The sequence below is a fragment of the Haliotis rubra genome, unplaced genomic scaffold, assembly GCF_003918875.1.
Source record: "Haliotis rubra isolate DU_JTF1 unplaced genomic scaffold, ASM391887v1 Scf1421, whole genome shotgun sequence".
NCBI classification, from domain to species: Eukaryota; Metazoa; Mollusca; class Gastropoda; order Lepetellida; family Haliotidae; genus Haliotis; species Haliotis rubra.
This window is the reverse complement of record NW_025765361.1, coordinates 34,453-105,000: the sequence shown is the minus strand read 5'-3', so window position 1 is coordinate 105,000 and position 70,548 is coordinate 34,453. Positions and strand designations below refer to the sequence as shown.

Sequence of the window (70,548 nt, the reverse complement as noted above, 5' to 3'; positions counted from 1 at the left end):
TAAATTGGATGGTTTCAATATTATTGATGCTGGTACGTGTGTGCATGTGTGGCCACGTGGCTGTCATGTCTGTATACGTGTTGTAGTGTCCGGTCCGCTGACCCCGGTCCTGGTGATGTTGAAGAAGGTGTGGGTCAACATAGACCCTGGACACGACACTGTGGCAGATGTGTCTTTTCACTTCCCGCAGGTATGTGTCCTTTCACTTCCCGCAGGCATGCATCCTTCCACTTCCCGCAGGTATGTATCCTTCCACTTCCCGCAGGTATTTGGCCCTCCACTTCCCGCAGGTATTTGCCCTTCCAACCCCCGCAGGTATGTGTCCTCTGTAAGAAATATCGTCAATATTCGTAGTACCATTTAAATCCACTCCCTGATCAAAGACTCAGTACCCAGTGAAACAAACCTCTTGCTGTTGCAGGAGCTTCCAAACTTCATCCGTGGGTACCACCAGACAGCCGATGCCGTCACGGCCCGACTGGCCTCTCTCGTGTACAGGGCCAAATACGGCAATGAAGCCAAACCGCTCAAAGAAAACTTCAGGTACGAAGGGACCATCTCTAGTACATTTACTGTAATATTCTTTCTGAAGTTCACGTTGCTGAAATGTCGATACAGATGTTGCTTTTTCAGTTGATGACTTAGCTAGCTTTCTATTAAGTTCTACTTAACATCATGATGATGTCACTATTTCAGTGACGTCAGCAAGAGTATTGCACCAAAGAAGCTGTTGCAGACGCAGTCCCCAGAATACTGGTCTAAGGTAAGCTATGGTCACAGGTAAGGTGCAGAGACAGATTACACTGCTACATCTTGATACTCACAGTCTTGGCGTCGTTCTCACTGCCTCCATATCTCTGTGACCAACATATCAACGTGACCGTTACTCGAACATGGCTGTCATAACGTTATTTGTGCACTGTCGCTGTAGCAAGTCACGCAAGAGATCTGCGCCCACCTTCCTTTACATCATAGTGTGATACAAACGTAATGTGACCGCCCTTTAGCCATCCGTAATATTAATTTCCGTGTTTCCATGGAAGTGCGGGGAGTGCTTGGCTGTGCAGAAGCTTTCATTGATTCAAATCATATATACTGAGAGAAACAAATAAAGGAACACAGGAAAATTCAAGTGCTCCTTGAATATATGTCCAGTTTTCATCACCAGTTTTAAATAGCGCCGTGGTAATGAAAACTGGAAAATAATAAAGGAACGCTTGAATTTTCCTGCGATCCTTTATTTTTTTCTCTCAGTATATTTACCCTGATTATATTTCAAACCTTGTTTTCACGATACTCATACTTGTGGATTACCCAAAACGGCAAGGGACATGAGTGAGTTAGTGAGTTAACATTTAAAGTCACATCGGCATTGTTTCAGCCATATCGTGATTACCCTCCAGCATGAAGCTCTCACGTCGTGACATAACGCAGATACTGACAGTGTCTATATCAGTGTTTTAACTCACTCACCCACTCTCTTACTGAAATGGTCTGGGTCCTCTTCGCAGACAATTACCGAGTACTACGGGGAGGGCAAGGATCTGAGCCAGGATCAGGCCAAGGTTTCCTTTCTCAAGGTCATCAGCCAGCACACGACGTACGGATCCATATTCTTTGAGGTCAAGGTAAGGATGGAATAGCGATCAATGGAACTGGCTGACACTATCCAGAGATATTGCGTAAATCTACCGCCTCTTTACTAAACTAAACTTGTAATATTATGTCTATCGTGAGGAATATAGTTTCAACAACCAGCACACAAGAAAACTTCTTCATGAACCTTTATACATTATGAATGCTGAAAACGGTAAAAGTAGTTTCGTGATCAAGGTAATTGTTTACAAAACTGTTTTGTTAGAAGGAAGATAATTCCGGGAACCATTGAGGCATTATTCATACCAGCAGTGTCTGATTCCTGAATATGATGTAACCGTGTTGAACACATTGTTCCTATTCCAGCAACGGACACAGAAAGACCTTCCCAAGAACCTGCTGGTGGCCATCAACATGACAGGCCTGCATCTCATTGACTCTAGTTCCAGGGTGAGTGTTTGAACAACTTTTTATTCCTGTCGTCTCGATACTGGATGGGGTATGATTGCATGCTGTTTTACGGTGTTCCAAAGTGATCACAGCTGCCTGTTTCTAACTGAATCCTGGCTAGACACTCCTCATTACGGTGCTCAAGACACACCCTGAGTCCTCCCCTGTGGAGGCACCTAGGTTCGGGTCCGAGGTGGGCACATTTGCGTAGTAACCCTGGACAAGATACTTAGATCCACATTGTCTCAGTTCACCCAGCTGTGAAATGGGTACCCGTGAGGATGTGCTGGCAATGTGAGTGTTTAGTTCATTGCCAGGCAGCATAGCTGTATGATCCCCAGGGAGTTGAAAAAAGTATCGGAAAGTACGATAGTGTCCTATGATCGGGGATAGTAATGTACGAAGCGCCGTGAGAGCAGGCAATGTGCCTGGACATGAGCGCCATATAAGCGGACTATTACAACTATTACCCTGCTGCGGATCTATGGGTCTAGCGTGTAGCAAAGCTACATTTTACTTCATGTTTGTGAGTAATTCAGTAGTGCTATGGGTAAGTGTGCATGATTCTACGCCACTTTTAGCAATATCCCAGCACTATCAGAGCGAGAGACACCAGAAATGGGCTTCACACACTGTGGCTATGTCTTCAGCGTGACTAGCAGACGCTTTAACCATCAGACTACCCCCATCGCCTCTGTAGCGCTTAGGTGGGATAACAGGGTGAACGTTTAAGGTGGGGGTCCAATAAAAATGTATTGAATGAATTGTTCTTATTTGATTCCTTAGTGACGGGTATCCCAGGCAGGGTAGCAACACGTACCATGTTAAACGGGTATCCGCTCTGGGTTGAACCACTCAAATCCCGTCTTCGGGCAGACGCTCTGTTCATATAGTCTAGCACAGCATGTTTCATATAGATCACAAGATATGGTCTCGTTTGTTACTGACGGGAGTTAAAAAATAGACCACTAGACTGAATTCTAACTTGAATATGAGCATCATGATTGCCCTGTGTGTATTGGGAATCCTTTCCATTTCAGAAACTGTTGAGGACACTGGAGTTTTCACAGATCCCCAACTGGGCGTTCGATGAAGACTCAATCACATTGATGTTGATTGATGGCACGAAGACAACCAAGATGCTGCTGGAAACAAGCGTGGTATATATTGTGACGTGTTACATATGTACTCTCCCCGGGGAGCTGATAATTAATTTTGTTTTGTTTTTAAATTGGGGAAAAATGACGCAGATCGTTCACGTGGGGAATGGATTTATATACGAACTTAATATTCCACATACTGAAAAGGAGTTTTTTCGGACCTCGTGAAACCGGACCCTCGTTTACTCGGAAAATACTGTGACCGGTGACTGACATGTATGCAAGAGGACATGTTCCTGCTCGATAATGAGGACATGTTTTTGTTTTTTTACGCGAAGGTCACAACCACGGTTATAAGGAGTGAGTGAGTTTAGTTTTACGCCGCACTCAGCAATATTCCAGCTATATTGCGGCCGGTTTTTAGGAACTCAGAGGGACAATAAGGTTTACCTCGTTATTATTGTAGTTCGTAATACGCACTAAAACATTCAGAAAGTTTCCAAGACAAAATAAAACCGTTATATCCTTCTGTTCCATATAAACGTAGTTTACCGAATGGTTTTATTGATTTATTTAAACTGTTGACATCGAGTCAGACGTGGTTATTGTGGACGTCCATGTTTCAGGGTCACAACATGGACGACATCCTCATGGCCTACATCAGCTGGGTGATGAACACACAGATGAGGAAGAGACATGGCTTTGCTGGCTCCCCAACTGGAGAAAGCAGCTGTTAAAGTCGTCCACAGCTTCATGTAGCCGTTAATGTCGTCCACAGCTTCCAAGGACCTACAGCTGAAGGGATCACATGATCCGACAAGCTGTACAGACTGACGTTGAAAGTGCTTCCAGACATACCAGAGTGTATTGCCGACTTAATGGCTTGCCAACACACTACAAGCGCGATGTCCACGCATGTGAGCAGGATTCCAAGCGTGGATACAATACTTACATCGTCCGATTGAAAGTTTTGTTACGTTGTGAAGCAAATACTCATTCATCCATAGGCTGAAGGTTTCATATGCAAAAAAACACGTCACATGCGCTGGTATAAAGCACACACATGCATGTCTGACTTGACCCCCATATCCAACTGGACTAACACATTCGTCTACACTCGCCCCTTTCCATAACCTCGAAGATGAGGACACGAGTTGGTCACGAGTGACAAACGCTATCAGTTCCAGCACAGACATGCGCAATAGACAGTGCACGCTTGTTATGCATGTATCCATTCCTAACATGTAATTTGCGTTGTGTAAGTATAATTATCAGTTTATTGCTATAGTCACACGTTGTATCCTGTATATATTTATATTAATTATAAGAAAATACACAGTGTGTTCGACATCGGCCGGTAACGAAACATCGGTTATGCCGACCCACCGTTTAACCTGCGAGTGTGGTAGTCAAGTTATTGTTTTATGAAACACATTACTTCGACTATGCTGAACAAAATATAACGATCATTTTGAATAAACGCTATAGGTGTTAACATGTCTATTTATGTGGCCAGTATGCTAAGTTATATAATCTACTATTTTATGGTAGGATACAGCAACAGGTTGCTATGCTAATTTTATACACTATACACATATGCTTGTATTTGATATGATCAAATGATTCGGTTGTTTGAGACGCAACCATGCCGAATGTCAGTACTGCTACACGATATACCAACAGTACATCACAATAGGGGCTGGTCATATGTAATGATGGGGTCTTCAGGAGGAGGATACTGTAACACGTGTTCAGGAAGTGTCATGAAAAAAGACATTTTATGATGAAATAGTGCTTTTTTTACAATTTTCATGGATCATGGAGAGTCATGAAAAAGATTACAAGGACATCGTCTAAAGATATGAAAATATTACTGGAGAGTCTCTAATTTCAGGACGTTAGTGCATCGGACTCCGCTCCACCCCACCCTACCCCACATCACCCCACCCTACCCCATCCTAACCCACCCTTCCCACCTTGTACGTTAGGTATGACCTGGATTATAGGTGAAGTTATCTGACTAACGACTATGTTGCTCCCTGACTTGAACACTGCATTTATTTATCATAATGTTTATCATTATAGGTTGACCTATATTCTTGGTACAGCTGGGGCCTAGGACATAATTACGATCTGAAACGTATGACCCATCTTAGAGCTTGGGCCTAGGATATACGTCAGACGTAGGGTATAGTTAGGACGAGAGACATCAGACCTTGGATATATATGCACCCTTGGATATACTTAAATCCTAGGATATTGGTAGGATCAGAGTTACAGGACCAAGGAGATATGTAGGCCTTAGGGTGTACCAAGGTTGTAGAACAGAATCTCGGACATAACTAGCAACTAGGATGTAGCCCGGGTCTTGTATATACTTAAGAACTAAGGCATAGCACAGACGTAGGACATAGCTAGGACAGCAACATTCAGACACAAACATAGAATACCCGCTTGCTTAGTTTTATATGAAACCCTACATCTAACCCCGTGTACTGTCAGATCTGCCAGCTGGCCATGTATAGCAATCATCGTCATGTACTTAATATATGTTGTGTAATCCTGTATTCTCACTGGACTAAGACACCTTATCCCCCGTCAACGTTGGACACGTCTGTTATGTCATGTTTGATAACATCGAACTGCTACAGTATTTATTCAGAAATGTATTATTGAATGTATATTTAGTTGTATTACCTCAATTTAGTGCCCAGCGATGTGGTTAAGCAGCGCCTTTACTTTGACTGTAACGTCTAACCCCGTTGTCGTTAAAGTCATTCAAGGTGGACATAAAAGAAATCAAATGATTAAAGAAAGAACACGAAAGGGCCAAACTTGTACGTCGATACAACCGTAATTTAGATGTTACAGACGCAAATATTCACCTTATTGGCTAAGTGCTTTTGTCGCCATTTTGTATTGTGTCCTCGTGTAATCAACCAATGGTACACTTTCTATGTACAGCTCTCGAGATTACAAACATTCGGTGTATACTAAATAAAGGAGCTGAATTTCTTAAGCTCTTTTCTTTTAGGAAGGAATTAGTAGGTCAAAGGTTACCAGTGATGGGTGAACATTGTATGCCTGAAGTAGGTACGTCTGGCGAAAGTGTTTCAGGAATTTAAAGATGTTGGTACTCCGTCGTTTACAAACTTTGCATCGTCCATGTTTTCTTGGTACATGTATACATCTACCTGTCTCAGTACTTAACTCATGTAAGCTACAGCGGAACTGTGCAATAGCGTACCTGAATTTCTTAGTGTCATAAAATGAATTCATTACTGAGTAATGAAGCATTTAAAACTAACGCATTTATCCATGTCGATACGGAAGTCATCTGGTCTTGCCACGTCGATCTTCGGGCAAACGGTAAAAACATTTCAGTTAGCCTTAAATATTTGCAGTTACCCGATTGTGTAAATGTAACTGCTCTAGTAATACATTCTGTCCAAATATCAAGGGAGTACTAGCCTTACTATGAAATAATTCAAATACAGAAAATACAACTTTTTATAAGGTGCAATGACTTGTTTTATGTATGAAAACACCGTAGAAGTATTACATTGGTATATAAAAACATATAACATTATTTTCTAATTTGAATGAATTTATTAGATTTATAAAACAAAATGTTTACCGTTTTTACCATGCAAATGACTTCAGTCCACACAAAACTAGATATACTGGTCGTGAATCGTAGTTGAAACAGACGCAACATCGTTGGATGTATGCGTCAGTATACGGAAGTAGTAGTAGGTAATATTGTTAACACAAACTAGAGTTTATACAAATCCTTAAACCACAATTATCTTCATGTCAAAGTCTAGGTATAATCCTATATTGAATATTAATATGTAAGCCAAGTACACTTTATTGCGTGAAACTATTTGTACAATATCCCCAAATTCTACAGCACAATAAGATAGAATAGATGTTTACTGTTTTTCACCCGACCTTCAACTTCAAGCAAATAAGTGCAGCAATGTTTGCGTATGACATCACTACCAGTGACCCACCTTCCCGTAGTAGCGTGTTTCCTGACAGAAGAAAGCATGATATTTCAATAAACTTTTGTTGATTCAAGGGTCGTATATCTGCGCAAGTGTGTCGTGTAAGTAATCCGAGATAGTGTGACAACCAGTGTATTACTATTTGTGTTTGTGTTTTAGATTGTACACAAGGGAAATATTCAGAAATACAAATGCATGTTGTCCATTTTGTGCGTAATCGTGTGTGTTAAGGCATCGCACAGAACTGATTTACCAAACCACTGGACCGTGTCAGTTCAATTATTCCTGCGATAATCGCCCTCTAAATAGTTTCAGCAATGTAGTCAAAGAAATCTCTGAAGATTGTAAACAAATGCTACACAGCGTAATATGTGAGTTTTACCCCCCGTGTATATGGCCTTATCTGGGCCATATTGGCGACATGTCATTTCCGGTAATGGCGGAACGTGAATTTGCAGACATTACTCATAAAGGGAAGGGGTAGTTGGTTTCAAATCAGACAAAAAGCATGGTGAATAGCCATCTAGTAGATGTCAAAAGAATTTCTGATGTCGGATGAGGCAAGGTTCAATACTTTTGATTTGCCTTACTGACTGCGACTTGTGAGAAAAGGACAGCTTCATGGACAGTTGAAAACATTGACGTTTGTTCGTGTCGTTTGAAGAAGCCTCCAGGGGATCACACAAAACTATGTCGAGGCAGCTATCGAAAGGTTATTTCATAAATAGCATGGGTGTAATTCGGAACATAACTTTACAATAAAATGCCAACTGCAATCACTAAGTTGGTTATTTAGCGAGATTGGTTTAAAACAGATTCTGTGTTACTATCGTGTGGAGAAAGACATTCCAGTTGTAGTGTATGTAGGCTTCGTGTTACCCGCGGTCCAGTCTGCCAGTCTTTTAGCATGGGTCGATGACTATCTTTAACTGTGTCGTGTCACCCTTGCAGACATTAACTGCATGTCTTTCATAAAATCAAATGTGTAGTTATATCAGTTTGTTTTGCGGTAACTACATGTGACTTCCAGCGTTCGGTATCTTACTGCCAGTAAATGTCAGAACAGATTCCACGTGTGAGATTACGCAAACTTTCTACCGGTGTCGTTATGCTTAAATCAAACAGTGAAGAGTTGACAACGGATCCGTTCCAGACCAGAATATGTACTGTGGTTTCCCCTTGTGGTTTGAATTATTATAACTCATTATTACTAAATACATGCCAGATATCACTGTATTGCACTCTGGCAAGAACTGTAATCCATTACCAACTTATCAACGGTCACCAGGGAAGTGCCTACTCGAGAGTGTGAGACGATTGTAGGTACAAGTATTGAAAGCGAACGAGTATATGTCGATAAAATCTGTAAAATAATCTTTCACTTGATATTTTAATCCATATATCACATCCATCCTTAACAATAATGGACACGTGAATAGACGACGTCGTTGATCGTCCTTCATTAATTGAAGAGCAACTTGAACAGAAGACGAGTGGATGATGTAAGTTCAATGGCTGTAGGCGGAGCTGTTCTGTAAGGAATGTCTTCCTGGTGTTCCATACATCGATACCTATACCTTTATTGGTCACCCTACATGTTTACTGAATACTCCATCCACTGTACATGTTTAACGAATAAATAACTTCACCTACAATATTGTATTTCAAGATCACTTTATTCTGATGATTGCAAGAAATTAACAAGGATTTCTACAACATGTCATACTGGTTTTAACAATTATGCAACGATTTAATACAATGTATATGAACAATATTTTTGGCCATGAAACATTATGAAACACTGTGGTTGTTTGTTCTTTATTATGCGTATTATCACAAAGTACACTACAACAACTCTGAATTCACACACACTATACAGATCCACTGAAGCGGCTGGGCAGCTGTCCTGTGTAATCACCAACACTTTCCCTGGAGAGGCTAGTGGGAACCTTTGAATAGACTCTGGATCATTCAGGACCAGACAATGTGACATTCTTGTGTGGAGCTGAGACTTTGCAAAGAGACGAACTGCGTTTATGTCGCTTTAAATAACGCAACTACTCACTATGTCCGGAAATAATAACTGTTTCAAACAGTTCTCATGCTATATCAAACAGTCAGTCATTTAATGCGAATTGTTTCACCTCTGACTATTACCATATACACGATGTGAAACACACATACTCCTGAATACATTCTGTGCTGTATTAAAGGCGACTGTCTAGTTGGTAATGGTGGAGCAAGGGTCAGAGTATATGTCGTCACGTTTGATAATGTTCTAACAATTAGGGTATCAATAAGTACATTTAAATCGCTAATACTAAAGACAAAACAAGCGGTTCCTTCTCTGATGACCACGAGTGGTACAATATAATCCCGAGTAAGTCCTTTCAGTAATAACAGATGCTCAGTGAAGCCAAGTCTTGAAGGTGCCTGGGATGGCCTATGTATAGAGCAACATAAACGTGTTCTGATACATTAACCCGAGCTCTATTTTATCAAGCAGACACTTTATACTAACATCTTGATTTACGTTAAAATACATTACCGGTTTTTGTGGACATGGAATGGCTATGCTCTGGATGCTGCGGATATGTATATCGTCCACGATCTGTTGTTACATATACAGGATGTTCCTTTACAGAGCCGTAATCATGACAGTGCAATTGTCCTTTATCGTTTATATATTGAGGTATAACAAAATGTGTATGTGCGGATAATGTACGTCCTATGGGCCTGTGTCCTATGACTTGAATGAATAAACAAAAAACAAAAAATCATGACAGTTTGCAATCAAGAACTATCACAGTCTAATCCTTGATATGCCATGATGTCGGGTGTTGTACAAAGGCTGGGTTACAATTGTATTTGGTTGTATTTGGAGGCGAGGGAAGACACTACATGCTTGGTTCCCTGCTGCGGATGACGTATGTAGATCGGATGGACAATATGGCGGACAAACATACAGTGTATAGACATTATAACAATGGCATCCCATGACTGGGTTAACTGGATTTTGCCAAGACACATTGGTCTCACAGCACCAAGAAGGGCAGACACGTCCCGGTGAATCACTACCGGCATAGAGACAGTTAACAGTGAGCTGCACAGAGGAAGATGATGTCCCTGACTAATAACCTACTGGCATAAATAAACTCAGCGTGTACTGTATACAGCCACGTGGCATTTATCATACTGTGTAAAATGATGGATTGTGATACACAAAGTGTTCTCGAGGGGATTTCAATGGAAGCCTCACTATGTGTTAGATGTCAATGCGCGATGCCTTCAAGAAAGTATTGGAATGTAGCGTGTTATGTTTAGGATTACAACAACAGATTCGAGTATGTGTGCGTCCAAATCCTATGAAATTGAACACCAAAACGTTCTAGAATTTGCACTTTACTAAAAAGCATAATTCTAAATATAGCACTTTATCTTTGTTTGGAAGTAGATTATTGGCAAACAATGGATACCCGTCAAAATCAAAGTCTTGTGGGTGGGTTAAATTATATATAGTCAAACAGGCCCAGGTTATATATTATGCTATACACATGTACGCACCAGGCAGATGGCCTACAGTACCTGTTATCGATACGACTAACATGGGGACCCAGGGGATACACAGTCTCAACCGAAAGGACGGAAACTCTATACTTAATGGGTTCTTTGGTTTTGAAGAAGAATTGGAAATGTCTTCAATATTCCCATATTTGTAATAATGAGAGTTATTCCTACTCGTACTTCGGATACATATTTCCGATGCATATTGTCTCCCCTATAATATAAACAGAACATCACACAAACAAACCAGGTAAATCCACCATCAGGCTCTACGGAAGTGGAACATACCGACTACAGCCAGTCAACCTCAGAGCTTGGACGGTACTAGTACATCGACATAGCAGTGGGGCTGTACAGCTGTACAGTTAAACACGGAATAAACACTTAGGATTTACAATGAACAAACACAGAGCGACGCATTCAGCAGAGACAGGTTAAATCCCGACACAGAGGTACCTGCCAGATTGCTCTGACAGGGGACAATACCACGTTAATAGTAACACTGACAGAACTAAATTGTTCCACATGCATCTACAGACTTTGGTCATTCATGGCCTCGGTACAGCTCAGCAGCTCAATGGAATTAAAGCAATCAAACTGTGAATATAACAAGTTTACATTGATGATTGGTGAACATCACATGAACATTGCACTTGGTTATTGAATTTGATGGTTATAATGGCAACAGTTATAGTACAGACGACGACGCAGGGACGATGTTGGATTTTCAGCTGTTTAGCAGAACGAAAGAACTGACGCCATGTCTTTTTGTTTATCCAAACACTGTACAACGTTTAAGCTTAGAGATAACAAAATCACAAAATCGAATACAGCAAAATTATGATATCGTGCCATGTAACTCAAGCTGAAATTGACGCTTCGAATCAGCTTCCGTTAGAGTATTTCTGTTTCACGAGCTGTAGAGTTTAGAGCAAAGCGTACTTCATGTCGAGAATATTTTCAACTTACTTCATGTTCAGATATATAAGATTCATTTGCGTATAATTTGGCATGTGTACCAGACACGAACTACCTGTTCACGTGATACTGATGACATCGGTCTTGGAAACGTCAATACGTGTAAATCATGGACAATTTGGCAGAAAGCCAAGTCTGAAGCTGAAATCATATGTCCTCCCGCCACTCAAGATCGTCGTGATTTTCCAAATCTCTGCCTCGCTGTTGTAAAAAGTCTCGGAAGGAATCATGTGACTCAAATATGTTGACCTCGAATGGACTTCCAGGTACATGGACACCAGACCAGCGGACGCTGATGATGTATTGACCTTGTTCTGTTGGGTCATACCGACACAGAATGTTACGGTCATTTTGACCTTCCCGCCTCATGTCGACCTTGAAACCACCTGCAACGATGGAGTGAATAATCGCTATATGTACCACCATCTTGCTTGTAATATGTTTTGTAATGAGAAGTAACTCGAAAAGCAATTATCTCGCATGAGCACATACATTAACAGAGCAACCACTGTTCGAGCGAGTGAAAACTGTTTGCATATATCCAAGCTGACAGATTTGACCCCCTACACACCAAATACATACAGGGAATCGAACACATGTTCCCGCATTAATAGCCAACGCTCCAACTGTACCACCTACGACTACTTTAACGCTCCGCTCCGTAAATGATCCAATTACCCATGCTGTTTGTTATGTGCATCAGTTACTCGCATACACCTTAAGATTCTTTTTAAGATACGACACAGTTCTAAAAGTTTACCTCTTGGGCCTTTGATCTTGACGGCCAGCTGACCGGCGCCAGCCCCGTGAGTGTCCACCAGGAATTTGCTCTCGTAGGTCTGAATCAGCCCGTCGTCCAACCCTGGTCCGAAAACCTTCACCTTGTCTGGGTCGGGGGGCTCACCAATACGGAGCACAAACGGACTACCTGAAGATGTTGAAGAATCGTAAATGGTTCTGCTCGGGTATTTAGTAACGGGTATTTAGTAACCATAGAACAATTCTACTTTTCCTCAACTCACAGGTATTGCATTTCCAGCCCTGTCTTAAGTCAGTCACACGTGTCTAGTACTGTCTTTCCGTCAGAGCGAATTTAAACCTCCGTCATCCCTACCTGGAACTGTCTCTCCATCGTAGCGGATCTGAAGCAGATGTTTCTCGGCCTCAACAGGCGTCAGCCTCAGTGTAGACAGTCCAACCGTCATCCATAACATCACAGTTCAAACTCTGACGTATCCCTGTACAAGTGGCAGTTATCTCCCCTGTTGATATTAAACATCATTAACTGTTACACAATCTCAGGTATACAGGAATACACGAGGGAAACATGACATTGTTTCAGCTATCTCAACAGATGTTCAATTAATCGTTCACGATGTTCCTCTCAAGTAAGCCTGAGTAAGTGAAATTAGTCCGAGCACTTGGACATACTGGAATACTACTATCTGAAAGTCGTTGTACTCTGTAAGTTTATGTATATGGGGTAGCTAGCGAAAGGTCGTTGTAGAACCAGCTGAATACAACAGCTCCCAGTCGTCACTTACCGGGGCCGGCTTCCTTTGTGTTGACCAGAAACGTCAGTACTTGTCCTGCTATTCCTCCCCGCAAGCCCTCGCCGGTAACCTTGACCTTGCTGACGTCACCTTTCGGGGTCACTGTGATCTTGAAAGGACATCCGGGCACCAGGTCATCTGACCAATAAACGTACAGCAGGAAGCCGCCTGGAAGAATAATGCGGGCTGAAGTATTGTAAGATTATCAACAACTGGTGGAGGGAACGTATTACACTGACGTGTTGCTCCTCAGTGCATGTAGTTCAACTTGTTGAAATTTAATATATACATGTATTTTACATATATTATAAATGACACTATGTAGCTATTTGTTAATCCTGCGTACCTCACAAAACAAGTATTTCTTTAAACAAAGAACGTACATCTATTTTGTCTGAGATGACACTTTACCTGGGATTGGCGATGTGTAAGTACACCTGTAGCGGTCATACTTGATGGGCGTCATGTCCACCGATAGATTGTCACGGACACCCTGCATTCGCACCCTGCACACACCTGTAACAAGACATGTGACATGTACCACACACCTGTAACATGTGTCATGTACAATACACCTGTAACATGACATGTGTCATGTACCATACACCTGTAACATGACATGTGTCATGTACCACACACCTGTAACATGTGACATGTACCACACACCTGTAACATGTGACATGTACCACACACCTGTAACAAGACATGTGAGATGTACCACACACCTGTAACATGTGTCATGTACAATACACCTGTAACAAGACATGTATCCCACACACCTGTAACATGTGACATGTACCACACACCTGTAACATGTGTCATGTACAATACTGTGAAGACATGTACCACACACCTGTAACATGTGTCATGTACCATACACCTGTAACATGACATGTGTCATGTACAATACACCTGTAACATGTGACATGTACCACACACCTGTAACATGTGTCATGTACAATACACCTGTAACAAGACATGTGACATATACCACACACCTGTAACATGTGTCATGTACAATACACCTGTAACAAGACATGTGTCATGTACCACACACCTGTAACATGTGACATATACCACACACCTGTTTCACGTGTCATGTACAATACACCTGTAGCAAGACATGTCACATATACCACACACCTGTAACAAATACACCTGTAACAAGACATGTGTCATGTACCACACACCTGTAACACGTGTCATGTACAATACACCTGTAACAAGACATGTGACATATACCACACACCTGTAACACGTGTCATGTACAATACACCTGTAACAAGACATGTGACATATACCACACACCTGTAACACGTGTCATGTACAATACACCTGTAACACATGTACCTGTAACAAGACATGTGTCATGTACCACACACCTGTAACACATGTACAACACACCTGTCATGTATACACCTGTAACAAGACATGTGACATATACCACACACACCATGTACATATGTACACCTGTAGCAAGACATGTGACATGTATCATGTACAATACACCTGTAACAAGACATGTGTCATGTACCACACACCTGGAACATGTGACATTTACCACACACCTGTTTCATGTGTCATGTAGAATACACCTGTAGCAAGACATGTCACATATACCACACACCTGTAACACGTGTCATGTACAATACACCTGTAACAAGACATGTGTCATGTACCACACACCTGTAACACGTGTCATGTACAATACACCTGTAACAAGACATGTGACATATACCACACACCTGTGACACGTGTCATGTACAATACACCTGTAACAAGACATGGGGCATATACCACACACCTGTAACACGTGTCATGTACAATACACCTGTAACAAGACATGTGACATGTACCACACACCTGTAACAAGACATGTGACATGTACCACACACCTGTAACAAGACATGTGACATGTACCACACCTGTAACAAGACATGTGACATGTACCACACACCTGTAACACGATATATATCATGTACCCAACACCTTCAGCAAAACATATCAGTCAACACAATATCAGGTCCGGCACACCTCGTGGCTGCACAAATAATGCGCCATGACCCTGTAGATACAGGTTTAAACGGCAAGGACAACCATCTAACATATCATGACACCCCATCCAGAAAACAGAACAACAGTAACACGGTGTAAGATACATGAATGAAGTGTGGTAACAAGCACTGAAGTGTACAACTGACCAGGTCCGGCCTCTGTTAACATCTGCAAGAAAACTAACTCACTTTGGGGGTCGGGTTACAAAGTAAACATATCTAACTATCATGGCTGGCCGGACCAACATCCTCACCAGTGGTCTGGAATCTTGCCTCACGTTTTCATCTGTCAACTCTTAATTAACAAGCACATTGGGTGACATGAAGCTATAGTGGAGTCCTTGTGCACAGTTTCTGGTTTGAAGAGACAAATCAAGCAAAATCTTGGGGAAAGGTTACTCCTGAATGTTATGTTGTAAAAAGTATTGTTTCATTGTCTAACTTGGGTCCACACATAGCAGCCCAATTGTTAATGCGGTTAAGGATTTAATTGTAATTAAAACAAGGGTTATTTTTCTTATTCCTGATATAAGATTATTATGTGAAACTCTGGTGTGTTTTGAGTATCTCTTTTTATCTAATTGCTCAACAGTAAAACATATGGCAGGGACTTAGCACTCATGAAGAGTGAGTGAGTGAGGTTGGGTTTACACCGCATTCAGTAATATTCCATATATGGCGGCGGTCTGTAAATAAGTCGAATCTGGACCAGACAATCCAGTGGTCGACAGCATGAGCATCTACGCAATTGGGATACAATGACATGTGTCAACCAAGTCAGCAAGTCTGACCACCCGACCCTGTTAGTCGCCTTCTCGTGAAGAACCAAATTCAAAAGGCACAGCATCTCGGAATTAAATCTGTTTACCTTCGTGATGTGACGCATGCAAGGTGAAATCTAGTGAGGATGATCTAGTATCTAGAAATACCCAGAACATCTTCAAGCGTAAGACAGACGCTGGCCTTTTCACTTCCATTGAACAGTTCGTTTAAAAAAAGTGGTTATCTATATCCTCTTCGCATATTATACAAATGGAAACTTTTGAATTTGGAGATAAGTTCAAATTCATAAATAATTTTGTTGGTGTTCCACACAGATCTTGCACCTTGGTCATCTAGTGTCCAAGTGACATTGTGGGCTGCAAGTTTCCCAACAGTAAAATGTTAGGCAGTAGGGGCACTTGACCCGGCCCACATGAGGTGATGACAGCATGGAGATAGGACAGGGCTTAACAGGAGGGCCAATAAATATGCCTTTCACTTATAGCGTTATCTGATGGTTGTATGATGTGACATCTAATTGGTAATGACCCCAGCACGTGTAGCCCCAATGCAGATGTTCTTAGTCTCTGAATCTCTGGTCTCCCTAGGGCTCCTTTTCAATATAAATGGGCTTGTTTGTTACTATCCAAATTATATATATTCAGAGACTAAGCCTTAGTCTATGTACAACTGACCAGGTCCGGCCTTCTTCCCATCCACGACAAACTCCGCCTGGACAGTGGCCCTCGCCGATACCGCCCCGTGGCCCACGATGTGCACCTTGGTGACGTCGACCGGCAGGATGGGTCCCGGACAGTAGGCTAGCAGGGGAGACCACTCTAGCGGCACGTCAGACCAGTAGATGTGGATGTAGTGGTCACCTTACAACAAACAAACAGCACATGTCAGAATGACCATCTCGTGGTGTTCACTAACGCGATGTTACATCGTTAACCATGACGTGTTGTACTCGATGCCTATACAGTATACAACAATAACATAGTCATTAAGACAACCAAGCTGTTCTAGCTCCTGTGTTTTACATCAAAGACGAGAATTGACCAATCCAGTGCACTGACCATATCGCAGATGAAGACACGACCTACCTTCATGTTTCGCTGTAAAAGATACGGTGGCTTCCTCTTGTTTCTGGTTCACGTGGACAGGTATCTTCCCCAGAGGTCCGAGTATCTCACACGTCATACGCCCTATAGTGGGTACCCGGAAGGATAAGCATAAATCACCGTTGGCTAAATGTTTGTCAGAGTCTGTTTCCACTGATAATAGCAATTTACAATCCAGTTCAGTTTATAGGGAACGTTATGAAGCTGGGTAGCTGATACCCATTTTTAAGGAAGATATATTATACAAAAATTCCAAACATACAATAAAATCCGCCCTGCAGTATAATCAGGGTCACATTTCATGACACTAAGCTTACTTTCTTAGATGCCGAATACCGGTAGCTCATATCAGATCATATGACCAATCAATCAAGAAAATATTTGTTTTGAGTAATGAGTAATGATTTGAGTAATGCATTACCTGGTCCCGCATTACTGGTATCGAAATCCAAGGTCGTGACCTTGTTGAATTCTAGGGCAATACGGTCTTGTTCGTCCTTGCGGTCCTCAAGGTCATCCAGCAAGGTCACACCAGAACGGTCAGTGAATCCAGGAAAGAACGGGCTACCTTGAAACGTAGATTCACCCATATGTACAGGATAACGTGCTGTCTTGTGTTCACTGAACGAGGGCTACAATATAGCCCAGAGGTTAAAGCGTTCGCTCGTCACACTGAACAACCGAGTTCAATTCCCACACCGTGATACTGTTGGCATATTACTAACAGAGGTTTAAAGCTCATACACTTGCGGTCCACGACGTCTGCTTTCAGGATTATCTAGATAGCATTAAAGGTGTCAAGGTGATTTAATGTAGGGCACAAAATGCAGATAACACATATCGTGAACTTCAGATTTGTGTTTAAGGAAGCAGGATGCGGATAAACAGCTTCACCCAGCCTGAACTGTCGCTGGTGCAGAGTACTTAACGTTAAACAGCTAGAGATTACCTAGAGAAGCGTGATAACAACAGATCATCCATTGCTTTCATGACTGGAGACTGCAGATTGTATATGACGTAAATAATAGCCATGCCATATATTGACTCGAAATTCCAAGAAGAGAATAAAGAGAAAATGTATTTAAACGCCAACGATGTCATTATTCTGATGTATACACCATTCATTTGACATGTACTTGGATAACATACATGGTGTGTTTTGGTTGTTGTTTTACGCAGCACTAAATAACAGCGGTTTGTAAATAGAGTCTGGATTTAGATCTGACAACCCAGTGATAAACAGCGTAAGCATCGATCTACGCAATTGGGATATGATAACATGTGTCAACCAAGTCAGCAAGCCTGACCATGAGATCCCGTTAGTCGCCTCTTACGACAAGCATGGATTGCTGAAGACTAATTCTAACCCCGATATTCATGGGTTTATAACATATACGAATTTGCAGCATTAAACTTAATCCTACAGAACAAGAGCAGCAGAATCACACTGGTTGACATATACAGTGTTATAACGGAGACCACGTGACGACGCTTACCGCTGACGTGTCTGTCGCCCCACATGACGTCGATCCTGTAGGCACCGGCAAGATGGGGGATGTAGCTGTACTCGGTGGCCCCGCTGGGCAGCTTGTACCTCTGATAGTCTATCTTAGTCCCGTTCTTAGCTGAAACAGAGGAGCAACAGGTCAACGTGACACCACTAACGACGAACCAGGCCGTGTTCACTACAGTCAACCATCAAGATTGTTTGTTCACTACAGAGATTGTTTGTTCACTACCGAGATTGTTTGTTCACTACCGAGATTGTTTGTTCACTACCGAGATTGTTTGTTTTTGTTCACTACCGAGATTGTTTGTTCACTACCGAGATTGTTTGTTCACTACCGAGATTGTTTGTTCACTACCGAGATTGTTTGTTTACTACAGTCAACCATGGAGATAGTTTGTTTACTACAGTCAACCATAGTTGTTTGTTTACTACAGAGATTGTTTGTTCACTACAGTCAACCATAGATTGTTTGTACACTACAGTCAACCATAGATTGTTTGTTCACTACAGTCAACCACAGAGATTGTTTGTTTACCATGATATTTTGATGCAAATCATTAATCCTTTCGATTAACATTTAGTTGATATCGATCAATGATATAAAAACACATAAAATAGATTATTTGATTGTTCGTCACTTCCAGGGTCATTAGGGTCACCTCAGCACCTCCTAGGACGAGAAAGGGTGGTGGTGCAGGCATTTAGACGCGCATGCATGAGGAGAAGTTATGTGCCCTCAAATACCACCACTACTTACAACAAAAGACCAGCTATAGAGGTACGTACATTCGATGTGGACGGTGATGTCGACGCCTGTGCCCCGAGAGTCAACAACGAAGTGTGCCTCTTCCGCCTTCACGCCCCCTGACAGTCCGTCCCCCATGACGGTGATGGAGTTGGGGTCGAACACCTCCATCTGACACGGTGACCCTGGGGGACAGGACACACATTCACAAGTACATCTTCACAACCATGTATACGTGGATCCACTGTAGATGTCTACAGTTAAATGAGCGAGACACCTTCTACGCCGTTTCCGCAATATTAAATATTGGTGAAACGTAATACTTGTACATTCTCAGACGGGATACCGTGCACTGATAGCAGTTTTGCAGAACAATATGGATGATACTAGCTGAACCCAACTCAGAGAGAAAATGAAAAGACTGCATTATATGTTGTTTTGCGAACGCCGCGGTCTGTAAGTAATCGAGTCTGGACCAGACAAGCCAGTGATTGAAAGTCAGTTCAAGGAACCACACTGCTGCCTGATCACCTCTTGCAAACACATGTTGATATGGACAAATTCTTTCGTGCAATGCTCACAGGCATAACGCATCACGAACATAAATATCTACATGCATATATTCCCGAAAATGCTCTGATAATCCCGATGTCGGGGTATACCCAGATCAGCGGGATTGGTGTGTTTAGATGGACACCGCCTCGGACATACATACCCCTGATCTGCTTGTTCTTCAGCTTCACGCGGACCGTGTGTCGTCCTGTCTCTTGAGGTGCAAAGCGTATTTCCTTGACGCCGCTATTGTTCACAACGTCCACGTCTCTAACGACGTCAGAGTTGGGTCCGGTAACATTCACACTTATGTCGTCACTTCCGGCCGCTTTCCAATTCACTGGAAGGAAAATAAGTATCGAACCATGTACTCCGCTTCTTGAATTGTCTATCACCACAACACAGCAGGCAATATGGACATGAGGAAGTATGTCAATAAAGCAGCGGATATAATACACCACCAACAACAATAATAATAATAATAATAATAATAATACTAATAATAATAGTAGTTATAAAGTGAATGAGTTCAGTTTTACGCCGCAAATTTACAGCTATATGCCGGGGGTCTGTAAATAAAAATCGAATCTGGATCACTCAATCCAGTGATCAGCAGCATAAGCATCGATCTACGCAATTGGGAATTTTGGACCCGATGACATGTGTCAACCAAATCAGCGACCCTGACCACCCGATCCCGTTAGTTGCCTCTTACGACAGGCATGGGTTTACCGAAATAATAATAAATCATAATAATAATGAGAAGTCTTATAATGCGCTAATCTCCACGCAACAAAGCATGTTCAAGCGCTAACACCCTGATTATTATTACCTCGGATAACCCAAGCTGCCTGTTAGGCGCTAGAAGGTTATAGTTACATGACTTTACCCAACCGGGTACCCATTTTCTGCTGGGTGAACAGAGGCAATTTTGAACAAATTTAAACTCACTTGCCTAAGGTGAGACCACATGTATCACATGCGCTTCGTTGTGGGGCAGGACTGAAGTCCTAAAAACTCTCAGGAGTCAAGCTGTTAAACACGGTCACCCATCCAATGACTGTCCGAGGTCGCCGTTGCTTAACGTGCACAGGACCACACGCCACCACAATAATAATGAGAATATTTATAACGCGCCTTTTCCAGGCTAGATAACCTGCTCAAAGTGCACAATCTGATCATTATTACCCCGGATAGCCCAAGCTGCCTGTGAGGCGCTAGAAGGTTAATAGTCTCACGACTTATTTCACCGGGTACCCACATTTCCTGCTGGGTGAACAGAGGCAATTGTGAACCACATGAATCACATATGCTTCGTTGTGGGGCAGGACTGAAGTCCTAGAAACTCTCAGGAGTCAAGCTGCCAACACGGTCACCCATCCAAGGGCTGTCAAAGCCCAACGTTGCTTAACTTCAACTGATTGGTGACCTGAGCTCCACCGAAGATCAATTGTAATCCGGATCTTCACGGGTCCAATGAAATACGTAGAGTGGATATGAGGCTTTAGTAATCACCCACTTACCACAGCTATTGTGGTATTATTTCTGGATGAAAACGGTATTCTCCACTTTATTCGGATTAATTCCTTTATAACGATAGAATTCTACCACACTACACTATACATAGCAATCACTGTGCTGCCTACCACTGAAGATGGATCTTTCACCAACAAACCCCTGCTGAGGGCCGGACATCCAAGCCTTGTCCGTATCATATGCCCGGACCGTTACTGGACTTCCTTGGACCTCTTGACCCTCAAACCTGACGGTGACCTTCCAGTCTCCTGCAAGAGTACAGACGCTCCGTCAATGTATTGTTGACGGCACGACGTATCAACAGTGAACACATTATAACAGGAACACGCTATGCTTGTTTACTGGTTGTTGGGCATTAACTGAACAACGGTGACTTTACCAGGTTCTGTTGGGTGGAAGGAGCCGACCATGTCTTTATGTTCCATGTTGCAGCCTACAGTCCTAACGTCTCCGGACGGCGCAGTCAGTTCCATCATACACTCGCCACCCGTCACGCCGGCAAGGTCAACCTGTAGGATAACAGCTCATGGTATATACGTAATCGAAGGTAACTTTCTCGAGTTTAAACATTCCAAACACGCCGTTAAATATCATGAGTGAGTCAGGTTAACGCCACTTAAAGAGTATATCACTTGTACGCCCTGTCAGTTTGGTGCGAGTGAGTGAGTGAATTTAGTTTTACGTTGCATTTAGCAATATTCACAACAGAACACAAAGTGTACCCATGTGTGGAATCGAACCGAGTCTTCGGCTTGACGACCCAACGCTTTAACCATTGGGCTATCCCCACTACTCTGATGCGGATTGATAGCGCAAAGTGATGCAAAATTTAGATGTTTATAACATGTGTGAAACACACGAGCACAGAAAAAGTCTGACAAAGTTAGAAACATAAGCACGATAATTGGTTCCTGAACCATCCAAGGGACGCAAATCCGCACAGAGAAATTGCAACACCCTTAACCAGCGTGTCATTCGTATGGCCTGAAATATCATGACACACATTGGATAGTTCGAAAAGCATTCCTGAATGCAAATAGCAAAGAAATATGGCATTCAGAATATAATACACAATATATTACTGACCAAGACCTTGTACGCATCCCCGATCCTGCACTCGCCCGCTGACGTCTTGATGTTGACTCTGGAGGCGTCAGGCGTCGCCTTGAACGACATGGGACTTCCCAGAATCTCTTCCCCATCGTAGTACACATGTATCTGTGGAGGAGAGGGACTGTCAGCTTTAATACTGAGGAGTTTCATTGTTAAACTCACAGGAGACAGTCGCCATCATTACGCTCACGCCACTGCAGAATCTTAACTAGTACCTCTTTAGTGACGTTGACGTCACAGATTAACACCAACTGTTGCCGTATGATGTATTAATTGTTAGCTTCAGTGCCATGTTGAAAATTCATCTTTCTCTTGACAATACACAGAAGGCTAAGCAGCTATTGTATATTCGTGAACAAAGGGGGTAGTAGACATAAATAAAACGTTTACACTATGTTTCGATAAGATCAAATAGTTGCCGACATCTGTTGCACCGAGAACCATGACACATGCCCAATCGTTGCACACGGTCTTGGCTAATAATGATAGAAGCATCGTAAAATATTCCTGACGTGTTCTACATGTTTGTGCAAGGTGTCAAATAAAAGAGTGCTTTTATTCGAAATGTTGTTCTTATCACTGCTCGCCAGATACCATGTCAAAGCATCCTCGCTGCCTAACCTTACAACATAGTCACACAATGAGGTTCTTGACAGGCATTTAGAAGTTGGTGTTCAAGTAAAACGCAAATATTATGGATGACAACTTCTTCTTTATTGTATATCACAACGTTTCTGGGCTATTCCGTGCCCCTTCGTCAGCCCAGAAACGTTGTGATATACACTAAAGAATTCGTCATCCATAATATTTGCGTTTTAATAGTCACACAAGATTCACACTGACCTGATACTTGCTGCATGCACATGCACGCACACACACACACACACACACACACACACACACACACACACACACACACACACACACACACACACACACACACACTTGTCACTGCATCCTCACCTGGTGTTCCCCAGTCTCAGTAGGGACGAAGGAACAGTCCACGACCTTGTCCTTCCACTTCATGTCACAACGAGGCTGAGTACTGGAACCCCGGATATCAACTTTTGTTTTCGCTTGTGCCACATCAACGTCTACAATCTCGAGCGAAAACGATGCCTGGCAACGAACATCAACACAGTTACTGACTTGTTTGTTGTGTAACGTTGTACTAAGCTATATTCAAGCTATATGGGGTACTATGACATGTGTCAACCAGGTCAGCGAGTCTGACCACCCGATCCCGTTAGCCGCCTCTTACGTGAAGCATGGGTTGCAGAAGATCAATTCTAACCCGGATCGTCACGGATAGCTGACATGTATTGGGATCAGTGAGGGTGGGTGACTGGGCCCCGTCAACAGAATGTACAAGATGTGTTACTCACTACTCACTCACTACCCCGCCTATAATCCTCTCATCCGTTGGTATCCGAGGCTAACATTCTCCATGATAATAATGGTGCTTTATAAGAATCGTCTGACACCGACAAAAGGGGCACATACAGTCCGGTCACTCTTTAAATCTGACGTCACCTGTGACGTCGACAAGAGTTTCTTCATTTTATTGAACATAAATGAGTGAGCTTAGTTTTACGCCGCACCATTATTCCAAAACTATCACGTCAAGGGACACCAGAAAAGGCTAGACACATTGCATCCATGTGGGGAATCGAACCGGCAGGGTCTTCGGCGTTACGAGCGAACGCTTTAACCACTCGGCTACAACACCGCCCTTAAACATAAATGAGCTTAACCAATAACGATCGTAATAATGAACTGACTATTTACCCGGGTGCCCTCCTTGATTCTGGACAGCGTACAGTTCATGACGAGTTTCTCGGCCTTGGCCTTGCGTGGTGTGATCCTCTGAAACTTGCTGATGTAGGCCATGAGAGCCAGCTGGTCCACGCTGGGGTCAGCCATCTCAGCCGCGGTCAACAGTGGCTCCACCCCCAAGGCCTTCGCTGCGTCGATTCCTATGTAAAGGACACAGTGTGAGGACTGTTACGGTAAAAAGTAGAAAGTTGTATTGTTTCAACATGTTATGTCTGTGATATAATGCTCCCGTTTATCCCAAACTATTCCGAATGTGATATTACACACAGAACTCATTAAAAACATAGCTGTTATGAAATGGATATTAAGTATTATCAAACTGTAGTGGAAGAGTTACTATTGTATTCAAACAGGACATATATGTAGACGGATTTCAGATGTACCTTTCTGGCAGCTGCCTACATGGTCGTTCCTGTCCACGTTTGGCCAGCCGGACACCTCACCTCCCAACGAGTGGACGATGGAGCAAAGGTAGAACCCATCATTCCAGTCCGTCTGTAACAGAAACCATCATGGCTCCATACACAGACAAAGAGACGTAGGCACCACCGTAACTACATACACGAAGATACAGTTACCATGGTAACAACAGACACGGAGATGCAGGCACCATGGTGACAACAGATACGGAGATGCAGGCACCATGGTGATCACAGACACGGAGATGCAGGCACCATGGTGATCACAGACACGGAGATGCAGGCACCATGGTGACTACGTATACATACACAGACACTTTAACTACTTTAATTTTAACTACATACATGCAGGCAATGTGATGACGACATACACTGAGATAGAGGAGCAATACTAAGCACACAAATGTAAATAATATTTTCTTCACGTGTCAACGAAAATACACACAGATGATGTTCGAAGGGTACTGTACCTTCCCAGCAAACACGAGTGATAGTCAAGACTATAAATGCTGTGCAGGTAGGATTAAACCACCCACATGGATGTCGTATGGACGTTGCTACCTCTCAGAGTACACGTGGCACATTTCAAACTAACAGGTGTCACCAGGAATCCTGTACATCAGGAAGTGGGTTGCTGGGTTACAACGGCTGCAGATGCTATCATATCTCCATATGGAACACATTACTTGGTTGATACAGAGAGGAGGATCTGACTTGAGCGACAGGGATGGCGTGATGTCAGAGTTTGCTTTCAGAGGGGCTTCTATCAGAATACGGTGGATGTTGACGAAGATTGCTGTAAGTGTACTATTTTCTCCGATTTTCCTATCTGCTTGTAACACTTTGCCAACGTAAAGGAATGCTCCGCGTGCTTTGAGTGTTTCAAGACGAGACTACACAAACTAAAGCGGCGTGGTAACATTCACCTGATGTAAGGTTAATAGAATCTCGAAAGCTTTGCTTTGATACATGATCCGAATTTGACTTCACACTTTCGCTTAAAAATAAATATCCGAATGATTTTAGAAAATCTTAGACACGAAGCCTTTATATTTGACGCGAGAGGACAGATCGAAGATGTTCCACAGGGTTGAGACGCCCCTGTCAGTGCGATACAGATCACATCATCCCGACATTAGATTAAAAACACTGGGATACAAATGGCGTGATCACGCAACCAGCCCCGCCTGTAATCCTCTCATCCGTTGGTATCCGAGGCTAACATTCTCCATGATAAATACCAGTACTACATAGTTTAGATTTACCGCTGGCTTCTCAAGGGACATATTCTTCACTCGAGACTTGGGTAATGCAAGAAAGCCTTCTCCCTCCGGATTTATTTACTTATCCAACGAACCCATAGACCCAATTACGCAAGGGACTGCTGTGGCAAGGTTTTCCTCATTCGTTTAATTCTGTGAATTCCACGTCTATGTGGCAACACGGGCAACGGAGGACGTTCCCAAAGACGTCGTTGTGCCTACCGCCGTCGCCTTTGCTTACAGAGCTAATATTTGGTATAAGAATTTGGTGTCAAATAGATGCAAGGAACTCAGCATGTAAGTTATGTCTTTTGTCTTGTACTCTCAGATTGGGGACGTGTTTTGATAAGAGATTCAAGTGCATTGTTTTAAAAAATGTAAATAAGTGAGTTGGCCCCATAGATGATATTTCAGTTTTTAATGGACGTAAATATTTTATTCCCAGAGTCACTCTGCGATGTAGGGACATAAGGATTGCTGCGTCCCAATGTTGTCATTTCTTATACACACGGTAAGAAGACGAACGTGATGACCGACGATGAACGTGATGACCGACGATGAACGTGATGACCGACGGTGTGTTTTTCGTTCATGTTCATGAGCAAATTGGTTTGATAAAACAAGGACGAAAACCAAACCAAACAAGTATTAACATTACCTGGGAGGGATGTCCAGACATGATGATATGTTTTCTACTGTGTCTTTTGCATGCATTATTACAATTGCAATTCAAAGTACAACATCAAAATATAACACTTAATCCAAAACAAAAACGAAAAACACACAAGCACTTTTCACTTAATATCATATTTAGACTTAATGCTAGAAAGGACACTAAATGCGTTAATTTTATTTTCAAATATAAAATGAATAATGACTGTCGTGGATGTAAAAAATACTTACAACGTGATAAGCAAATAAAGAGCGCTTTAATAGATTCTTAATGTTACAAGTGAAATGTATGCATTTACAAAATAATCTTGGTAGCAATAATTTCTTATAAATGTGGAAAGGGTTTTGTCGCTACTAATTATGTACATGCATGCCCTCTATAACATAACATCCGATGGAAAACGGTCCCGGGTTTGAAGACACCTATAACCTGGGTAACAATCTCTGTCTTCTACTCCACTGCTACTCAATGTGACAATGATGAGAATGTCTTACCGAGAGGTTGCTGATGGCGGTGGTACGGAGCTGGCGACACACCCAGTTGAGTGTGGCGTAGTACCCTGGCGAGTCCTTCTTCAGAAAGTAGGAGAGGTAAGTCATGGCTGACAGTTCGTCCAGAGCGTTGCTGGCGAAGTCTTCAGGACTGATCACCTTGGGGACATTCAGGTGCTGTTTTGCCAGCTGCATCGCCTGTCGACAGTTCTCCACCCTTCGGGGAGAAAAACGAAAAGACAAAATACAACAGATCCTTGCGAAATAAAAAAATCAAAAAAATCTCGAAAGAGTGGATAAAAAGACAAGGACACGGTGAGGTTTGAAAAGAGATTTCGGTGGAGGCTAATCCGTCTGTTATAGACTTAGTACAGATACACTGTCTTCACTTTTTGAGAGACATTTGACTTTGAACTGTTTAAAAGGTCGCAGGGTTGGAATAGTGTCTTCTTATTCAAACATGTGCAAACTCAGGCCCGTTAAACAACGTTACAGCTGAAGTCGATTTTAGATGACTTTAATCTTCAGTCGTCTTAACAAGAAAGAACTTAGATGGTATCCAGGATATTTTGAGCTTTTTTCGTCTCAGGGAATCTCTGCTTGTATGACCTAATTCACAATGGGTCCGGGAGGTCACCTCACCTGTCTGTGAGTCATTGTGGAATGGCTCGTCGCTCATGCGTTCAGTCACCTGTTTGTCTGGCCCTGGGGTATGTATGGGGATATTATTGTCATTAATTACTCACAAAGATAGTACATGATATATTATATTTTTACTTACTTATTTTGGGGACGTAGACTTCTCCAGTCCGGGCAGGTCCCTGGCTTGCAGTATTCAATAAGGGCACTGTAAAAACATATATGTGCCGAGATCAGGAATACGACACAGTTATTCCACTGTTTAACGTCCACACATGGCGTAGAGGGTAATGTCCGAGTCACTCTCCATTCCTTAAAAACAATGGAGCCGAGGCTTTTAAGGAATGGAGAGTTACGAGGTCATTACCCTACTTTAATTACATTCAAAGTATTGGTAATATTTCTGTTATAAAAATTAAGTGTCAAAATGACAAAATGAAAGCTATAATTTGAAAAGCTGGTACACATCGCTCCATTTCTGAAAAGTAATGCAGCGTGCAGACAAATGTAATTTAATAGTTTGTATTACAATCGGGTATGCACATTAAATGAAACACCGAGAACAAGTAGGGTTGGTCTAAGTTAACACTCACCACGTATCGCACGTGCATTTGTTTCATTGTTCCAACTACTGCACTAACCCCCTTGTAATACAAACCAATAATAGCGTTTTGAATCTTTGATTGTTTGTTAACCAATTTTATCCTAAGTTGAAAATTCTGAGATTTAAATCTGCAATTGGCAAGATGAATTCATGAGGATTCGCAATCTTCATTTCACTATATTTTATTTACATTTTTGCTTAAAGTGAAATTCATCGGTACGTTTTCACTGCAAACAGAGTATAGTATTCCCGTAATCGGAATCTTAAATCAATAACCTGAACATTATATCCCCTAACCCCTCTTGTTTAACACCACAACTCTAGTAGTACGACGTCATCCGTGACGTTCACGACTACGTACTGTAATGCAATGCCGTCACTCCAGTCTGTGGTGAAGTTGCCGATGTTGATGTCGGTGAGGACGGACTTGAACCACGCCATCATCAATTTCTTGGGAGGGGCCTTGGACTTGCTGGAGCTGATCTGGTACCTCAGGATCAGATGCCATAGCAAGCCCAACACCAGCTTCAGGTTACCATTGACAACGTCCTCGTTTCCTAAACAACAAATAATGTAAAAAATATTAATATGAAAAACAATGACAAAATCATTCTGTCAAGCATATCTATCGCATTAATGTTCATTAGGATGCGGGGCGGTGGGGTAGCCTAGTGGTTAAAGCGTTGGCTCGTCACGCCGAAGACCCGGGTTCGAATCCCCACATGGGCACAATGTGTGAAGCCCATTTCTGGTGTCCCCCGCCGTGATGTTGCTGGAATATTGCTAAAAGCGGCGTAAAACCAAATTCAGTCAGTCAGTCATTAGGATGCTCAAAATTACCGATTCATTTTCGCAGAAGATTTAATTAGATTTCATTTGAAGACATGCACTAACGTTTCATGACTTCATGTATGCAATGTCGGAAGTGAGCTAAGCACCCCCACTATCATAGCACTCTGGCACTGACGACCACATTATTGCTAAGATCGCTTTGGGCAACCTGGCCCGGCCTGTTCCACCTTGGGTAACTCATCCTCGGCTTTACATATTTCTGCCCGTTGTATTTTCACAGGTAAATGGACGTCAAGGACGTATGTCAGCAGGATCTGCTCCTCGTGGTCATTATTTTAATGAGTGTGTAATTCTGTGTCAACGCCGTTTTGATAACCATAGTCTGATGTATATAGGAGGGGAGTTTCAGGCGATGATTATGTACAGACTGACGCCATGTTTCAGATTTTGTTGAAGCCTATGGGTAGGAGTATGGTATGATATGCAGAAACATATCATCAAGATAGCCTCCAATTTGACGTAACTAATCTCAGACAACTGGCCTCCAGTGCAACCAATGGTACGCGATCTCCCCTGATGTACATCGGAGCAGTTAACCGAGACAGGTAGGTGAGCGGATAGTGAGTTCGTCAGTCACCTAGCAGGTAAACGCTCTATCGCGAGAAGTGTCAGCTTGTGGAAAAATCCATTTTTGGTAATGTTGAACTGCACAGAAATGTACCGTACTCTTTCGTGTGTAAGTACTGTACTTCTGACACATAAGATCAACCCTGTAGTATATTGGATAAAGCGTATGTCGGGGGAACCATAGGTCGGTATTTCGACACCGGCTAGATCATACAAAAGACAAAGGTAAAACATTGTACTTGTTGCCCTGGTCTTTGAGTCCCGCTACTATGTCCAGGTGGGGTGGCCGTAATAGCATCATAACACCCCCATTAATCCTGGTTCGTACAAGCAGCCACAGACACACCCGCTTGCATACCTTGTGTATAAAAGGGACGATTGGGTAGCCGGGTGGTTATAGCCTTCGCTTCTTACGCCGAAGGCCCGGGTTCAATTCCCCACCTGGGTACAATGTGTTAAGCCCATTTCTGGTGTCACCCGTCGTGGTATTGCTGGGGTTTTGCTAAAAGCGGCGTGAATCTGAACTCACTCACTCTTGTGTAAAGTGTCTTCACCTCAGCGTTATAGAGTACTTCAGCCCTGAATCAATCGCATGTAATGTCGCCATCACCTGACAAGCATTCTTCACAAAGCAGGAGTCATGCCTGCCTAAGCGTGGCAAAAACAAACAAATGCAGAAATTCTGCAAACTAAATCGTACGCTGTTCTGTTGATCAACATTACTGAATCGATTTGGATCGATATGATACGAAGTTAGGCGACCTGGGTAGTTGGCCTGTGTCTTGCTCTCGCCATTATAACACACGCATTATTATAACGTTAATCTTACCTACTAAGTGGACTGAATAATCAAAATTTAAAAAATATTGTTGTGTCCTCTTCCATGACATATCAATACAGCAGACGTTATTTAAGTATGTCAAGGTAAGTTCACTTACATAATCCTTTCAGTTAGGTGAGTGAGTATCATTTTACGCGCTTTCAACAGCCATGAGGTGGCGGCGACAACAGAACTGTATTAACACATTGTGACCTTGAAGATCTGATGACTGATCGGCAAAAATGAACACATCAAACTTTATCGACTTAAGATCTTCTAATCCCCAACCGCAGATCTAGCGACAAACCGGTGACAAATTTACACCGATAATACTATAAAAAGAACATCGATAGGAGATCGAATCTAACTTGGCTGCAAAAACCTGAAAGCAACCTGTTCAATACAAATGCAACATTGAGTATTAGTTTCTTGATTGGGAATCAATGACGTTGTTGGCCGAAGGAAATCTGATGTTTATCCCGCAACTTCAGATCAATATACTTTCCCCCGGAACATAAATTCTCAATCACGTGATATTGATCGAAGGCCCAGTCACTTAAGCTGGCAAACGACGTGAAGAAAAAGCAAGCAGGGCTGTGTTTTGGCCACAAAACCTGTCGGACGAAACAAATTGAGCAATCAATAATCGCCACTTGTTCCTAAATACCCCGTCTACTGGCCCCTGCTATAACGCTGTCTTGACCATAGTGTACAGACACGACACAACATCAGGGATACGCTCTGTATTAGACGCAGTTAAAGGAATTAAGCCTTGTTGTGTTAACACAAACACACTTAGCCTTACCCCAGTGAGGAATTCACTGACCAAGCGTGTTAAGGTGACGCTACTTAGAAGACTGCCTGAGACATTCTTGCCCGCTGTGTAGTTCCCACAACGTAGGGAAAACGATCTGATGTGCGTTGAAGGTACTTTAAAAACCTGATCTGTTCTCCGATTGTACAGATGAATGTTAATAGAACATACGGGACGTTTTAAACAAGTTAAATGTGTCCAGAGTGTGGCTACTCCTGCTTTAAGCTATGACAACAAAATAATCTACTCCAAAGCACATTTCCGGACAAGTGCTACAGCTTAATCCAATTTGACTTCACCTCCAGCTAGACAAACATTGATGAGACATATCGGTTGATGTGTATGCGTGGCATACCCATATATGCTAAACATTACAGGAGCCATGCGTGACAAAAACAAACTCAGTTAATCTGCAGTATAATCATACGCGATTCTGTTGTCCAACATGAAATCGCGCGAATTGAGTGTTTTCAAGCAATGAAAACAGACAGCACGCGCTCAGAAGTACCCCCGCTCTCTCCACACACACTCACACTCACACGCACACACATACTTTCTCTGTATAACACTGACAACGCTGGGTGACATCCTCGTTATGTTTGCGTAAAGAGACCTCCCTGGTTGAAGACTGTGATGATGTACTTGCTACTGAGTAAAGCTCAATAGTCTTAAACAGCTTCGTAAGACAGAGGTTATGCTATTATACTGTATAGGTAAGGAGGAGTGAGTGAGTGAGTGAGTTAAGATTTAAGTCACGTCGGCAATATTTCAGCCATATCGTGACTAAAGGTAAGGGGGAGGGGGGGGGGGGGGCGTACCCTGCGTGACATACTGGAGCCCCGGGACATGTACGATACACACCCATCGCCCAACCAGCAGTACTCACTCGGAAACTACGCTACGGCTATGTCAGGTCTGCCTTAGTGGCGTGGTAAGTAGTTATAACAACAACAACAACAACAACAACATATACCACGAGAACGACGACAACAACCATAACAAAGCATTCATTTCTGAAGCAGCACAGAATTATTTTCCCGATGGTTGAATCAATGACCACTCGATTTGTATTGTCAGCTTCCTAAGGAGTAAACATCAGACTACAAAGAATACTGGTTTAACCGGACCGGACATAACCGCCCGGATTATTATGGTTTTTCTCTATAATGAAGCACTCGTAACTACTCGTCCCTTTCCGTAACCTGAAAGAAGACTCGTACCCCTCTCGTAGCCATTTTACTGAACTTGACTTTAGAGAGAAAGAAATAGTCTAGTCGCCGAACTATTTTCAAGGGCATGTAACTCCAGTTTAGTTGGAAAACAAACATGGCATCCACGCCAAGGAAATTACCTCAAAGAGTATGTTTAACATGCTTAAATACTTTCCTACGCCATAATGTTAATATATCCTGCTTATAAAAGTACAGGAAACCCAGGAGGACTATGCAATAATCAAAATATATTTGAAGTGCCTGGGCAAAAAATTATGCAAGCCGAAATGAAAATGATTTCAACTAACTATTTTGACACAATTCCTTCTCCATATACGCGCATTCTGATTGGCTGGGGCAATATTTCTCCCGGACATGGCTACGAGAGGGGTACGAATCTTCTTTCAGGTTACGGAAATGGACGAATAGCTACGAATGATGTTGAAGATGATTGTCTTCCAACGTCCGTTCTTTGACACCTGTCCTGTCAACCTTTACAGATCGTTGTGACATTTTAGTTCCTAATACTGGAGTCCACAGTCTGCACTGACTGGAAATTGTACTTAACCTTCGATAAGGATAGATATAGGTCAATATATACGCCCAAGATATAGCGTAGTCGGGACATATCTGTATCTGACCTTTGTCAAAGATAACAGTGTGTGCGGTAGGCAGCAGTTTAGCGAGTGCTAGAATCGTGTGTTGTATATTTTGAGACGCATTGACGTGCGTTGTGTGAGGTGAACAACGGTTAGGGGAACATGGTGTGTGTGTTGTGCGAGGTGAACAACGGTTTGTTGAGAAAAGGAGCCATGTGTTGTGTGAGGTGAACTAGAGGTGGGTGAGAACTTGAGTCATGGGTCTCACATAGCAGTGTATAGCTAGATAACATGCCACGTGTCACATAGCAGTATATAGCTAGATAACATGCCACGTGTCACATACCACTGTATAGCTAGATAACATGCCACGTGTCACATAGCAGTGTATAGCTAGATAACATGCCACGTGTCACATAGCACCATGCCACGTGTCACATACCACTGTATAGCTAGATAACATGCCACGTGTCACATACCACTGTATAGCTAGATAACATGCCACGTGTCACATACCACTGTATAGCTAGATAACATACCACGTGTCACATACCACTGTATAGCTAGATAACATGCCACGTGTCACATACCACTGTATAGCTAGATAACATCCCACGTGTCACATACCACTGTATAGCTAGATAACATGCCACGTGTCACATACCACTGTATAGCTAGATAACATGCCACGTGTCACATACCAGTGTATAGCTAGATAACATGCCACGTGTCACATACCAGTGTATAGCTAGATAACATGCCACGTGTCACATACCACTGTATAGCTAGATAACATACCACGTGTCACATACCACTGTATAGCTAGATAACATACCACGTGTCACATACCACTGTATAGCTAGATAACATACCACGTGTCACATACCAGTGTATAGCTAGATAACATGCCACGTGTCACATACCACTGTATAGCTAGATAACATACCACGTGTCACATACCACTGTATAGCTAGATAACATACCACGTGTCACATACCACTGTATAGCTAGATAACATGCCACGTGTCACATACCACTGTATAGCTAGATAACATGCCACGTGTCACATACCACTGTATAGCTAGATAACATACCACGTGTCACATACCACTGTATAGCTAGATAACATGCCACGTGTCACATACCACTGTATAGCTAGATAACATACCACGTGTCACATACCAGTGTATAGTTAGATAACATACCACGTGTCACATACCACTGTATAGCTAGATAACATGCCACGTGTCACATACCACTGTATAGCTAGATAACATGCCACGTGTCACATACCACTGTATAGGTAGATAACATGCCACGTCACATACCACTGCATAGCTAGATAACATGCCACGTGTCACATACCACTGTATAGCTAGATAACATACCACGTGTCACATACCACTGTATAGCTAGATAACATGCCACGTGTCACATACCACTGTATAGCTAGATAACATGCCACGTGTCACATACCACTGTATAGCTAGATAACATGCCACGTGTCACATACCACTATATAGCTAGATAACATGCCACGTGTCACATACCACTGTATAGCTAGATAACATGCCACGTGTCACATACCACTGTATAGCTAGATAACATGCCACGTGTCACATACCACTGTATAGCTAGATAACATGCCACGTGTCACATACCACTGTATAGCTAGATAACATGCCACGTGTCACATACCACTGTATAGCTAGATAACATGCCACGTGTCACATACCACTGTATAGCTAGATAACATGCCACGTGTCACATACCACTGTATAGCTAGATAACATGTCACGTGTCACATACCACTGTATAGCTAGATAACATGCCACGTGTCACATACCACTGTATAGCTAGATAACGTGCACGTGTCACATACCACTGTATAGCTAGATAACATGTCACGTGTCACATACCACTGTATAGCTAGATAACATGCCACGTGTCATATACCACTGTATAGCTAGATAACATGCCACGTGTCATATGCCACTGTATAGCTAGATAACATGCCACGTGTCACATACCACTGTATAGCTAGATAACATACCACGTGTCACATACCATTGCATAGCTAGATAACATGCCACGTGTCATATACCACTGTATAGCTAGATAACATGCCACGTGTCACATACCAGTGTATAGCTAGATAACGTGCACGTGTCACATACCACTGTATAGCTAGATAACATGCCGCCTGTCACATACCACTGTATAGCTAGATAACATACCACGTGTCACTTACCACTGTATAGGTAGATATCATGTCACGTGTCTCATGCCATTGTATAGGTAGATAACATGCCACGTGTCACATACCACTGTATAGCTAGATAACATGCCACGTGTCACATACCACTGTATAGCTAGATAACATGCCACGTGTCACATACCACTGTATAGGTTGATAACATGCCACGTGTCACATACCATTGTATAGCTAGATAACATGTCACGTGTCACATACCACTGTATATCTAGATAACATGCCACGTGTCACATACCACTGTACATTCAACTAGATAACATGCCGACTTTCACATACCACTGTACATTGTATTAAGTCGCATATTGAACCAACTGACAGCCATTGATTGAGGGTTGTTCACAGATAAACACACCTGCATCTTCAGCATCCTGATGTCCATCATCATCATCATAACTGTGGACCTGTGTATTTGTCTGTCTCCCTTTGTCAGGCGGAGTGGATTTCTCTGTATTGATATTTATATTTAATAACCTCGCAAGTAAATATTGACAGTCCTTGCCCCAAGACACCACAGGTGGTCAAGAAACATGACATATCTGCTACTGTGCCTAATCTAACAAGTGTCCTCAAAACAAATCTGTTGTCAGGGAAACCTGTTTCTCACAAAATTATTGTATTTCTTTAGCCTATGAGTATCAATCATGAAAATATTTTATTAATAGCCAATAACAGATGATACAAATATCATTATTCACACTGAATTACATAATGGGGAAATGAAATAAGTGTATAGGCATCCAACCAGCGTGTCAGACTTAATTCGGTATCTGTGGATTAATTTCTGAAACAATTTTTATGACATTTTAGTCGTAAATATGATGTCCCATAGATACAACCCCGAGAGTTTTGCGAGAGAAAACATGTAATTAACAGTTGTCGCCCCAAAGCACCGATGACTTGGTTGACACATGGCATAGTATCCCAATTGCGCATATCGGTGATCATGATGTTGATCACAAGATTGTTTGGTCTGGTCGATTACTTGGAGGCCACCGACATATAACTGGAATATTGCGGTTGGGATATGATGACATGTGTCAACAAAGTTAGCGAGCCTGACCACCAGATCCCATTAGTCGCCTCTTACCACAAGCGAGGGGTGCTGAAGACCAATTCTAACACGGATCTTCACGGGTCGTGTTGTTGTTAAACTCACGTTCCCTCACAGAAACAACCCCCACTATAAGGTACACACGGAGGTACTGAGTACCTCCACGGCTACAGTGTCAGATGTTTTACAAATACACACCAGCGGCATGCTCAGATTACATTCAAAGCTCGATTAAAGGAATGTATTATTTATGGGTGATAGGTCGGTTAGTATGGTTGTACGCTGCTTTTAGCAATATTCCAGCAATATTCCAGCAATATCACAGCATGGGACACCAGAAATGGGCTTCACACATTGTACCAGTGTGGGGAATCGATCCCGGGTCTTCAGCGTGACGAGCGGACACTTTAACCACTAGGCTACCCCACCGCTCCTTTTAGTTTTGAGGTGTGCATCATTCCGTGCCGGATCAGCACGACCTGGAGGTTCAGGTCAAGATGCCCTTGTGTGGCGAACACAGCTGCCTACATTATAACTCTCTGGCGACTCACAGTAACGGATCTTGATGCTAAAGGTTCACATTAACGGGGTTCTGATTATTGGGGTCGTCATTATCAAGGGTCAGATAAATGAGGTCACAATTTCAGGTCCAAGTTCGCCCGATACATTCACGACGTAGCTTGTATTCACAACTCATTCACCACAAAGCGATCTTAGAGCCAGGGCAGTCGAAACGCCTTCAAAGATGTTTCATTGTGCATTCATTCTGTATCCTTGTATATACAGGTTTATGTTCTCGATTGGATTATGTACGTCGACGGGTGATGGCGGTATGAGTGTAAACAAAGTTTCAGCTCAGTTCAGACGTATAACTACGACGTGCTGTGACTGACAAGGAAATGGGGCTGGTTTGATATAAATATGCCTTTCATTGGAGTACCACTAACCCTAACACAGGACTGGGCTAAGCCAACAGTTAAACCGCACGTATCCACGCCTGAAATGAATACACGCCCTTTCGTTAGCTCGGGTCAGAACTCGTCTCTTATCTGCAAGTTCTGGTCAGACTCTGTGACCAGGGTGATAAAAATTATATATAATTTCGAAATTGAAATTCAGACAACAACTGGACTAAAGATCTCAACGCCTAACCTTTTTGTTTTGGGGAAATTTGGCAGCGAACCCCTAACAATTAAAGTTTTTACACGGATGATCTCTATAAATTAACTAATGTCAACGATCGTACAAAAATATCTCATTACCAGTATAGTAATATGACACTAAATTATGATGGAAATGAAAACTCATATATATGGATAGAGACAGTAAAACAAGTAGCCTACTAAATAGTGTAGGACTGTCAGAGGTATTTCCACATTCGCCATGCCTGGTTCAAGTCATGAGAATAATTCTACAAGATCAATTCATTCAAAAGTTCAAAAGGTTTATACTACCAACACTTAAGAAGAATTACCAGAATTCGATAATGTCCTACTATTTCCGCCAAAAGTTGAACCCATGGCGATGGCGAGGGAAGACCGCGTGTGAACTCCACGCAACTCATTTGCTGCAGGAGACGAGTTTCACCATTTGTATATATAGGTGTGAACACCGTCTCCAAAACGGTTTCCTTATATACATTCCCAAAAATGGTTACATGGTCTTTTATCCATTAATTACGTAAAACATTATGATCTAAAATATATGCCCATACCGATATGTACTATAAATCGGCGCAGATGTATGGCACATCTAATATATTACTGCATGATAGTGTCAATATCTCTTGAATAAGTTGTCATCTTAACCTTATTGAATGTATATTGTACATTGTACATGTATACCTTTGTATCACGGTCGGTTTTAGGAAAATATTCTGAACTAAACTGAGCCGTACCCATGCTCATAACATCAATCACTAGGTTACTGGGCTAATACTAGATTATATACAAATGTCCGTTACAAATGTTAATGACAGACGCGATAGGCATACATTATGCTGTGTCCTAATACAATGTCTCTGTGTACAGCATGACCCTGTTATCTTGACAATCTGTGAATGTCGAGGGACTTGACGCGGGTAGTTTTTGTACAACTCCGGGCAACAAGTTGCATGTCCAATAAATCAAAATAGTTTACGCCTTGATGTCTCCTTGGAAAGTACGCTGGCTGTTGACACTGCACGGAGCTGATACCCTAATGCTTGGGCAACACGAACACAGTATCACATTAATATGTGGCTACAGTTCCACCGCAATGAGAGGAAGGTTCAGGCGACAAGCCTCAAACCACATGTCCTCCGTTACAGGAAGTTATTGTACGTTGCTAGGAAACACTTTGATGAACTCAATGTGAACCTTCAATAGTGTTCAAAATGAATTTCTTGTTTCATATCATTCCCTTTTCCGCATAAAAAATTACGATTACTAACCGGTAAATTTTAGCTCAAGAAAATGTTTTGTCTTGAATCAGTAACAACTGCGAATGAAATGTTTATGCGAGTATGTATAAATCACACTTTCGTGACACATATTGGCAGTACGAGAGAATTTGAACCCTGTGATAGTATTTAGTTAAGGTAGACTTCTTGTATTTACATAGTCGGGGGTGTTTTACTTGCTCCAGAAATGATTCAGAAATAATAAATTCATCCCAACTATACATTGACACTATTCATGAGGCACGACACTAAATCTGGACACACGAACCTCCTCGCTTTCCTGTCATATCAACAACAATTACAGTCCGTTTGAGACAAAATGATACCGATGAATTGCAATCTAACGCAAAACCAAATCGACATTAAAGAATCAAACCAACGCGGACTGCAATAAAAACAACAGACCAAAAGTTGCATAATTTGTGTCACAAAAATAAAATAGTTGTTTAAGAAACTGTCATCATTTATTTGTGCGTTTTCCCAGTTTGTTACAAGGGCGCATTGGCAACTAAACGAACATCGCGAAAAGCGAGATGCACGTGCGTTAACGGGTTCTCAACAATTTTTGAGCTGGCGAGATGACACGTACCCCAGCTTCACAGGCAGTGCGCTGTATGTACTTAGTAATTGCATACTTGGGTCACCTCCTGTCATTTTCATCCTTGAAGAAATCATAGACTTTGTAAATTTTGGACTTTCATTTTCTCTCACTTTGTCAATCAGCAGTTATCACATGTCTCTGACGTCACTAATGCACGTGCATCTCGCTTTTGGCGCTGTTCCTTTAGTTGCCACTGTGCCCTTGTAACAAACTTGGAAAACGCATAAATAAATGATGACAGTTTCTTAAACAACTTTTTTTTATTGTCTGGCTGTTTGCTCCGTGTGATTTAACTACCTGCATTACGGTAGAGGTCTTATCTCATTGAGTTGAGTCCATACGCAAGACGGATCAGCAACAATCCCTCCCTCCCTCGTGTCTGGGTCTGCCTGTGCCTGTGGTATCACTATATACACAATACGAGTCGTGGTCTCAAAGTTCACCTGGCAAATTTAGCATCTGGAATGTCAGTGTTCGTTGTGCTGACATATGGATTGTTGTCATGATGTCCTTTCTCGAGTTACTCCTCTATAACGCTATGTGCACAGAGGAACCTTCTGTCTTACCTGTCACGCCATACGAATGCGAACATAAGTCACGCTTTGATTGTCTGACATGTCACATTGTGATTGTCTCAAGTCAGTCCTTGGCTGACATACATGTCACATCTTGATCTCACCTTACAGGTATTGCTTGTTCTATTCTCCGTTTTACCTGTCTCACCATCTGTCACGCCCTAATTGTCTCACTCATGACTTTCTGATTGTCTGACCTGCAACGTCCTGATTGTCTCACTCGTCACTTTTGGAATGTCTCACCTGTGACGCATCGGTTGTCTCAGATTTCACTTTTCGATTGTCTCACCTGTAACGTCCTGATGGTCTCATCTCTATTGTCATACCCGTCACGTCTTGTTTTTCTCTCTCGTCACGTCTTGTTTTTCTCTCTCTCGTCACGTCTTGTTTTTCTCTAGCGCCACGTCTTGTTTCAGCTGTCGCATCCTGACAGGCTAATATTGCCAGACTTGATTGTCTCTTTAATCAAGTCTTCATTTTCTCTTCTGTCACATCAAGGATGTCTTACAATACTCTGGAACAAACGACATCTTCGAACTCAGTTGTATCCTAGTCACCGTCAGACTGTGGTCTAGTCCCAGGTGATCTATGCTTTCCGTAAGAGGCGGCTAAATCGATCGGATGGTGAAAATCACCTGATTTGATTGACACCTCATCCCAGTGTCGGTCATCGGATTGTTTTGTACAGATTCAACTGTTGACAAACCGGCGTCATCCAGGTAATATTCTTCAGCGAGGCGTTAAACAACTTATCCAATACACTTCGGCTAACACATATGCAGACCCATATCCGACCTCGACATATTCGGTTTTAACTGTGTCTCCAAGTGTCACGTGTCCATCTACAAGACATACGTATTGTATTTTTATGAGTATTCCACAGCAAGCTCTCTTTGTACCGATTAGATGTGGAGAGAAAATTCGATATATTCAGATTTGACAGTATCCGTAATTAGGAATGCTTATGTAGACGAGGGGCGGTGGGGTAGCCTAGTGGTTAAAGCGTTCGCGCGTCACGCCGAAGGCACGGGTCCAATTCCACACATTGGTACAATGTCCATTTCTGGTGTCCCCCGCCGTGATATTGCTAGAATATTGCTCACTCACTCACTCACTCACTCACTCCACTCACTCACTCCTCTCACTCACTCACTCACTCACTCACTCACTCACTCACTCACTCCCCATATCGAAGTTCTGTTATAACGAAGTAACGGTGGTTCCGGTTGTATGTGCAGTCCTTACTTCTCGATGTCCCCCTGCCTCCGTCAACATATCCCTGATTTATACCATATGTCTGTGTATCTAACTGTATTCACTCTCTCCATAATACATCGTGACTAACCATCCAAGCGTCTCCGGTTACTTCCTTGTCGGGCCTCATATTACCTCCATAGAATATATTACACAAACACACATATTTGTGATGTAAATTAAATGTGTGTGCTGCATTGTGAGCAGCTGTTTAAAAGGGTTGTCTGTACCTTTGTGGTGTGAGCCGTGGTGTATTTCTCGCAATAAAATAGTCCATTTACAACCCTCTTTGTTACGCTCTGATCTGGTGAACTGTTCACTACAGAATATACTGACACAACGATGCGTCATGACTGGAGAATGTTTATGTTTGTGTTTGTGTATGAGAAAGACAGAGAGGTAGACTCTGTGTGTATGTGTGTGTGTGTGTGTGTGAGAGAGAGAGAGAGAGAGAGACATAGACAGAGAGAGACAGGGAGAGAGACAGAGAGGGGGCAGAGAGAGAGACAGACAGAGAGACAGACAAAGAGAGAGAGACAGAAAGAGAGAGACAGAGAGAGAGGGCAGGGAGAGAGAGACGGAGAGAGACAGAGAGAGAGAGAGAGAGAGGTGAGGGTGTGTGTGTGAGGGGGTGGGGAGTACAAAAATAGCGATGGAGCTGACGGTAGATGCAAGGCAATATTACTTGGGATGAATTATGTAAGGTAAAAATTCCCAGTCTACCATATTACACATCAGGATACATATAGTAAACCCAGCCAGTGATAGTGGGACGGACGGACAGTGAGCAGAGAGGGAATCACCTGTCCAAAAAGATCTCAACACGACAAAAGGAGGACGATAATTAATGAATGAATGCAGACGAGGCATTGTAGATCAGTATGTTGTGGAATTTAATTCCAAGAAAACAGGGAAATTCCAGGAAGAAAGGCATAGAGAGGAAAGCGGTTTGCGAAAGAGGAGTGACCAAGGACGGGCCAAGAATCCAAGTTAACAAGAACTTCACTTTTATAAAGCTCCAGGTGATTGTGTATTCACATAGTCTACGCGGATATCACACAGTTACACTCAGGTCTGTCAGTCTCGCCGACAACATGGCAATATAATCGCTAGCACCAGCGGAATGTCACCTGGGGTCAGTCCTGTAGTGACTTCTGTTATATCAAATCAGCCACACCTGCCTGTGTTGGCTATGCATGACCATTTTACTGACATGTCGCGCCCATTATAACATAATACAACATATCGTAATACAGCAGAGTGTTTGAGAAACGACTTTGTATCGCATGAGTTGTTATCTTAATCCAATAAGGCGGGCGTGTCTCTGTTTATGTGGCTATGTGTTTGCATACGTGAAATTGATATATGACACACTCACCTATATTCACGAGTCGGATTTGATCCTCTGCAATGGCTTCAAACGCTAGCTGAACATTCTGTAACATCTGAATTTTGCTTCTGGGTTTGGTATAAACACGACCAATCTTTCTAAACTGTAAGGCTTCGATTAGGGCCACGAGTTTAACACCATCACAAAAATCGGTGGCTAAATTGTCCACAGTTCGTCCACTGGTGGTCAGTTGTTCGTTCACCCAGTTGGAGAATGTCTTGTGCTGGATCTGCTCCCAAGTATCCTCTGGGCCCTTAGTTGAAAGGTTCCCCACCCCCGAGAGGGACGGGGAGGGGTCGTGGCGCTGGTTGTCAGACATCGTCCCGTGGGGAAGGGGCGGACCGAGCGTCACCTGCCGCTGCTGGTAATCCCCTTGTCGGTTTGGGCATCAATACTAACACCACACCGTCAACAGCTAAAGTTACGTTCAGCCGAGCCAGGTAAGTCCTCCGATCGATATATCTCTATAATGCTCTTCGGATCAAGGGCGGTAACTCGCAATTGTCATCCGATCTGATAAATAATCTGGGTTACGTTTGAACGAGATGAATCAGGACGGGTGAGTCAACTCAGTGGAAATAAATATATTGCGGCTTCTCATGTGCATTTTGATTTGATTAGAAATCATTGATTTAGTAACTCTGTACATATTTCTCATCTGACAAGAAAATGCACTCACTTCACAGCCGTGTCATCAAAGAGTGCTTTTGTCACATGTCTGTTGTGTTAAACGGCAGTATGCATAGAATGCATCACTCACTTTAGATATTCTGTTACTCTGAATAATTGCTTGTAATGATGCAATAATGAAATTGAATACAAACAACACTATTTGTTGATTTTAGCTAACAGGTAAATATGTAAGTGATATTGACACTGATACCGAATTTGTGATCGTATCTGAAATAAAAAGTGCTTTAACAATGACATGGAGTAATTACATTTATTTTACCGCTACTACTGTGTTGTTTGTTGTTTGAAGCAGGGCAATTTCCAGCTTTATGACCCTGGCTTGTAAATAGTCGAGTCTGTACAGACATGCAAGTGACTCAACGGCATCAATGTACGCATTTTGGGATTGGGTGACACGTATCAGCAAGTCTGAAACAGCCTCTCGTGATAAGCATGGGTTGCTACAGACCAGGGCCTAGATTTTCGAAGCTCTCTACTGGCGCTAAGATAGTCGTAAGTGCCATACATTAACATTAACTTACGACTATCTTAGCGCTAAGAGAGCTTCGAAAATCTAGGCCCAGTTCTGACGGGTAACTGCTGCTGCCACTACATCTACTACAACCATTACCACTACAACTATTACTACTAAATCTTCTACTACGACTACGACTACGACTGTTGCTGATGATGCTACTTATACCCACACCCATGTTGATATGGGTTAGAATTGGTCTTCAGCAAACCATGCTTGTCGTAAGAGGCGACAGACGAGATCGGGTGGTCAGGCTCACTGCCATCGTATCCCAATTACGTAGATCGATGCTCATGCTGTTGATCACTAGATTGTGTGGACCGCCGCCATATATCTCGAATAATGCTGAGTGCGGCGTTCAGAACATGGATCACATTTGTCACGGGCTTCGTACGATAAAGTAGTTTACGATTTTCCGTACGATTTTTTAGGCAACTTGGGTGACCTCGAGTTCACATTGTATTCACATTGTTTCCGGGTATCATGCAATTTCTTTGGGGACAGGTAGAGGCAAACCTACATGGAGGCTGCACAGACATCGTACGGAGATCTTACGGAGACCTCACTGTGTCCCACGATCCTACGATCACCGTGCGGCCTCCGTGCAGTGCCGGTGCGATGCCACCTACGGGTTACGGGCTGACGACTTTTTCAATTTTGTCAAACTTCGCTGTTTGACAAAATCGTAGAGGCAACGGCACCTGTAGAATCGTGCGATAATCGCACGGCGACCGCACGGAAATGGAGCTACGGGTAGTTTACGGGCGCCGTAGACTCATGGCAGGCCAAATGTGAACCAAGATTATACAACGAACAAACAAACAAATTACGAACAACACTACCTACTACTACTACTACTACTACTACTACAGGGGCGGTTAGGTAGCCTAGTGGTTAAAACGTCCGCTCATCACGCTGAAGCCCGGGTTCCATTCCCCAGATGGGTTCAATGCGTGAAGCCCTTTCCTGGTGTGCCCGCCGTGATATTGCTGGAATATTCTAAAAGCGGTGTAAAACCGTACTCACTTACTCACCATCACAGCAACCACGCACCCTAATACTAGCACCATGTCCAACTGCCAATCCAACAAACATATTTTAATGAGGCAAGAACAATCATACTATCTTAAACGGCGCAAATCGTTATTAATGTCGGAGATATATAATGCTTTAACACTACAAACCTTACAACTAGTACTACTGATGATGGTCTCGATACAAATGTAGCGGATCAGGGTCCCTTACATCCTCGATAATCTCCAGGGTATACGTTACGATCACTCTCCACTATACCCTGAATGCATCCACGGCTTGGCCCGATAATTATATTACCTCCCTTTGCTGGTTCCGCATTCTCACAGTAGCCAATCAGCTACGCCGCCGTTACATCCGAGCTTGCTGAGCTTGCCAAAGATAGCGGTCGCAGTCGCGAAGGTTTGTTCGCAGTACCACTCAGATTTTTGGAGAAATAATACAGACAAATTGACAGATCTGAAACTTTCAAAAAATATATAAAAGAACTTCTTCCACATCTTTCAGAGTACTTTCTGCATCAATTGTGTTGCCAAGTTTAAACGGTTAGATAATTTAAGAAGCGAAAGTGAGTTGTGATTGGTTCGCTCAACTTCCCAGCGTAGACACCTGATTGGATAAAAAGCCAGCCAAGGGAGGTAATAAAATCATCGGGCCAAGCCGTGGATGCATCCAGGGTATAGTGGAGAGTGATCGTAACGTATACCCTGGAGATTATCGAGGATGGGTCCCTTACTGAAACAAGAGAATCATAGACCAGGACATTCACGGTGGGCTCCATTGAGCGGTAGGGCAGGTAACTTTAGACTTGTACTTGTCACATGGGGCCCCGGGTTCAAATCTCTTCCAGTCACTGAATCCCTTTCTAATGGCAAAATACTGACAAACGTACAGGGCGATTCACTAACTCCTTCACTAATGTCATATGTGGTTGTATCCTCATATACAGGTATCCTAATATACAGGTATTCTAATATACAGGTATCCTATCATACGGACAACGTGTGTGAATCGAACGCCATCTCCATAGTTTACTGTTTCCCCCCACCCCACCCCGCCCTCCATAAACCCTCAAACACGCCCATACAACATGGCATCCATAATACCAGTAGTAGTAGAAGCAGATGATACGACACTCCATTAAAGACTAAATGATACTTTTTGCTTCTGGTATCTGAAATTACCATCAAAGTATGAACGTATGACTGAATGCTGGTCGGGCGGACATTTGTTAAACCTTTTTATCGTAGCATCAACCTCAGTTTCGATTTCCAAGTTCGAGCTGACAGGAGGGGCGGTGGGGTAGTCTAGTGGTTAAAGCGTTGGCTCGTCACGCCGAAGACCCGGGTTCGAAGCCCCACATGGGTACAATGAGTGAAGCCCATTTCTGGTGTTCCCCGCCGTGATATTGCTGGAATATTGCTAAAAGCGGCGTAAAACCAAACTCAGTCAGTCAGTCGAGCTGACAGGTATTGAATTGTGCAAGAAGCGGCGTCAGCCATCACATTCTCCTTCGCTTCATACCACAAAATACATGTTAGTATCATTTAGGTCACTTTTGATATTTTATTCAACCATAGTATATTTCATTTCTAAACATACCTAATGCATCCGATTATTTAATGAGCGTATATGTGTTGCGTTGATACTATTCATTATAAAACAGGGGCACAGTAACAAGATACTTGGACACGGTCTTCCCTACCAGGCCAGGCAGAGTTATATCCCTTAGACGGAGATTGCCGATACTAATCAGAAGGAACAGTCATTCCGCCGTGTCCACTGTTGGGTGGTATAGGAACTTGTTGAGTTCGTGAGTGAGTTAAAATTTAACGTCACCTCGGCAATATTTCAGCCATATAGTGACGAGAAAGGTTTTGCATACACAATTAATATAAGTTGTTAAGTAATCAGTCATCGAAGTACTGTAAAATAACTGGAGTATCACAGGGACTTGTTGAGGAAAACTACACAATACTGCGACAACCCGAGGAAACGCAACGCCAGGAAAATGGCCCTCTGCAACACCTCCCCTCTCAAAATCTGCCATCGATAACACGCCATGGTAGTGTGTATTGTAGGGAAAACAATTAAATTAACTCGGCTCATATATTGATATAAATGATTAAGCTAAAACGTTATTTATTTTAATTCAATACTTTTGGGAGATTTGCCTCATTAATGGGTGGTAATGTACGTTGTGTTTAGATAAATAATGAAACTTAAGCACCGGCTACAGCAGATTCCTGATAGCGGAGGGGGCGTGTCGAGATGCATACACAGTAGTGTTGGGAATTGGTTGAAATCTCACAATTGATGATTATTGCTTCATTGTAAGAACAATCATCGAAAAAAAATGGTTAGCGTCATTTTTCAGATTTTCCTACCAAGGTTGTTATTGTAGATATGTATAACATGATGCAACTTACTACTTTAAAGTGATGAGTAATATATCATTAACATAAACTTTCTGGAGTCTTCAAGAAATATTCAGTCATGACTTTTCAGTTAGTGAATTGAGTTTTCTAAGAATTAAACAAGTTTTCAGGCCCTGACAACTTCGAAGATATGTTCCATCGTCAAGTGTTTCAAACACTAAAACAGCAGTTCCAAAATCGTTTGTGTTCGATTACGAGAAAATGTGATCGATTGCTTGGTCGTTTGGTCACTTCGACCAATCTTCGATTATTTCAATTAAACGGAACACCACTAATACACAGTGTAACTAGCCCGACACAGATAGTGTATTATATTTGGTTTTAATTACATGCTGAAGCGTTGGTATGTACATGATATTTCAATACTATAGTCACGCCGAAGACCCGGGTTCGATTCCCCACATGGGCACAATGTGTTAAGCCCATTTCTGGTGTCCTCCGCCGTGATATTGCTGGAATATTGCTAAAGCGGCGTAAAACTAAACTCAGTCAGTCAGTCAGTCAATACTATAGAAAATCCCAATAAAACCACAACAATTTATATTTTAACTGTTTTCCTGAAGACTTGAATAAAGTTCAGTTACCTTTCTGTTATTGGCGCACTCAAAGTTTCCAAAGCTAGTTGTCTTTTTTGGACATCAGTGTATGTGGGTCTTTGGGTCTGTTTGTGCGTGCGTGTGTGAGTGAAAGACTTTATTAAAGATAAACAGTGCGATAATCTAATAATATAATATAATTCAGCGTCTTTAATGTACATTACATGTCAGTCCTCAATCCTCACATTACCAGCTTCATAGATTTCTACTAATGATGATTAGTATTCCTATATGTAAATTCTGGAAAGTCTGACTGTCCGTTGACATCAGAATACAGGACATGGTACAAAGAGTTAGTTCAGATCAACAATTAGATGTTCAGATCAACAATTAGATGTTCAGATCAACAATTAGATGTTCAGATGTCCAGATCAACAATTAGATGTTCAGATCAACAATTACATGTTCAGATGTTCAGATCAACAATTAGATGTTCAGATCAACAATTAGATGTTCAGATCAACAATTAGATGTTCAGATGTCCAGATCAACAATTAGATGTTCAGATCAACAATTAGATGTTCAGATGTTCAGATCAACAATTAGATGTTCAGATCAACAATTACATGTTCAGATCAACAATTAGATATTCATATGTTCAGATCAACAATTAGATATTCAGATGTTCAGATCAACAATTAGATGTTCAGATCAACAATTAGATGTTCAGATCAACAATTATATATTCAGATGTCCAGATCAACAATTAGATGTTCAGATCAACAATTAGATGTTCAGATCAACAATTAGATGTTCAGATGTTCAGATCAACAATTAGATGTCCAGATCAACGATTAGATGTTCAGATGTTCAGATCAACAATTATATGTTCAGATGTCCAGTTCAACAATTAGATGTTCAGACCACCATTTCAATGTTCAGATCAACAATTAGATGTTAAGGTGTTCAGATCAACAATTAGATGTTCAGATGTTCAGATCAACAATTATATGTTCAGATGTTCAGATCAACAATTAGATGTTCAGATGTCCAGATCAACAATTAGATCTTCAGATGTTCAGACCACCATTTCAATGTTCAGATCAACAATTAGATGTTCAGATCAACAATTAGATGTTCAGATGTTCAGATCAACAATTAGAGGTTCAGATCAATAATTAAATGTACAGATCAAGAGATGTACAGGGATGCAATATTGTGTATATCATAACTTAAAAACGTTTGTGTCTGTGGATGATACAGTCACTGTCCATACTGAAGTTGGATTTTGTTTTAACACTGACATGTCTCGATGTTGTCCTCCCTACCCATGGCCTCATTTATATAACAATGAGGTGTGACGTGTGACCCCATGATTCCGTACCAATGCGGGAAGTCCGGTAATAAATCTGCCACCGTACATGGCGTCGCTTTCATTTACCAGTGGCGACATCACTGGTTCTCAAAAGGAATGAAGCAAAAAGCACGTATCAAAAACCAACCAATGCTTCATACTCAAACGTTCTGGGGATCTTTTTGTTGTTGCTCTGTTTTTCTGTTGAAGCTCTACTTTTTTGCACACAGTTAGTAGTTCATAGTGAGTGAGTGAGCGTAGTTTTACGCCGTTTTTAGCAATATTCCTGCAATATTACTGCGGGGGACACAAGAAATGGGCTTCATATATTGTACCCATGTAGGGAATCGAACCCGGGTCTTCAGCGTGACTAGCGAACGCTTTAACCACTAGGCTACTCCACCTCCCCAAGTCCATAATGACTTCTTATACAATGAGAACAGTAAGAGAATGACAAACACAGTGATCACAAAGGAACTGGAGTAACGCAGAGGGCACATATCTGACGTGGGTGACTTTAAAACCTTGAATTGATCGTGACGTTGGGGACGCTGATATGAAGACGTTATATGTGACGTCAGTTTGTTGGCGTTGGGTGTGACGACGACGTTGGGTGTGACGTTATATGTGACGTTGCGTGACGTTATTGACGGGTGTGACGTTAGACGTTGCATGTGTGTGACGTTGGTGTGACGTTATATGTGACGTTGGGTGTGACGTTAGATGTGACGTTGGGTGACGTTATATGACGCGTAAGTGACGTTGTGTGTGACGTTAGAAGTGACGTTATATGACGTTGGGTGACGAGATGTGACGTTAACTATGGGGCAAACAAGTCTTCCCTCAGTATCAGGGAAAGTCATTAGCTTCATTTTGTACTTGACATCATTTCGTCAGTACTAGACACATATTTGTTCTGTTCACTATATGTGTCATGTACCATAGTAGGTGCATAGTCAGGATAGCAGGTAGTCTGCCACGTCTACCCTGAAACAAATATATCATAGAAAGCCCATGCAAGTCTATAATATATATCAAGTCTAAAATTCCAGAGAAATGAAGAAAGTCTCTGGTCTCCTTTTCATCAATTTAATGATTATTTTTTATGAACAGTTTTTTTCTTGTACAACATGTTCATTACAGAGACTATATGTTAGTCTACATAAGATGTCAATGTTGCCCAACCCTAAAGTCCATGTTACCACTTTGAAATGAACGTGTTTGTTGTACAAGTTGCATAAAAGAAATGGTAAAACTGGCCACACTTAGACAAACACTGCAGCAATATGTTATGTGATGTAAATATACGTCAAAGTCAGAGAATGACCAGTTTGGATTATCCGCCTAAATACACTCCATTGGGCATAACAGGCACAGTGACGGTGGGAATTGTATGACTGGAACACAGGTCATCACTACAACTTTCTCTTAGGTATATAGTCATCACTACAACCTTCTCCTATATAGTACATAGTCATCACTTAAAGCTGATAAGGTCTTCAGGGATGAGTTGATGGGATGTCGCTCTTATTCTGACGAGTACTGCTGATTTCTGACGAGTACTGACAAAGCATCGCCGGACATTTTAAGGCATACAGATCTTTGCCAACGTATGTAATAGCCGGTGTTCGTTGATGTTCTTGAGTGTTAAGGATGTGTAGACTATACCACGTGATCAGATGCTTTGACACATGTCTCGGGGTCAAGGTCAAAGCAGAGGTTAGATGGGCAAACAAACACCAAGATGTCGTTGTCGATGCACCTGATGAACTTGTGACAGGTGTACGGATGGCTGATGAACGTCCCGTTACTTGAACCGTTACACACGTCAGCTGAAACAAATTGTTTACACATTATTTGAATATCATGTCTACAAGCCATTGACTGCATGTTGACGTCAGCCTCGAGGTGGTCCTGGAGTAATAATATTTATATTTGTTTGGTTATTCATTCTCTCCTCAATAGTGCAACAGGTTGGTTGGTTTGTTGTCCAACGCCGCACTAAGCAATATTCGAGCTATATGGCGGTTGTCTGTAAATAATCGAGTCTGGACCAGACAATCCAGTGATCAGCAGCATGATCAACGATGTACGCAATTGGGAACCGATGACATGTGTCCACCAAGCATATTTGTTACATAACGCAAGGCCAAGGCCAGCCTCTACCCAATAGTTACGCGAGAGTTACGTACGAGCTATGGCTGTTTGTCTTTTCTCATAGCAATAAAAACGTGTGTGTAACCTTCAAACTAGTCATTACATGTTATTTTTGTAGAACACTATCAACTGATTAAAGGCCTGCTAAATCTGCCGATATACACATTACCTGGCACTACTAGTATTTCCTCATGTTGAGATTCCAGACTGACACCAGCCGCTGTGTCCGCCGTGTCCATAAACGAAGGGGTGGGAATAACACTCGCCCGAATCCTTGTCGCATTCCACGCCAGTTTGGGCGTCACTAGGAACTGACTCTCTATGATCGTGGAGCAGTTGGTTCGAGTTTGTGTTTGTTGGTACTCAGTGTAGGACAACTCTGACCAGGTGTTGTTGTCCAAAATGTCCCATTCTAAGATTCCATTGAATTCTGGATTTCCGGCATCCCAGGTGGTCTTCAACCGGGTAGGTTTGTCCTCCACTATCTCGTCTGGCACGTGCAGCACGGGGCCCTGGGAGGGAGCTGTTGGAGAACGAAGAAACAGTTTTTTGGAGGAAAGACCAAAAAATGCATAGGTAAACAACTGAATATGTAATGTACCCTTGCACATGCGCGCACACACGCACGCACAGACACAAGCTTACATATTTCCTTCACTTATTAAGAGTGACACACATTTTGAATTGTTTTGGCATTACATTTAGCGTGTTATTTATGAGTATGCGCATCGGGTACTTACAAGAGAGAGTTACTCTGAACCTTGAGGTCATCACGACCCCCGGGGTCAAGGTCACCACACACTGGTAAAACCCGTCATCGCTGCACACTGGATGGGAAATTGTCACAATGAACGTGACGTCATTTCCGGACTTTCTGACGTCATATTTGACCCTCCGGTCGGTTCTTGCTCCAGATGCTGCATCAGGTGTTGTAGAAAACTTGGCCACCTCCAGCGTGTCCCCTGTCCCCGTATCTGCCAGTCTGACAATGGCCAAACTTTGCCAGTCTCCCTCTCCACGGATCAGGCACTTGAGCTGCAGTTCCCGCTCCAATAGCGTGGACACAACATTGGGGGTTGCCATGGTGATAGGAGCTGCGGAGATACCCTCGATTATCCAGTGGATTATGTACCCATTTTACTATAATAAATAACCCGGTATCCATTCGCCACAACAACTTTGTTTTGAGACAATAATGGACTTCATGTACCCATGTGGGGAATCGAACTCGTGTCTTCGGAGTGACGAGCAAAAGCTTTACCCACTATGCTACCCAACCGCGGTTGCTAGTGATAAGAGATTATGACGTAGCTTCGGCAAAGAACCTTTGTTGACGCTTGGTTTTGGGGTATGTATTGTAATATGAGGCACACATTTCTGATAGGCATGCACCATAAGCGTCCTTAACAGTAGTTGAGAAAACCAAAGTGCAATATCAGAAATCTCAGTATTTATCGTTTCGTGGCGATATGGAAAGCTTGTAGTTAATTAGTGTTTGGTTTTGAGCATAAAAAAACACTTGGATCAATTTACCTGGCCTCTTGCCGAAAACTGAAGCCTCGATTCCGGATGTGGGGATCATGGTGACGTCATTGGGGAACTTGGCAGGCTCAAAGGGAGGTAAGTCACCGATGACTTTGTTGGCGTCCCGGGATATAGTTTTCAGAAAATTAGGATCAGGATGATGGAAAAAAGCTGAGGAAGAAAATATCAGTATCAGCAGAACGACGCATGAAGCTGTTTTGTTTTGTCAATCGTACTTTCCTCACGTGCAGCGTATCTTCATGGACTGTGCCATCACGGACATGTCCCCCAGTAGTACGTCTACAACTACGTTCTACTGTATCTCCTTATATTGACGCTACTACCATTAATGCTGCTGCAACTACTACTACTACTACTGCTACCAATGTAACTACTATGGTTACTACTATTTTAATGTCGTTGCTGCTACTGTTACTACTGCAGCTGTCACTATTGATACTATTTTCAATGTTACTATTTCATGGCCGCTACTCCCAGCCGCTGAGACGTACATGCATTTGATACTTCAATGTTATTTGCACCCCCAGCCGCTGACCATTCTTCGTATTTGCACCCGACCTGTCCGTGGCCTGGAGGGAGCTGGTTCTTCCAAAGCCCGGGGGCAAGGGCGTTGTTCCACCACCCGTGAGGGAAGCGCTCCCAAACAGAGCTGACGGAGAAACAGTATTTATATTGAAAAAAACACGAACACACAATACGGAATGAAAACATTGCAGAATATACCTAGTTACTACTGATTTAGTGAGTCGGTCAGTAATAGTTTAAGCCGTTTTCAGCAATAGAACAGCAATAACACAAGGCATGGGCTACGAACCGCCTCCACGAACTTCTTAAATTCCCAAACGCTCTTTTGGGCCTTTAAACAAACAACTATCCGGAGATCTGGAGACTTCACATTACTTTAAACTGAAATCATGGGAAACAGAACGAAAAAACAACAATGTATTTTGTATATGTATCACTGATTAATTTTTTACAGATCACATTTGATGTTCAACCTTTCTACTGTACTCAACTACGTCACTTCTATGAATTTTAGAACAACCCTCGTTGGTCCTTGGTCTCCAACGCACTGACATGATCACAGAACGGCCTGGTCGTTGTTCTGATGTAGTTTGATATTTTCAGTAAGTAGTTCATCAGGCCGTGTTTTTTGTACATACTATCAATGTTCATATGTAAATAATATACCTCTAGTGCAGGGTCTGACTGCAGCATGTTCTATTTCCTTTCGAAAACATGAAGACACGACGAGTGGACTTTAATCTTACACTAAATATTAAGAAACCTACTCAGCGCATAATGTCTCATCATTTGCATGAAAAAGACATATTGCTCATAACTGCCATGGGTGCCACTGCCGCACTAGCGCCATCTGGATAAAGAGGGCTGTGAGAACACTCTGCAGGTTCAAGGTCACTAAAGTGGCTCGTCTACCTCAGCCGTTCACGACATCCATGTCAGCCAATTACAATCTCGCCCACTATGAATGATGACAGCTGTGATGTTAACAACCTGATGATCATAATATGTCATAAGCGTCTTGAATATCATGTACTTCACATGACATAATCGAGAAAGTGATGTATATGTTGCACTCACATTTTTGAAGATGAAAGTGAAGCAGCAGAGCCACCAACATGGCGACTAGGGACATGACGAGGATACCGAGTAGAACGTATGTTCGAGTTCTTTTTCGTCGAGCCTTAGCTTCCTCGGCTGAAGGGAAGATGACGTCGGGCGGAAGTGTTCTGTCTGCAGGGATCTCCGAGTATTCTGCATCCGGGTTTGTGATTGGATCGTCTGCTGGATGTGACGCCACTTCCTGTTGAGGCCAGGGTTTGAGATCCTGCAGTTTGGACGAATCCTCGGCTCGTTGTGTTTGGAGGATCTGTAGGTAGTCAGTTGAGAAGATTGGGTCTTGATATTGCAACATATTACTTAGTGGTATTCTTCTCAGTTATTGAGTTTGTGACTGAGAGAGTTCATCATCACATTTGACATCAACAATGTGACTATATAACATGGTTCCTCCAAAGAATAGCTAAACATATGAAACAACAGAACACACTCGGAAAATGGGAAATATAAATGATATACTATCTTCCACTTCGTGTTTGAATCTTTGTATATTTGTGTATTCTGCTGTACTGTACACTGGACCTGTAGTGTACTGTTTGTGTCACATCTGCATGCAGCAACAGTGTGACCGTGACCTGAGTACCGCATACCTCTTTCTAAGTACATTAAAATACACCCTAAGTATACTCTGAGTAGATTTTAAGCTGCCAAGAATAATGCATGAAGTGTCTACGTACTAAGAGTAACGATAACAGAAGCTGCTGCAGTGTCCGAGGTAAGCAAGCTGCCTGTACGTGATCTGATGCCATACGACCGATAATTTAATATATTCAGAAATTCTGTGTACACAGATTTTTCTGTATTAGTGCGAAATAGGTAGGGGAAGTTGACTTTTCTCTAGGATAAAAACAAACTTAGAAAAACTATTGATTTTTCAATGTAATTGAATTTTCAATAAGGCGGTATTCGGCAGAAACTGTAAAGGTGCCGTGAATAATAGACAGGAGTCATTTCGTGTAAGCGGAAAGTACATCACAGACCTGTGAAGACATATATGTCGCACACTCGGGAGACATGTAAGCAATTGCCCCACAGTCGGAAGTCATGCACTCTTTGGTTCGAGTGTCTTACTGTGAAACAGGCCAGTTCAGACAACATGTCACACACCCGGAAGTATATACAGTGTGGTTATGGTGTGAGTAGGTCAACCAGGCCCGTTCAGTCACCATGTCCCACACTCAGGAGGTACAGGTATATATCGTAGTGTGTGTCCATGACGGTTGGACATGTGACCACACCACTCCACACACGGATGTTTACTCCGTGGGTTGAGGTCGTGTCATTGAGAGCCAGACCTGTGACCACACCATATAACACCCCCGGGATGTTAATAGCGTGTGTTGAGATCGGGTCATTAAGAATCAGTTCTGTGACCACACCATATAACACCCCCGGTATTTTTACAGCGTGGGTTGAGGTCGTGGCATTGAGAATCAGACCAGTGACGATACCATATAACACCCCCGGGATGTTTATTACTGTGGGTTGAGGTCGTGTCACTGAGAGCCAGGCCTGTGACCACATTATCCTACACCCCCGGGATGTTTAATACTGTGGGTTGAGGTCGTGTTATTGAGAGTCAGACCAGTGACGATACCATATAACACCCCGGGATGTTAATACCGTGGGTTGAGGTCGTGTTATTGAGAGTCAGACCAGTGACGATACCATATAACACCCCCGGGATGTTAATACCGTGGGTTGAGGTCGTGACATTGAGAGTCAGACCAGTGACGATACCATATAACACCCCTGGGATGTTAATACCGTGGGTTGAGGTCATGACATTGAGAGTCAGACCAGTGACGATACCATATAACACCCCAGGATGTAAAAAACCGTGGGTTGAGGTCGTGTCATTGAGAGTCAGACCAGTGACGATACCATATAACACCCCCGGATGTTAATACCGTGGGTTGAGGTTGTGACATTGAGAGTCAGACCAGTGACGATACCATATAACACCCCGGGATGTTAATACCGTGGGTTGAGGTCGTGACATTGAGAGTCAGACCAGTGACGATACCATATAACACCCTGGGATGCTAATACCGTGGGTTGAGGTCGTGACATTGAGAGTCAGACCAGTGACGATACCATATAACACCCCTGGATGCTAATACCGTGGGTTGAGGTTGTGACATTGAGAGTCAGACCAGTGACGATACCATATAACACCCTGGGATGTTAATACCGTGGGTTGAGGTTGTGACATTGAGAGTCAGACCAGTGACGATACCATATAACACCCCTGGGATGCTAATACCGTGGGTTGAGGTCGTGACATTGAGAGTCAGACCAGTGACGATACCATATAACACCCCCGGATGTTAATACCGTGGGTTGAGGTCGTGACATTGAGAGTCAGACCAGTGACGATACCATATAACACCCCGGATGTTAATACCGTGGGTTGAGGTCGTGACATTGAGAGTCAGACCAGTGACGATACCATATAACACCCCCGGATGTTAATACCGTGGGTTGAGGTTGTGACATTGAGAGTCAGACCAGTGACGATACCATATAACACCCCCGGGATGTTAATACCGTGGGTTGAGGTCGTGACATTGAGAGTCAGACCAGTGACGATACCATATAACACCCCTGGGATGCTAATACCGTGGGTTGAGGTTGTGACATTGAGAGTCAGACCAGTGACGATACCATATAACACCCCTGGGATGCTAATACCGTGGGTTGAGGTTGTGACATTGAGAGTCAGACCAGTGACGATACCATATAACACCCCTGGGATGCTAATACCGTGTGGTTGAGGTCGTGACATTGAGAGTCAGACCAGTGACGATACCATATAACACCCCCGGATGTTAATACCGTGGGTTGAGGTCCTGACATTGAGAGTCAGACCAGTGACGATACCATATAACACCCCCGGGATGTTAATACCGTGGGTTGAGGTCGTGACATTGAGAGTCAGACCAGTGACGATACCATATAACACCCCCGGATGTTAATACCGTGTGGTTGAGGTCGTGTCGTTGAGAGCCAGATCTGTGACGATACCATATAACACCCCTGGGATGTTAATACCGTGGGTTGAGGTCGTGTCATTGAGAGCCAGACCTGTGACGATACCATATAACACCCCGGGATGTTAATACCGTGGGTTGAGGTCGTTTTATTGAGAGTCAGACCAGTGACGATACCAAGCTTAAGACACACACAAGGAAGGGATACTGACTACACCCACGGCATGGCCTAGTATCTGAACCTGTCATGGTAACCCTTCCGTTGGCATGTATATTGTCGGCAAGTGTCCATCAAGGGTTATGCGGCAGGACGGGATGTGGGAGACCGCTATGTCACACGCTTTAGTTGATAAACATGTCAGAAGCCCCCTGGCCAATACAGCTCATCTTACACTGTCTATTGAGATTTATTGCCGCATAAATTATGCAGATGGAAGGCCGTGCTCTTCTGCTAGAATCACTTTGCGGTGTGGTTGCGATATATCTATATTTTGCTTCGTAAATATTTGAAAAGCATTTCTTCACGAGATGGAGAGAAGTTGAATTTTATTGTCAACCGTTCATTCACTCGGCAAGCACTCCTCTTGCAGCACCATGCCAAGTTCAACTGACGAGGGGGGCCGGGTTTTAACGTTAAGGCACATGTGTCCCAATCCTGTCCCCAATGGAGGACAGGTCTGGGCTCAATGCCGGCCATGTAGCATTCAGTCGATGTTGTGCTGACGGAGGTGGGCACTGGTAATTCATGCACGGTAATCAGGACATCGTCCTGAGCGACCGAACGCAGACCCAAACACTCCTGCAGACGGGGCATCGTAGGGTGCAATGGTGTTGGTCCCAGTAGCGCGGTCCAATGACCTTTCCTTGCAAGGTATAGATTACGGTTCGCACATTGATGTCAGCTCGTACCATAACCCAATCACCGCCAAATCTATCGTGATATGCCGGGTTTGACGTTCATTGTAGCGTCTACTTTCAAACTGTGGAACATTTACCGTATTGTTCCCTGCAAGCTGCCAGAGTCTAACATGCCAGCAACACGTACCCGTTTCTCGCGATGCCGACACCACATCCCCAGTTCAGACACAAACATTGAATGCAATCAAGTAAATCATACGGCGTGTAAGCATTAGGGTAGACAGAAACAATGGTCCAGATAACTCAGTCCGTCTTCCGTGGACGTGTACAATCAGGAATGACAACCATATGTGTGCCGAAATCGCGTGCAGCACGTGCAAACTAACGGGTGAGTTACGGTGTTACATTTTACTGAGATAGATGATCGTGCATGCGATGTTTTCAGGTACACTTCCATTTCTTCTAATATTTGGTATTAAGATATGTATGTCATGGTCCCTTACTTTGTTTTAAGAGTAATGTTATAAACACATTCTTCTTCGGCTTATATCAATATTTTCAAGGTTTTGAAAATGTATCAATATGGCCATTTCAGTCATGAGAAATATCTTAAATAACAAGGCATGACGAAAATGACTTCATTCCACCATTATAGGAACAATCAAGATTGCATCACCAAATGCAAATCCAACAGCCTCTGAAGGCAGGTGTTTTTGAAATAAAGTTACCGGTGATATCGATCCATGCTTTTGCATGTAGGGTTCTTCTCTTGCTCTTTCATTATTGGTTACAATCAGCTGAAATAGAGTCAGCAAGTGTGAACTTGTGAAACGTTTAGTGTTACTAGCGAATCAGGCGGGACAGAAATCAGATCACTGACAGATATTGCACCTGAACTGCATACAGAGATAAAGGAGACCAATGGTACCGACTGTTCATATTCAGATCTATGTGTAAAATGTTTCGAATTACTAACAAACTTTGGACAGTACTGTGTCACAAGAGAGTTGACTTTGCACTTGTTAACTTTCCCTTATCTGAAGCAACACTACAGCCGATCCGGTCTCGGGTGACAAGGTTGGTCTTTATTTCACAACCTTTGACGTATAATCCGTCATGCCATCAAGATTTCAAAGACGCTTGCTCACGGGTGGTTTGAACATCCAAGGTTTGTGTAAAGCTCTTAACACATCATCGGAATCCTTCTATCGACTACTAACAGTGATCCATTTGAGAACATGGAAACTGTTTACATTATCTAACCTCACGACATATTTTTGCACCGTGTGTTTCGACGTTTTATCGCGTACTGATCCCTGCTCACTGTTGAACATGATCAGAACTGGGGTGGACGTACTGCGTGTATCTGTGAGTGGGGTAGGATCTGTTTGGTTGGGGTATAGTTTCCGTTGTGAGCTATATTACACGTGTTACATAACAACATGTCTACAGGCCAGAACACCTGTGTCAAGAGGGCTGATTGATGACCAGGAAGGGTGTGGACAATATTCAAATATTAATGAAAAATCAAAAACATTTCTCGCATGCTAGGCAATAAAAACCAGGAGCTTTATGATCGAATATGAATAAATTTGTAGTGGCGTTCCTTTTGATGTCCTCGCGAGATGCATACACATTTTTATCAAGAAGCGATAGTCAGTGAAAAGAGCATACTTAGGCATTGTCCATATTGCATGAGTGATGTGATGCACGGACGAGGAAGGATATTACAAACCTTGGAAAAAGATGTTTTACCACCTTATTGTTAAAAAAGTAAGCTCACTAAGTGTTCAAAAGTAAATCCGTGATGCATGCAGCAGAAATCCGTAGCGGGTCGACATGAAATGTGAACGTTTGTTTTATGTTAATACATCTATCAGAACAAATACATATGGCAGATTTGTTTATAAATAACTACACACACAAGCCCCGTCTATTCTATTATTTGCCATTTGGGAAATGGGTCCGTTGGTGGGCTTGGAGGAGCACGGGTGTAGATATTCTGGCCAATTGGGTTGGTTAGTCCGCCAGTTGTGTTTTTTTAATCACATATAAGGTGACTCCATTTGGGAGTTACTATTTTTTAAAAAGAGAACCAACTTTCCCATGGTGGGGAAGTGGAGACACATCAAAAACATCCAACCATCTGTCTTCGTCTCTGAGATCTACGACAGGGGGGTCAGATAATGGAGTGAAAATGAACACGAGGTTCAAGGATGCTACAATCACTTACCACAATACACCCCCACCCATACACCAAGACATACAGCAAACACCTAAACCGGATCATCAGCTTCATGTATCTATGTTATCGGTGTTACACGTGTACATACTTGAAGACAATCATTGTTACCACTACTCGCTTTAGAACCCATTCACGGACTCAGTCAGCATGACATCTTATATCAAATAAACTCCACAAGAGCTTGATACTACATGCCTATCATTACGTGTTGCCCAGACGTACATCTGAATAGTCGGATAAAATTTCAGTTCAGTTCATTTATTCACCAAGACCACTCACAGTGGTACATAGTACAGTTATAGTGGTACAGTAATATAGTACATGTATACTGTCATGCAGTATACAATTCTACAGTATTGTAATATTGGTACAAGGCAATATCAATGCAATTTTAACAGTTAACATAAATACATGTAATATATTTGCTTAGCTGATCTACAATTGTGTAATTTCTTTCCATAAGGAGACTATGCAGTTTAAAGTAAGTAGGTTTTGTACAACAATAGTTTGGTAATAACTTGTTTCTATCTGCTAATAAAGAATTACACTCAACGATATAGTGGTACTCATCACCCACTTCTCCTGAGTTACACATCAAACACTTTCGGTCACTAAAAGGCACATGATGCCAGCGTCCTACTTCAACAGGAAGCCTAGTATTACTCTAAATGGTAATAACATGTAATCTTCAGCACCAAAAAACGGTTTCATACAATCATATGTTTTATCTTTAAACGATAAACATTTTTCGTATTGCCACTGTGTTATAAACTGATCTGAATTTGTTCAACTTTACAGAGGAGCCAATTCCTACTAATACAATTCTGATTATACCAGATATATGATAAACCACAATCGTCTAAAATAGATTTAACATAATGTAGCCAAGCTGGCTGGTATTCCGTACAATTGTTAACTGCTAATGAATAAGTGACGTACATTTTACGTGTAAGTCTGTGTTGGTTTCATTATCTCAAATTTTACACCAATAGGATAATACTCCTTTTTGGACAATAATACTTAAAGGCAGGCGTCCAGTCTCGCCGTATAACACATAAGCCGGGGTATTTTACGTGGATGAAACACCTTAATACACAATCTATGAACTAATTCTAACTTTTCAAACCTACAAGGGCCCCATATCTCACAACTATATAATAATATTGGTACAACTACATGGTCGAATGCTTTAACAGTCTGGCGATAAGTGTAGATTTCTTGCTTTAGCTTACAACCAAAACATTGCTTTCAGGCCTTGTTCTCTTAGAGATGCAATGGCTTCATTATATTTCCGATTCCTATGAAAATTTATTCCAAGGTAAATGCATGTGTCAAATATGTTCAAAAGCACGTCACCAAAATATTTGTTGGAAACTCAACCTAGCAGAGCCAAATACGAAAAAAGATAACACTTTCCGAATCGCATTGTCACTTGTACAGGTTGTTTCAGGAAGCTATCTAATGAATTTGCTGGGACAGACAGCATGATCAATCATCCGGAGCGTGTTGCTGTCGTTCAGAATGCGTTAACCTTCTAATAGGACAAAACACACACACACACACACACACACACACACACACACACACACACACACACACACACACACAGAGATATTTATAATCAATACAATATATATGATTTTAGATAAAGGTAACATTACAGAATGGCATTGCTACAACGTACGTTAAAGACGGCATTAAATACGATGCAGTTTTACATGTGAGTGAGTTTCGTTTTACGCCGCTTTTAGCAATATTCCACGACGGGGACACCAGAAATGGGCTTCACACATTGTACCCATGTGGGGAAACGAACCGGGGTCTTAGGCGTCACGAGCCAACGCTTTAACCACTTGATTACCCAATTGTCCTAGTTAATACATGTGAAAGTACGGGTTGGAGGAGTGAAACTCGAGCTGGTCAATACAGGTGCAGACACATCAACTATACTACCCATCAAAAGTTTAGACTCACTAGTGTAAATGTAGCCACTTACTTGTCCACTGTTCTAAACTAGCTTTTTGCAAAATATTCCATACTGTTTAAAGGTACTGTTTAGTTATGAACTGGTGTATTGTAAAACATATTCGTAACATTGAAAAGATTATTGTCATGAGTTCAGTAAATGATTAAAATCTGTGAAAATTGGCGAATTCTTAACAAAAATTTACACCAAAACGAATCTGTTCACATGCACGACATTTGCTCATGCCTTTCGCAATTTGAAGCATCATCCTTGTGCAATTCATCTGCATAAGGTTTTCAGTTGGTTCCCCCAAGTTGGTGGAGAAATTCATCTTCGATGTAACCACATACATATACATAACATATAGTGAGTGCTTTAAGTGAGTCTAAACTTTTGATGGGTAGTATATATTGCATCCTGCATGATGCAACAGTTGATGCAGTGATGAAGAGTTGTTACAACACATCTGCTTTCTGGCACTGATGCAGTAATGACTACCAGCAGTATCTGGTCCGGATATACAGGGGCGAATGTGACTGTGTTTGGCATTGTGAGGGTTTCATGAACATGTAAATAAACATATTACCTTGTTAAAATCCCTTGTTCGGACAAAAGACTGATATTGATGGTACACATCCCCGTCAAAGAAACTAATCCACGCTGGCTTGCCGTTTTGGTGGTCCATTTTGTCCGACATACAATCTAGCCCTTTCCGTGCTGTAGGCGACACTAGCCGTCCAAGAGATGTCTGGGAGTTTCATACTTTGTGTTAACAGTTAGTTTTTCCCTGTCAGCCAAGATATATCACCTTTTCTGGGCCTGGGAAGACGGCATTGCGAGTGTGTATCACTTAGCCTGGGGCCTGGGTATGAAAGAAGGTAACATAGCGACCTGGAGTGACGCTCACGTGACACATTGAGTGATTGTTTACGAGTGGGACATCACGTGATATGTAAGAACATGGCGACAAACATACATTTTTCAACTTTATCCGTGAGAGTTGAGAGGACTGCCGTTTGTATGTCTTTAATTACCTGCATGTGTTGTGTTTATAACAAGGACGCGACAGAGCGAGATGAAGACGTCAGGGACTACACACGCCGATAATCTTCAACATGCTCACGACTACACGGTGAATGACATATAATCTGTTACAAAACCTCAACATGTAACTGGCTTACTCATAGCAACGACAGTGACATCCATCATTCCTTAATTAGTAACACCCACTGCATGGCATTTACATTTGCGTAAATAATAATAATATTAATAACAAGGGCATTTGTAATGCGCTGAATTCCGCGCCGCGGAGGGGCACGCTCAAAGCAGAAACTTAACACTTGGAAACTGATTATTATGTTCTACCGCAATATAGTATTGCAGCTACATGCACTCGGGCCGACAGTATGGGACCAGCATTACCACGATTTACATCTGTGTATTGAATTTGAATACTATTTTACGCCGCAGTTTGGGACCGGTCCGGGGAGACCAGTGGTAACCGTTACCATCGATCCCAACGTGCGTTTGACGATGACGGTATTGTAGCAACACGTACCCTATTATTTGGTTATCCCTATTTATCCCAGTTATGGGTATTGGGGAACTCTTTAGCCTCGGAGTGTAAAATCTAAATTTCCTAAACCATAACCTCTAAATATGGACAGAAAAATTATCTTGTTTCATCGGGAAAAAATCGTGCTTTCAAAAACACTTCATTTTCGAAAGGAAATCAGTGTTCATATTTCAATTTCAGCAGGAACAAATGGCATATATATTTCTTTTGAATAGAAATTTCATTTGGACTTTTGATGCCAAGGAAGGAACTAACCAAATGAATGGATTCGAGTTAACATCCAAACTGCTACCCACACCTTATACAACAGAAACATATATCTTTCTGAAGATCCTCAACGAATGTGGGATGAAAACATTCCACATAAACAACCACAACAAAGACAGTTTTTATATAAAAATATTTATAATACAAGATAATATTATACAAATGTCAATAGTCTTTGATAGCAACAGATAATGTACACAATGAACACATACTGGCTTATATACAGTATAGAATAAGCAGTTATCCATTACATTAGATCGTAAAAAAGATAAATAACGTTTAATGAAATTACATGGACATAACGTATCGAAATAACAATAACGAAAGTGATAATTCAGATATATCGATTGGGGTACCAGCCACTGGCTCTTCCCCGGATGGGGAAGTTGGTGTTGGACTTTTATTTGTGAAGAGCAGGTTTTACACACAAAACATGTGTACATTTGGAATACTGCTATGTCCCCCATCTCAATACCACGCAAAACAATAATCACTGTAGTAAATCTAGATACTGCTGACACCTGGGTTATCTGAAATGTTGAACCTGTCTCTGTCGATCCATATATATTCTGAATGAAACACGTTACTAACATTTTAAGGTCTAAATTAACAACAAAGGTTAGAGTTCTTGAAAAAGTTATCATGGGTTGAAGGGGTAATGATAAAATAAACTAAACTCGAAAAGTCACCGGGACTTCATTTTCAACAGGGGCACGAGATTAGTGCGTAACAGTAAACAGAGACAATGGATGTCAAAGGCATTTCAGTAATAAATACAAGACAATGTTGAACCACATTACCAAAACATTGGCATTTCATGTGAGTGCAGGATTGTAGTTTCACTTTTGTAACAAACTGCATCACATGACACAACCTGCCACAGTGCACGTGCAAGAGACCCCGTGACAGGACAGCTGCGTGACACCCAGTGACATGGCCTGTGCCGTTGCCAGTATGCAGAAGTTCGCGATGCCACCCACACTCAGAATGTTGGTATGTACATTCATTTTAGATCTGGGCGTCTCTACGATTCAGCATGCGTTGTTTATTTGTGAAACGCTTCGTCCCTTGTGTACCTGCCACACGAGATAACCCTGGAGGTGATCTCACGCACGTGACCTGACAATATGCGGCACATAATGAATCAAGACCCGTGTGTGTCCCTTCACTGTAGAGACTTCTGTACACGCGGAGCAACACACCACGACGCATACGTGCACCACCACGACACCAGCATCATCAACCAGCATCTCGAGAATATACCAGGTGCCCATTGGTCTGATAACTAACCCATGCTGGTCTGTGTCCATATGTTGCTTCTGAGCAGAACGTCTTCATGGAAACATTGCGAACAAACTGCAGTCTCTTATTCACTCACTATATGACAAAACACGAACACGAAGGTAGCGATGTACCTACAATGTGGTTAAACACCCGGTGTCTGTAAAACTTGAGTCAGTTATACGTGGTTTCATTCTCCAAATGGAGATCGTTACATTTTGATACTGAAATGAGGTATCACTCACGATAAAGCTCATTTCTGGTGTCCGCCGCCGTGATATTGCTGGAATATTGCTAAAGCGGCGTAAAACTAAACTCACTCACTCACTCATCCACTCCACCAGCATGGCAGTGACCCATTCCCGTAATATCACTATGGTGTCACAATAGTACTTTGGTTTTATGGATTTCAACCCAGTCTGTTCCATAGATCAGTAGGCATGTGGGAAGTAGGTATATGTACAGTAGGCATACTCGAAGTAGGCATGCGCTTTATAAAAGTCAACCAATCAGAATCACTTTCACTATCACACGAGTTGGGATTCATCACAAAATGCCGATGCTCTGTCAAAGGTACAAGGTCCAACGAACTGAGTATAATAGGTTCCCGTTGCGCATGTCTGTTCAATCGGCTGGCCATTGACACACCATGCGTATTTCGTACACGAACCCCGCCATGGGATGTAGGCGCCGTTAGTCTTGCCGTCGCAGCTGTAGGGGTCGTCGTTCGCCGATCCTGAACAGAGAGAAGGACACCGTGAGGGTCATGCTCTTATATAACCTCAGCAAGGTCACCAAATAAAGAATTGTTACACCTTAATCTAATAATCTTCTACATTTAGAAAAAAAATGTTATCAAATAGTCATCATTACATAATCGGTGAAACATACAATGATTCTATTCTTCCAAAATGTCTCTTTTCTTGCTTTTTGCAGACATCACTTTTGATGCATTGCCTATTCTGTAGCCAAATTTCAGTCTTTAAAACAAATATTAATACTTAGAACATCAAACAAACTAATCGATTTAAATTGTGTACATAAACATAACATTATACTGATTCTTCTGAAAATAATTTGCGTATTAGCTGAAAAAAATGTTCCTTATTTAACACAAGTATGAATAATTACACAAAATTCATATCGGAGTTACAGTGTCAAGGCGCTTTCACTGGACCCTGTTTATTACACAGTATTGTCGGAAGAGTAACCTCCCTTTACACCCACTTCACATTGTTCTCCTTGAACGTTCACTCTGTAAGCCACATTTCTTGTCAGTATTCTACTTCCAGTGTTACTGCAAACTATAATGTTCTAATGTCTATTCTAACACATTTACACTGTACTACAACAGCTTTCGTCTATCTACAGTACAGCTGCATGTAACAGAGCGACAACTTATTAACATGTCAACTGCAATCTACACATCAGCACTACTCACAGTTATCTATTATAGGATATTTATATAGCGCAGATATCCACGCAACCAGTGCATGCTCAAGGCGCTGGTATTTTTCCCCGCGATCATTGGATGTCAATCTCAACAGCACATCGTATTATCAATCTCAACTCCCTGGGGAGTATACAACTCTTGCTGCCACTAGGCGCACCGAGTTAGTGTGGCTTTCTCATCCTAAGGAGGTTACGTTAAGAGATAACACTACTTGCTATCTGTAGACACTCAGTGAAATATACTCGTTCTGCCGTCAAATGAGTCATATAAACTCAGTGTCCCTGAGCGGAACTGAACGTATTCCCCATGAAAGGTCTGGTTATGGCATTCCCAAGATGGTATTGTTGACATTGGTGAAGACAATGAATATGACACGTGAGGTGTCAGCATGATGTACACTGCTATACCATGGCGTGTCTCTTACACGGAGTTCTTACACTCTTACCAACACTTTCCATTACTCTATATTGATCATTGTGTGAATGGCGTTTAACAGTGACATCGGGAAACACCTTTTATCACCTTTAATGTGCTACTAAATCTGTGTTCTCACATCATCAAGACATAGGCTCTTAGGCTCACCTCTTAAGTGTACCTCACAAATTAACGATCACCTACCAAAGTGCTCTGTACAGTCACTTATGTCCCTATGTGAACAGTAAGCAGTATGTATTTAACAGTAAGCAACATCAGGCCCGGATTTCTCGAAACAAACTTAAGTTTTTACTCAAATCTCAAACTGAGTTTCACAATTTGAAACAGCTGAATTTTTAACTCAACTGCATTTTCAAAACATAAAAAGCCCAAACAACTTAAGTAATCTACCCACCAAACTCAAATTGTCTTCTATGGTTTGAGTTTAATACCAATTTCAGTTCATTCTGTGGAATGCATTTTCCTGCGCTTTCTCAGATTTGAGTAAAAACTCGAACTTAAGTCAAAACTCAGACTTGAGTTTGTTTCGAGAAATCGGGGCCGGTACTATAAGCTAATAAGCTGAGACAGAGATCAATACTGCGAACAATACTCACGTGATCATCCTGAAAGATAGCCAGAAGAGTTAGTCGCATATCAACATGTTTGAGTGCATGGTTCTCACGTTCACGAAGAGGGTGTACATTTTGACAGACTCTGACACGTATCTTCATAGATTATATTGATCGCCCCGTATCTCAACATTTACTGATAGTATCATCCTTAAAAGTATGTGATAACAGAGTCAGTCAAATTACATCGCCCTTGAGTGTCCGTGGAGGCTGGGGAGATGGTGAATCATTATTCGCTTCATGAATAGTTACTTTTAAAGATATACCGAGCCTTGTGTTGGTCATCAAAGTGTTACATCCAATGGGCGTTAAAGTTTCTTTGTCGTACAAGACACGGGCCCATAGAAATTTAAAAGTGAAACAAACAATTTCCCATTCATGAAACGAATAAGAAAAAAAGTCTTACCTTGCCATTCATCGAAGATAACATTTTAAAACATATTTTATATAGCCCAGAGTGATTTAAAAAATATATCATTATTAGCTTAGCGTGCCAACAAGATCAAATAAAAAGTGCGCCTTTCCAAAGCTCCATTTCAATGCGTGCACCCATTCGCCACCTGAAAGTGAGGGTGTCGCTGCAAAGAGATTCAAACCTCTCGCCATCCTGGCATGCAGAGACGGAAGTAACTGTCATACGTTACCTTGGCTGTTGGTATTTTCCACGCATTGCTGTATGTCCTGATCAAAGCATAGAGAGCCAGGGCATCTCTGTGTTAGCCGAGCTCCGGGTATACAGGTGATATATTTGTTACAGTCATAGGGATGAGTAACCAGAGAATTAGCAGGGTAGGAATCGCACAAGTTAGCTGAAGCGAAATGGAGGTTACAAGTCGTGAAAGAAAATGTATAAAGGGAGATAACTAGGAATAGGTCAATCCAGCTATGTTAACTGCTTGACATATACATTGTGAACTAATGGAATCGATATATATATAAAGTACAAAGCAGGTGCCAGAGTATAAAGATATACGTGAATATATAGTGAGTGTGCTAGTGCAGTTACAATTATCACATACTGAGATCTGCATTTATAACACCACGCCACGTGGGATAAAACATAGGAACAACATTCTGTGGTTAAAATTTGAGTTCGATTCAGCTTATGCGAATCCTAAAACTAAATTATTCATTTTCATTATTTTGATCACAATATTATACATTATTCTATTTTGTTCAGATGCTCATAATACGAGATATTTCAATAACTGTAAATTTGTGGATTTAAGTAAACTAAGTTGACTTATGTGTCGTGAGACATGTTAACACAATTGCTTTGAAAATCCGAAAAGCATGAAGTTATTATCTCCCTTGACTCTACACGAGGACCAGTATTCTCTCCCTTGACTCTACACGAGGACCAGTATTCTCTCACTTGACTCTACACGAGGACCAGTATTCTCTCCCTTGACTCTACACGAGGACCAGTATTCTCTACCTTGACTCTACACGAGGACCAGTATTCTCTACCTTGACTCTACACGAGGACCAGTATTCTCTACCTTGACTCTACACGAGGACTAGTATTCTCTACCTTGACTCTACACGAGGACCAGTATTCTCCCTTGACTCTACACGAGGACCAGTATTCTCTCCCTTGACTCTACACGAGGACCAGTATTCTCCTTTGACCTTATTCTCTCCCTTGACTCTACACGAGGACCAGTATTCTCTACCTTGACTCTACACGAGGACCAGTATTCTCTACCTTGACTCTACACGAGGACCAGTATTCTCTACCTTGACTCTACACGAGGACCAGTATTCTCTACCTTGACTCTACACGAGGACCAGTATTCTCTAGACTCTTTACACGAGGACCAGTATTCTCTCACTTGACTTATTCTCTACCTTGACTCTACACGAGGACCAGTATTCTCTACCTTGACTCTACACGAGGACCAGTATTCTCTACCTTGACTCTACACGAGGA

At 42.2% G+C, this 70,548-nt stretch overlaps 3 protein-coding genes and 1 long non-coding RNA gene across 5 annotated transcripts in view; 2 read left to right on the top strand and 2 right to left on the bottom strand.

The window, feature by feature from the left end:
• LOC124269137 (myosin-VIIa-like) overlaps nucleotides 1-4,283 on the top strand; it is a 64,809-nt gene extending 60,526 nt beyond the window's left edge. Inside the window, exons 24-30 of the mRNA XM_046704157.1 lie at nucleotides 87-190; nucleotides 422-543; nucleotides 697-763; nucleotides 1,512-1,628; nucleotides 1,963-2,046; nucleotides 3,087-3,206; nucleotides 3,773-4,283. Coding sequence (XP_046560113.1) covers nucleotides 87-190; nucleotides 422-543; nucleotides 697-763; nucleotides 1,512-1,628; nucleotides 1,963-2,046; nucleotides 3,087-3,206; nucleotides 3,773-3,883 — 725 coding nt within the window. The 3' untranslated portion in view covers nucleotides 3,884-4,283. The remainder of the gene's footprint in view (nucleotides 1-86; nucleotides 191-421; nucleotides 544-696; nucleotides 764-1,511; nucleotides 1,629-1,962; nucleotides 2,047-3,086; nucleotides 3,207-3,772) is intronic.
• Nucleotides 4,284-4,436: 153 nt separating this feature from the next.
• On the top strand, nucleotides 4,437-8,958 carry LOC124269132. Its single transcript, XR_006896439.1, has 2 exons — nucleotides 4,437-7,353; nucleotides 7,431-8,958. It is a non-coding gene; the product is annotated as an uncharacterized LOC124269132 (long non-coding RNA).
• Nucleotides 8,959-10,018: 1,060 nt separating this feature from the next.
• Nucleotides 10,019-43,524, bottom strand: LOC124269131 (filamin-C-like). Its single transcript, XM_046704152.1, is given in 22 exon segments — nucleotides 10,019-12,084; nucleotides 12,459-12,626; nucleotides 12,813-12,895; nucleotides 12,897-12,960; nucleotides 13,243-13,419; nucleotides 13,663-13,767; nucleotides 16,763-16,948; nucleotides 17,174-17,275; nucleotides 17,613-17,759; nucleotides 18,688-18,816; nucleotides 19,488-19,631; nucleotides 20,162-20,338; nucleotides 21,645-21,782; nucleotides 21,914-22,043; nucleotides 22,621-22,752; nucleotides 23,611-23,766; nucleotides 24,436-24,623; nucleotides 24,867-24,978; nucleotides 27,332-27,545; nucleotides 28,110-28,175; nucleotides 28,933-29,128; nucleotides 43,009-43,524. Coding segments are annotated over 22 exon segments (3,384 nt in total). The 5' UTR covers nucleotides 43,340-43,524; the 3' UTR covers nucleotides 10,019-11,845.
• Nucleotides 43,525-50,662: 7,138 nt separating this feature from the next.
• LOC124269134 lies at nucleotides 50,663-63,809 on the bottom strand. Of its 2 annotated transcripts, none has more exons than XM_046704154.1 (7): nucleotides 63,579-63,809; nucleotides 54,892-55,180; nucleotides 53,825-53,938; nucleotides 53,278-53,439; nucleotides 52,485-52,838; nucleotides 51,914-52,267; nucleotides 50,663-51,419 (listed from the first exon to the last, which is right to left on the bottom strand). In XM_046704154.1, the coding sequence occupies exons 1-7, from the start codon at nucleotides 63,687-63,689 to the stop codon at nucleotides 51,250-51,252; spliced, it is 1,554 nt and encodes a 517-aa protein (XP_046560110.1). In that variant the 5' UTR covers nucleotides 63,690-63,809; the 3' UTR covers nucleotides 50,663-51,249. The 2 variants fall into 2 exon arrangements, with proteins under 2 accessions (XP_046560110.1, XP_046560111.1); XM_046704155.1 differs by having other exon boundaries at nucleotides 53,278-53,442; nucleotides 63,579-63,808.
• Nucleotides 63,810-70,548: the final 6,739 nt, after the last annotated feature.

Bases quoted from the DNA above. Each gene is read 5' to 3' on its own strand.
- LOC124269134 (XM_046704155.1), bottom strand. From the start codon at position 63,689: ATGTCGGACAAAATGGACCACCAAAACGGCAAGCCAGCGTGGATTAGT. The intron at 55,181-63,578 runs GTAATATGTTTA...GACTACCTACAG, and splicing joins GAACAAGGGATTTTAACAAG to ATCCTCCAAACACAACGAGC. The intron at 53,939-54,891 runs GTGAGTGCAACA...TTTCTCCGTCAG, and splicing joins TCACTTTCATCTTCAAAAAT to CTCTGTTTGGGAGCGCTTCC.